Here is a 58,341-nt window from a genome sequence, read left to right as displayed (position 1 = left end):
TGTCCCCTAAAACAGCCCGATGTTTCAGATATGTGGAGTTTTACATGGAGATTAATTCTCAAATATGAACTCTTGCATTTCAACTCCTGAAACATTTGTCCAACCTCTCGCTCTATCTTTATGTCCTTCATGGACAATAGAATCTGGCTGGCAACAATACAGTAAACTTTTAAAAGATAAAATCGAAAAGTATGCACCACTTATTATAAAAATAAGACTCGCGCCCTAATTCAGTTTCTCCTGCATCATACTAAATCTTTCAACAAAGCATTCCCGGACAGTATAATAATCCGTGCATTTGATATAGTGCCTTATCACGTCTTCGAGGAGTCTCGAAGCTCTTCACAGCTATACTGTAAAGTGAATTGACGAATACTTCTAAATGGCAATATCTAAGCCACTGGAGAACCTATGAAAACCATGTGGGCTAAATTGCTTTCTGAGATCTATTATGCACTATGTATAAACCATCTGCAAACGCAACTGTTATGTGCATGTGTAAACTCATGTACAGAGGGAATTACAGGCCCCTTAATTATGCAATTAACAGCCAGCTAAAGCATTGGTTGCTCATTATATAATTAAGGGGACTTATGATTCCCTCTGTACATGAGTTTACACATAGTGTATAATAGCCCCATATCTCTCGCTTTCCTTGTGGGGTAGCATGTTACCCCATCTCTCCGCATCTCGTTGTTCTGTAAGCTTTATAAAGGTATCCTATCGTTCAATTATTCAATTATGTTTGGAAAGAAACATTGGTGAATTTTAATCTCCGACACAACAAACTTACTTGCAGAAAAACTACTTCTTTCATATAAAAACTAAAAAGGAGGCAAAAGGTTAGTTCAGTATAATAAGAATGGGCCCAGTCACAAATATTGTAGCACATTAATTTTAAGGGTACTACACAGAAATTCAAAAGAAGCACATTTACATTTTAAGGAATAGTTTCTGATCTGTATCTTAGCCAAGTCTAAATACAACCAAATGCAGATCCACGGGATTTTAAAATCTAATTTCGCTGCTTGGCATCCTCCTCTCTGTGGCTTCTGTCCAGTTTCACTACATCTGCTCAGTTTGTAGGCAACAGGGCAGAACAATACAACTAACAGAAAGCTGGTCTCCTTTTTGAGTTGGGGGTGGGTGGGGGGAATCACTCAGGGACATAATGAAAATGGATCACAGACTCTGAATACCTTGTGATGACTAAAAAAAAACCTTTTTTAAAGCCCAGAACAGATCTTGCATTGTTCCTTGGCTTGGTGGTTGTTCATAACTTGTCCACGGTCTTTTATTCCTGCCTGAAACTGTAATGATCATCTGTAATCTGACCACCTGACATGGCACAGGGACAAGATGGTGGTGAATAGTCAGGAGGTGGGAGGTAATTAAAAGCAGACAACCATGCCCTTGATTTATTTCACAAAAATATGTCGGTACACATTGAGCAGTCTCACTGAAAGTACTGAGACACTAACTTGACACTAGATCCCCTCAAACATCACAAAAAGACAGCCATCCTATCTCAAAGCGTATTTCTTCTCCAGGGGACTGAACGAAACAAAACAAAAATCATTTGTCAAGAACAAACAAAAAAGAAACCCATTTTTCCTCCCTTTGGGTACATGGACTGATATGCACACTCACCTACAAATAGAATTTTTGAATGATGTGAATATAGGCAACGCAGATGCAAAACTACACAACTTGCTCCATGTATTATTCTTTCTGTGATGTTTTTAAAGCAGCCCAAACCCCCAGTAAGGTCAGCTCAGAGCAGTGCAGCAATCAAAATCATTTACATTGGAGCAGTTGTATATATATTTATAAATATTATATATTTATATATTTATACGCATATATATATTTTAATATACATAAAAAAATACAGTATATTCTGTGAAGCGCTTTGAAACATCTAGAAGACATGAAAAGCGCTATATCAAATGCAAGGATTATTATTAGTATAATAGTTATTTACTTAAGTTAATACTGAAATCCGTCTTGTGGAGACATATTCTCCATTAATTGGCTCACAGTGTCTGTGAAATGTTGTACTGTCCAATACAACTTGAACAATTGACAAATGTGCATCGATTTCTTTGAATTCAATTTCAGACGTCTACTACTAAAATAGCTTAGGACAATTTTAGACACTTGTCCTTCTTGATCCGACATTTAACAAGTACTTTTTGTGCACGTGAAGGTCTCCAGTCAGAACAGACGCTCTTGGTTGGTAATGTAAAGAGAAAGAAGGTTCAACATTACAGGTATGTCCTTAATCAGTACCTGGGAAAGGCCAGAGCTGATAATGTTAACCTCTTTTTCTGGTTTACATGCTGACTGACCCACTGACTAACCAACTAACCACAATCCTTGCTTCTTAACATCTGCAATATTTTATGTCAACACAATTCCTTTAGGACTAAGTAGCCTTACAATATCGATATATGCTGTACTAATATTTTCTGTAACTCCTAATTATACTGCAGCCTTATAATGTGCAGTGCTACTCCATGTATCACAGTACTAACACTGTTCTATATACTCCCAACATTGGTCTATAGTTCCTTACTAAAGAGACCACACAGAAACTGTCCACAACAGTTTATGCAGAGTTCCCAGAGGTTAGACACGGTGGCTTTTAGAAAGAACTTGCATTAATAAATAGTACCTGCAGATTTAAGAATGGCACAATACCCGGACAGTTCAATTGTTGCCACATCTAGTTAATGGGAAAAAGGTTTTTCAAGCTTCCATTCCATTCACATTTAAATTTACTACAATGGAGCACTTCAGATCACTTCATCTCTATCAGTTCCCAAATGCACTTGAACTTGCTTACCGAGGCTTAATTAAAAAAAACACCGCAGTAGTTGGGGGAGCCTCATTCTGTTTGAAAGTGTAGAATAGAGAGTGTCCCTCGCACAGTCCTCCAGTGCCTCAGCACAATGTGCTGTCGTTTCAAGATGGGGCAGGTGGGTATTTAATTATTCTCAACCGCAGATCTGTGCAATACATTCAGCATTTTATCACGTCTCTTTCACCTTGCTCTTATTAAATTGAACTCTCCACAAGATAACATTTTGAATCCTGGCATTTTCTGAGACAAATATAAGTTTGAGATACAAGTTTAGGCAAAACATTTCAGATGTGGTCACACCGGAATGCTCAGTTAATATAAAGCTAAAACCCAAACTGCTCTGCTAAGCAGAAGCCAGAGCAAGTCTGGTTGTTTTCAAAGTGAGGAACTTTAAATGAACAAAAATAATTGGCTCTAATAGGTTAGACTTGGGAAAACAAGATTCTGTCAGGATTTCTGATAGGATTGGACCCTTGCTTTACAGGTACTGGAGCAAAGTGTTTCTCACTCTGGATAATGTTGGACGTTTTCTGCTGAGGGTAGACAATAATAATAACTATACTTTCATTTCATATATGGCCCACAGCACTGCATGCACAGGGAGCAGTGCTGTGGGCTACATGAATTATTTTGGATGAGAGAAGAGTATTGTCAAAGACAGCAGGAGTACAAAATAGCAACATGGGTCTCTTCAATGCTGACTTGAATCACCAGATTAGATAGGAGATCATCTCCAATAAGGCAGTGCCCCCACACCATTGTACCAGTGTTATAATGAAGCCAAGAAATTAAATGTAGCTGGAACTCAATCTTCAGACACTAAGGTATTACCATCTGTGCCAAACTGTCACTTCCACATCAATCCTTAGCAACACTGAGTAGACTTTGAATGAGCAAGAATTAGAATGAATTGGTCATTCTGAAACTCTCAGACCATTCACTGCCACTTCCCACTGCAGGCTCTTTACAATGAGGTTTTCCCGAGACATTAATGAGGTATCTACAGTCCAGGAACAATACATTGTGGAGTCCTCTTCAGGATCAATCAAATACAATTGTGGGTAAATTGTGCCAGATCTGATCCATCATTTGTGTCAACAAGCCTTGACTCAATCAATCACATGTGCTGGCATGAAATAATTTGTTTCCCCACAAATACATTCTCTTAAATGTTCCACTGTTCTTCCATTCCAGGATTACGATGTTGGAAGGAGTTATCTTGTTTTGACAGTGTTGTCTGAGGCTCTCATACTTTGCAGAACTAGCAGCTGAACTGATCTTAAGTTTCATTTCCCAAACTAATAAAATTCCTAACGTGTGGCGGAAGCTTTTACAGTGAGATACCTGTGAGTAAGCTGTAAGGTTAAACCCAATCAAGGGGTACAGCACATGGAAGAAATGCTCTTACACTATACATGTTAATTTGAAGTTCATCGATTGGGCTACGTTTCCATCTCACTCCTACATATCTGTTATATTCTGCAGTACAAATGCTTTTCCAACTTCAGCTGAACAGCTGTGAGCAGAATGGATTCTGTGGCACATATTGAACACTCTCACTGGGATCAGATATCTCACCAAACTGTATTGCTGAGGTGTCATTATGAAAGGATTACACCATCAGATAACAGCTAGGAAGCTATTACAAATTTATTCTTAGTACATTACAGGGCTATTTATTTTGCAGTTTTGGTTTCACTGCAAAACTGCTTTTACATTATTGTGATACTCTAAATGCAATTAATTTGACGCTATATCACATTAAAATGCCTACAGCTGGCTCTGGTGAAAAAGCTCAAGGTACATTTGTGTCACATTGCATTACCCACACCAATTAACAACCTGAGAAGCAATGCAACCCAATGTATTCATTCCCAGCACTACTCTGTCAATCTTATTTCTGCAGTACATTGCCTTCAAGTGCGGGACTGAATCTCAACAACTTTCTTTGTGTGTAAAGTTCCCACGTATTAAATGCTACACAACCATCCTTACTGCATTCATACAAAATCTACTTGAGTCACTTTTGATAGTATCAGAAGGTGTATTAGCACAGACAGGGACTTTCACTACGCTTCACAAGACCTCGACATTAATCAGTGGTATGATAATATCAACCTGGACAACATTCCAATGACCTACTTTTTCTAGTCAATTAGGGAAGGAAAGGAGCACTGTTATTAAATATTAAGCAACTTGTGCCAGAGTAGACCTACCGACGATTCGCCTCGTAAGCATTATTAGCACAGAAACCCCTTGCTTTTTAGCCCATGGTAAAAGCTACATTTAGATGTCTGATAAGCGAATACAGTGAAACAAATGCAAGGATTATTATGAAGCCAAAAAAAAAGCAGGCCTCCACTAAAAGCCTTTAGCATGTCTCTGAATTCACTTGACAACAAGTAAAAGGTTTCACAGACATATAATACTGGCAAGAGAGGAGAACGTAATTAAAAATTCATTTGAATGCAATTAAGGCAACCGTGAAATGCAATCCACAATCAGATTCCAACCAAGCACTATGTGGCCAATAGCTGTTCAGGCATGGAATCCAGGGACTATAGAACCATTTCTGCCATGGTTTGCATTATAAACAGGATTAGTGGTTTTACTGCCTTACATTTAACAAAAACTGAATTATTGACTTACAATAATACCACAAGATATCTAGGAACATTTTAGCTTTTACTTAGCCTCACAATCGGAGGAGAGATACCAATTAACAAACAAGTGAGATGAACCTTTTAGCTATGTTAAAAATTGACATTTCTAGGATTTATACGGCATCATTCTAAATATGTAAAAAAAAATCTTTGAGTCCTAGCACCTTTCATGACAGGAGGATGTCTCACAGCCTTCACAGTTATACTGTAAAGTGTGGTGACTGTATATTGTGTTAGTGAGCACGGCTGCCAATTTCCACATAGCAACATCCCACAAACAGCCATGGAGTGAGAGACCAATCTTATTTGGGGGATTTATTTGTTACTAAACAATATGATAGAAGGGAAGATGCAAGCTATCTCTGAGACTCGCTGTTGAAATATTTTAAAATCTGGAATGTGAGAGTTCTTTGAATGTCTTTCTTTTTTCTTAGCGAATAGGATTTTTTTGGCGAAACAACAAGTGCATGGCCAATGTATAAGTTTCTGTGCAATATTTGGGGCGGGGGTGGCGTTGAGGACTAACCCAGAGTTCCAATGGCCGTGTCAGCTCATGTACTTGGGACATATTTGAAGCGATGGAATATAGGAATGCAAATGGTAAAACTGGGGAGAATGCAGAAATCCTCCCCAGGAAACATTGTAGAATACAAATCAGCATTAAAAATAATGTTTACGGGTAAATACTCTATCAGAACTTGAATGGTTATATTAAACTGATGACTTTCGTCATCCAAACTTTTGAGTACACTGGAGCCTTGTGATGATATTCCCTGTTTCACTGCCAGCCTGGTTCACTGGTCAATAATGTAAGGCATTAAATATTGTGCAATATTGTAAGGCATTGAACAAATTAAGTGGTTGCCTTGGAGAAGCAGCAGAGGGAGTAAGAATTCTGGACATATATCAGGCAGGAGAAATTCCACACATCGACCCTTTCGGATGAAATAGAGCATGTCTTTGCCCACAAAAGACAAAAAATTGTCATCTTCCACTTCTGGTTGAGAGCTTACACACTTCTACTGCATAGAAACCAGAAGGAAAGCTCCTCCCCCTACCTCCCAAGAACTCTTAAGTCTCTCTTGACAGTGCAACTTGGTGGGCTGAAGGTTGTTCCCCACAGGGCTCGAACTCAGTGGGAGGGTAGAGAGCTTTGTTACTCTGTCTCAGGCCAATTGTGAAGCTCTAAGAGGTCAAGAGAGATTCTGTGTGCTAGCCTTCATCTATTCTGGTTACTTTTGTTCTGTTAAAAATCATGTAATAGACTGACAAAGGAACACATTCAAAAAGGGCAGGAGGCCTTTGACTCTGTTTTGCTAGTGCGTACCTACTGGGGCCATAGATCATCATCATGCTCCGACTGCCCGCAGAGATAATGTATTCTCTGGGCTTTAAAATGTCACACTTGTTAAGTTAATGCCTCTTTTAAAAGTCCAAACAACAATTGTGCAAACGCAACAGAATCTCAGTTTAGCTGCACAAGTTTTGCTCTGGTTCTTGAACAGAGGAGAAGGAGTGACTGGAGACCTTGTTGGATTTTTGGGGTACATTCCCCAAGGTAATCGGATCTAAAGTGAATAAACCACACACAAAAAAAACACAACCCTATTTAAAAGAAGCTACAGTATATGTTGATAATGAATACACAAACAAAACCATACCCCTAGTGTTTGAGATCATGTGCTGAGTTCAGCTGTGGAATAATTCTGCTGGTAAATCTATATCTGGGGACAATATTGGAAAACAATACAGAAACCGATGATGTCTCCCGATTCTGAAAAGACTTCATGACGTGGAATGACCAAAAATCCAACATGAGCCTTGGCCTGAACTGATTTGAGACAAACATAAAAAAAAACGCAAAGAAGGCAGAACTGCAATATTCCTAAACACATTCCATTCCTTATTTAAGAGATTAACAGAGTGGGTGGAGGGACATTACAAGGCAATAAAGTGCTTGAGAAGTTCACATCATGCCTAACATGCCATCAATCGAGAACAAGTTCATGAGAAGAAGTACACTACAGAAAGACATATGTACAGTGGAGAATCTGTCACATACAGGGCCAGATCTCACCTCAATTTAACAGTAACAGTCTTTCTCCCCAGCAAATACAACCTTGTGACATTTTGAGGAGATACAGGAGATCCCCAAACTGAGCTGCACTATCTCAGTGAATTAAAAACACTGGAGAATCAGATGTTGTTGGACAATGTTCATTTGATGCTAAACCCTCTCATTAAGCAAAGTGCGTTCCTACCATCGCTTTGTAGTTTACAATGTTTAAGGGCAGTAAGTACACTGTACAAACTATTTGCTCTCATTACTTGCTGCACCCTTTCAACAAATGGCCTCATATAGTTTTACTGTGGTGTTTGACGTGAACCTACTTGCCTGTGATCTCAAATTAGCTTTTAGACTAATGGACAATTGCATTAGCAAAGGTTTGGGCTTTTTGGTTTTAACTGAGATGTGCATGAAATACTTTACCTGAACATCAGGCAATTGCCATCCTGTTCATTTATTTGCAGTTGAAGGATTTGCTGCTATGTCAGGTTCAGTGTTCGGTTTCAGTTAAAAAAAAGGTGAAAAAATACACCATTGTTTGGCACCCAAGACAATCTTTGGCAGCTATTCTTTAACATTATTTCTTTCAACTTTGTCAATACATTTCACGATGGGAAATATTCTAATTGCACATTACATTTCCCAAACCGTGCAGTTCTCAGACAGCATATCAGATTCACTTATACCTGACTGGCCAAACCTACACCTGTGTAATCTTCAGATTAAACATACTCTGTTTTTTTCAAGGTAGATGTGATATGACCAACTGTGTAATTGGAGGTGATAGTGGATGGTGGGAGAAGGTGGAGGGAAAGATGCTTAAAACAAAGTTTAACTTTGTGATATCTAGTTTTGTTTTATAAGCAATGTATATAGATTTTATTAAACAAAAAGGTTAAGATTTCCATTGACGTTCAGAATACCTGAAATCACCTTCCCATCAAACCAAAGATATACCACAAACCCTCCCAACTGTGCCGTTTTCTCGAAGCGCAAAACTGCACCCAGGCAGCTTGAGACATGATGGGGATTATTTTGGCTGCGTTAGATCAAATGAGGTTTATTAGATGGTTTTAATCGCAAGTCCCAAGGTTTGGCCCATCGCCCATGTATACATGGTAGTCAGCTCTTCTTTCAACAGTAAATTGCTTTAAAACAAAATTTAAAAAAATTTCAAGGGAGAAAAAATAATGTCCTTTAGAAGTTAATGTCTTTAGTAACCTAACAATTTCCTACTTCTTCATCAGGCTTAATAAGCAACTCCCAAAAGAGTCATCTAAAGCCTATGAAATCATACAACGTGTAATGGCTAAGAAGGCATTTAATCAATTATAATATCCTCCTGGGAGAGAGGTGAATAATCAGAATTGTTAGAACTTGTAGCTTGGCAAATAATACGATTTGGAACTTGACAGATTATTAGTTATATACAGAATAAGGCAATTCCAACACTAATTAATAAAAGATCTAGTATAATTTATGGAATATATCGGATGCATGGGAAGCCTTGGTATCCTGATCAGGACAGAAGCAAAAGCTCATCATCTGACAATGCTCCACCTTCTCTCTCCCCATCAGAAAAGTTTTGTCTTTCTCTGGTTGATCAATACTGATATGATCATTGCTCTTCCTGTAATCCCTAGTAACATGACTGCCTCACCTTCCCGGAATTAAAATCCCAAATCAAAGCTCAGAGACACGTTGCTTTGATTCTATTCTAACACGTTCTTCCTGAAGGCCTTGGGGGTGAGACTCCTCATGTCTATCTCTCTCTCTCTCTCTCTCTGGCTTCCTGTATTTCAACGCACCATTAAAGCCTGCGTGGTAGCAATCAATCGCTTCTTGACTTATGTTCTTACTCTGCTGCTCTGTTGAACATGTGTGGGAGGGAAATGAATGATGGACTTTATACATTTTACCTTGCTTCCCATTGATAAATAGCTTAATATTTTGTATTTCAAGATTCTTTAAAAAAAAGTGCATATTGCTTTTAGTTCAAAGCACTCAAGCAGTGACAGGGTTAAGGTTTGTGTTGCTCAGCAAACTCTTGACAGTTTATTTCTGTGAAGTAATAATAAATAATAATCCTTGCATTTGGTATAGCGCCTTATCACATCTTCGAGACGTTTCAAAGCGCTTACAGGATATACTATAAAGTGAATTGATTATACATTTGTGGGCAAAACACGGCAGCCAATTGCACGCTGCAATTTCCCATAAACAGTTGTGGATTGAAGTGACCAATTTATTATTGTTGCTTTTTTTCTTGAGGTATTATTATCAGGAGTGTGTGTGTGTGTGCGTGGAGTTAGGAAACTTGCCCAACGCTTTACCCTGCCAGGAATCAAACCCGGGGCGAGTGCTCTAACCACTGAGCTACAGGCTACAAAGATGAAAGGCACATCTTTGAGGTTATTGTTCGGTAACATTTGTACCTGGCCTGAAGGGGCGATGAACCAGAAGGTGAGTCATGTCGTGCAGCTGCTGGTTCACACCTTGCATTCTTAGCTGGATACACTCTCGCCGATGGATGTGGAGTCTCATCTTGAAGAAGTCTTGGAGTCATTGATTTACAGTGTTGAACTTCCCTTTTGTTGTCTTCTTTCCTCCCCGGCTTGGTCTGTGTGTGCTTAGAATTAGAACTTTGGCAGCTGTTGGAGCAAAAAGATACGCAGCTTTATGTAACCAAACACCCATCACAATGAATGAGATTAACTATTTTGCCTCTAATCACTTTATTATTTTTGTGTCTTTTTATGCTGGTTACACATTTGCGCTCCCTCTCCCTTCGCCTTCACCAACCCCTTAAAATAAACACACTCCCTTTCTTTCGAGAGAATTTGTAATTCAAAGCACAAATTCAACAATACAAGAGTGTGACTGCTAAAATATAGTCTTAACCATTCACAAAATAGTTTGTTGAATCCTAAATGTATGACGAGCAAATCCCAATTGACCATGTTGGGATAAGGTATTTCATTAAAGGAACATTCACACCCATCTGAACAAACAGAACAAATCCAATTGACAAATGAACAGCACTATGTATTATTGTGCAATTATCTTTACCTACCATTTGAACAAGGCAATCAACTTTTCAAAAAACAATCCAGAGCATATTTTCTATCACCAAGGTACTTTAAATGCTAGGTGATATTAGCATGAAACAAGTTATAAAAAACAGGGTTAAGGTTTCAAAAAACTTTTTTTGGAGAGATTACAAACATATTATTGGGAATATTGTGAGGGTAAAATAATTTTATTTAATTAAACTAATCTTGTAGAAAATTATTAAAAACACAAGTTGAAGCTTGTTGCCGGGATGTTTTTGTGATTAAAGTTTATAAAGTGTCTCTAAAAGGAATGTAAAGCCTCAGATTTGTTATTAATGCATGATGCGATGCATTTGTGGAACTACTGCATTAGCCAAAGTTTAATCTAATAATGGCAAGATTAGGCTTGGTATCAGGTTTGTTGTGAGGGGAAGGATATCTAAGGGGAATTACTTAAAATACAAAGTAGTTTACATTTTGCACATTTATTAAAATAAAAAAGTTCCTCTTTGGAGAAAGAACAGAGCAGACATTTGAGGCTGGATGAAACTCCTCACAGAGTAGCTAACACTAGAGATGGAATCAGTCAGTGAGTGTCTGCATTGACTCAGCAGGGATCAGCAGTGCCCTCATTTCATCACGTTTCTGTTGGACCTTGTTGGCTTAAGTGACTGCCAATTTTGCCTTCATACGCAGTCACTTCAGTTAGCAACAATTCACTTTGAAGACCTTGAGTCATTTTGACATGATAACTAAGGCACTATAAAAACACAAGTGCTTTCTGTTTCATGATAATCAAAATGACCGCCTATTAAATCCATGCGTCCTGTCTCAACAATGTTGAGAGTTCCATACAGCTATTCAAGGCACTATTCCAGCAGAGACTCATAAAGATTGCATTTATGAGCCAAACCCCAATAAATTCTTTAGTAAATTTCTTAAATTAAATTTATCTCTGCTTGGAATTAGGATTTGCCTTTTCCGCCAACAGCTGTTCTCCATATTGGGATTGGTGTTCCCCATTAGGAGAGCTTTTTGTGGAGATTTCCTAAACTTTATGCCAGATGTGGAATTAAAATAAAATATCATTTACACATTGTGTTGCCCTCCCAGAGAGATGAAACGTACAATTGAACTATTGGATCAGGGGTAGGGTATTAATGTTTAAATTGGCAAGTCCAGTAGAGAGAGAAAGAGTGAGTGAGAGAGAGGGTGACTTGTCATTGGAAGCCTTTTATGGTGGAATTGGTCCCAGCACACAGGACAGCTGTTGGTAAGAACAAATCACTAAATACCAGTAGAGTTCCGTGCCCATTTACCCAAGAAATAGAATTATTGGCTTGCATTACGATTTTTGGAAGCAATACTTGGGAATATTTTCTAATGGCTTGGCCATTTGGGATTGGCATCCAAGAGCAAGTAATGAGAAAAATGAGTGCTTCTCTAGCATGTTATCACAGCAAAATATCTCAAGATACTTTACTGTAATTACTGTCAGGTGTACCAAAAACACTGGGCATTTTGTGCACAGCAAGATCTCACAAACAGCTAATAAGGCAATCAACCAATTTATATGGAGTGTGGTTGGCCAGGACACTGTGACAAACTCATTTTTCACTTCTAATGTTGTCATGGGATCCTTACTATATAACCAAAGGCAGATGGGACCTGGCTTTAACATCAGATCTGGCTCCCTATCCCCAGGCTTGGATATTTAGTCAGTTCTGTTCAGCACTCTGGGACATCCTCCTGATTTGAAAGATGCCCATATCAATGTAAAGTTGTTGTTCTTGTTGTAGACTGGCGCCAACCCAGATTAGGAGTTTGAGTCATATCATTGAGCTGGAAACCACAATCTTCTGACATAGAAGCAAAGTTGCTACCAACTGAGCCAAGCTACAAACTGAGCTAAGTGGAGGCTGATCTCACTGTGTGCAGCTAAATGGGTTGTGCCACAGACTTGCTGTCCTGACGTGAAAGGCGCTATACAAATGTCATTTTGTTGTTGTTGTTGCTGACTGACCACTGCTTTTGCCAAGTGTAAGAGCACCATTTCTTTGAATGTTCTGGAGAATTTAATAGGTACGTATTAAATTGTACAAAAGGAGCAAATATTTTGCATTGCAAGGCCTTGATCTTCAATTCACCGGAGTAGTTGTCATAAAAGTGCACTGACACACCGTTAATGTGAGGATTACAAACCGAACATTTGAGATTGGGAGTAATGTTTCTAATGCTGGTCCCTCTCTTTCATGTTTCTGACAGACTTTGGTCCCCTATTCCCACCTGCATTTTACATCTGACTTTATCTAAATAGATGTTAACAATCTGTCTAATGACAAGTCTGACTTCACTTTATCACACAATGCGTAAGCTCATGAGGGACTGCTCATCACCACAAGTGCTGTAGTTCAAATTTCACAGTTTAAGCTGAAAATTACAGGAGCACTTTTTTTCCCTAATCACCTGTCACGATACTGCATAAGAATAAACCTTTGTAAAAGTGGAATGAAAGTGAACCTAAGAGTTCATTAAACAACGATAGACTTCTCACTCACTTGTTGAGAGTTAGGATGGAGCTCAGATTTGCAAAGGTTTGTTTAAGAACATTATAGTGAAATCTTTCAAACTCAAAACTGCTTATGCAATAATTCACATTTTGTCAGTACCCAAACCATGGGTACCTATAAACTTATTTTTCAAAATATTCTGAATTGATAATACAGATATTTTGCATTAAAAGTAAAACTCAACAAACAATGTAACTCATTATCTGCATTACAGAAATGGATGATATCTTGGAGCTCATCTAACATTTTTTTTCAATTGAATTTGATTGTATTGTGATCCAGATAAAATGGTAAGAAGTCCCAAGACTTGTAACCTACCACTGTGAGGTACAGGTTAGCCTGGCCAGGATTGGCCTTTCCTTGGCTGAGATGAAGAACTTGCTGTGGGATAAATGACAGATTGACAGACCAAATACCTCAGGAATGATATCTCAGGAACTGTAATAATACCATGAATTTATAGCCCTGGCAACAGCTTCCAATGGACCACCCATTGGAAACCTGGTTTAAATTATCTGGTGCATCAATACTAAAGATCGTCTTGTACCCTTACAAGTTAACTTTAATGAGATAAATAGAAACCAAACTCCTCATCCCTAAAAAAAACCTGTTTAATAAACTTGCAGTGGCTTTGCATTTTTATGAAATTGGAACAATATTGTAACAAAACATTTTGGAGTTGTCAGAAAAGGTGCAACAGAGGTTTTAGAAAATAAAATCTATTTGAGTGTGAAGCAAATTTTTCCAAAACATTTTCATCAAATGTCATGGATTTTACAGTGACATGAACCCTGGAAGTAATAGTACAGTTAACTTGCATAATGTCTCTGCCCTTCTAGCCAATGTCAGGGTCAACCTTTCAAATCATCTGTCTTAGTAATTGTTAGCTCTGGCTGATCCTGTATCCATCCAGTCAGTATCAAATGCTGACCTCAAGTTAAATGTAAGTTAAGTGCCATCTAGTGCACCACAAACAATCAGAGTGAATAAATAACACAAAGCAGGTCCTCCTGAGTGACCTGTGAAGAGACCAAATGCACTTTACACCATTGATACTGAATAGATTCGCTCCTATTTTGTAAGGGCATTTCTGTGGATTGTAAGGACATTTAATTGCATTAAATGAGCCCCTTTAAGCTAATTAACTATCCCCCACCACCACTCAACACACACACTGTGATGTACAGCTTCTCAGAATACACATTGAGTTTGGCACAGCTGAATGGCCAAGAACATTCAGGCCATGCACTCAGTTTAACAACCCACGTCTTCGTGGGCAGAAAGATGATACATTTCAATAATTGGTTCGAAACATTAGGGTGGAAAGAAAATCTGCAGTTTTTGGATTCACTGTTGGTACATCTCCAACATCTGCAGTGTTCATACCACTGGCAGTCTTACCCCTTCCCACCCACCCTCCACTCCTATTTGATTCAGCACTCTTCCGGTATTCCTGAGTCACTTATCATGTCTGGATAGGTATGGAACCTGGAGTAACGTCTTTCCACTTTATCTCCTTGCCTGTAGAGAAACAGCTGGCCTCCCGGAATCTCCTGCTACAATTGGATAAACTGGGTGTTGGGGACTCAACAAATGATGCTGTGTCCTCCTACAGTATTACACCTACAATCATTACTTTTAAATTATCAGATACCAGAGGATCATCCAGGTATTAGAAGCAGTGAAGAAGAGAGCAGGAAGGCTAAAGGCCAGTGTTTAAGAGACAAGTCTCTTCAGCCTCTAAGAGATGTGTGTTTAGAGAAAGTAAAGCAAACACCTTCAGACTTGCCAAGGCAGCAGGACAAGGTGCCAGGCACAGGGTTGGGAAGAGGAATTACAGCACATTCACTGGGAAGGAAAAATAAATCTGACTTCACAATATCTACAAGTGGCGCGGCTGTTAAAAAGGAACTAAATTGTTCTCTCAGAAAAAAAGTCCACAAACCTAGATTTTTTTTCACAACATTTGTCACTAACCAATGTTCATTCCTCAGCCATCACCAGAGTACACAGAGGTGCCGGCCTTTCCCACCCTGACACTATCCTCATCCATCATCAGCTCAAAGGTCATCTCAGGAACAAGCAGCGACATTCTGACCAGCTGGGGTGGGTGGGGAAGCAGTGCCTGATGCCGTGCACAGAGTGTTAATAATTCCAATAATTCCATTGCTTTCTGCTTGCTGATATTCTCCCCCATGACCTGACAGATGCATGTTTAATAGATTCTTCATATCTGAGAGATAAAACACTAGCATATTATTGTGCTGATTAAGTGCTCTGAGACGCTACCCTGCCTGAGGGGTGCTGTATAAATGCAAGTTGTTGTTGTTGATCATCAGGCAGGACTAAAGCCCAATGTCACATTACTTTCAGACGTGAGTAATTATTCTCATTACATCAAATGCTAGGATTATTATTATTATTTGAATTAAGGGATAAATTTAATAAATTATGAACTGATAATTGGAGGAAAGTAAAAGAAGGTTTCAAGAAGCTTTTGTTAATAAATTAATCTAAAGAGGTGAGCAGCATAAAATACTGCACCTCAATTCACTGGCAGCCAAATGAATTACATAACTCAGGACTGAACAGCACCCAAATAAAATATATATAATTCATATAAAGCTGCACCACCAGGGAATCTACTTCAAGTATTAATCAAATTGTTTCACGTGCACAGTTGTTATTTAATACCACCAAATGTCTTTTACGTTTGGGAACAGACGTCCAATGAGGTACTGTGAGACTTCGATGATGGAGTCTGGTGTAAATCCCAGCCTTGCCTGACATTTGAAACCAGTCATTTAAATTGGCCAGGTTCTGCTGGATCACAGCTAAGCTCCAAGGTAGCATAGCGATCCCATCAGAGCAATATGCCCCCATTGTTTGCATCTTCTATTGACAATATAGACCAGCAACGGCATCTACAATGTGACTGATATCAGGGAACACACGGCTGAAACTCAGGACTTGTTTTTAATGCAGTATGTAGAATAATGAGCACCTGAGAGTGATTATAAAACAGTAGCCTTATCAAGAGGATGAAATAACAGCCATCAAAGCCTTGCAATCAATCACTCCTATTTATCAAATGACTTGTTATAACACACACTAAGGAGGGTGTGCAGTGGTTTTCATCTGTTTTGTGTCTTTGTTGTCAGCAGGTGCCAAGCTAAACACTGGACAATGTGCTCTAAACAATTAGCACAGATTGCAGTCCACACTGAAAAAGCAGTAATAGATTTGTACATGTACTGAGCCATGATCAGCTGTTGATTACCAAGATGTAGAGGACAGTATACATGTAAATATTAATAACCTGGTCTCTTTTTCACCACCTATTTGGATTATCCATATTTAACTGTTCTCCCGAGTATAGAGTAAGGATGAACCATCGACTGAATTTTGTGGCTTTACTATTTGGGGTGAGAAGAGTAGCAATAGTATCAGAAACTACAAGGTGAGTTAAGCTAAGTCGCGATTCCAGGTTAGTCAATGTACACACCAAACGCAAAGCCACAGAAAAAGGGAGAAGGAAGAATAAAGAATTGAGTCAAGAAGTTAAAATTATTTAAGGAATAGAGTCAAAACGTGGGGCAAAAGGAACTATTTTTAACATTGTGTGTATGGGAAACAAATACAGAGTTAATTCTTTCATTGGTCCCACCAGCCAGCATTCAATGCAGAGAAATTAATGCTCTGCGCTTTTTTATTACTTAACAGCTTTTATAAATTCGCACGATTAATATAAATGTTCACTTAACTCAAGAATATGAGCCCTGATGCTCGAGTTAAGCATGTGTAATGTCAATAGACTAGTTATAGAGACTGACTTGTTTATACATACCTATCTCCCACATCCTTATCCAAATCCACGGTTGACTGAATGGTGTCTCGCCTCAACCGTTTTACTACTTGGAGTTTGGCTTTATTTCTCATCCCTTTAAAACTGTTCGGAGAGTTTCTTCTGATTCTTGCCTGAGGAAACACAGTCAGTGAAAACTGGGTAAACATAAGACATATTGCACAATTCAGCATCCACTCAACTAAACATGCCCGTCATGGAGTGCGTTGGTTATATCACATGACACCTGAACGGGGGGAATAAACCTAATATGATATTTTACACAGAGCCAAGCTCTCCGTGTTTCTCTCTTTGCAGTAAAGCATTTGTTTAAAAACGGGAAAAATATTGCTAACTAGTAAGAAGTGTTATTTCTAGATATACAATATATATATAAAAAAAAGCTTGATTAGCCTTTAGATAGATAATGAAAGAAAAATAAACCCAAAGTTTCTTTGTTTTATGAGCACGTCTATTTGGGGAGAGGGTCAGGGATTCGAATTGTCCACTAGTTTAGGACGATGTGCAGTGGTGGCTACCTGAGCAAAAACAATGTCAAATTCGGAGTTATGTGGATTCAAAACAGCATTTTGTTCTAATCCACTTTCAAATACTCTTCTCAGAACAGAGAACAAAATACTCAAATACAGCATTAACAACCGATGAAAGAATCAGCTCTTAATCCTAATAATGGCCGTTTTTTTTCTCCAGCAGAAGAATTCAAGGAATTTTAGTATCAAGAAGTTTGATTATCTTTCCCCGGTCGTGAGTACAGTAATGTGGAGAGGCATTTGTCTAATATCAGTCCACCTTAGTTTGCCAAGAAGATAATATTCTCCTGTACAATTGTGCAGAAGGGGATTGATGGTGCTAAATGTCTAAACCACTGTCCCATGGTATATATCGGTTTATACAGTAATTAAGGCTCAGTCTCTGTGAAGCATCTTGAGATGTTTCTCTATGCAAAAGTTGCTACTCCACAAGTGCAAGATGTTGTTGCAAAAAATAGCGGAGTTTTAGTCAAACTTTGAGTTGGCGCTGCCTTTACCTTTGTGACAATCCCAGTGGAATTGTTTAACGATGCTGCCAAATGCGTCAGGCAAACTACAAACAGCAAAACCATAAGCGATGGTCTTGTTAGGAATGAAAAACTCTCAGGTCTGTGAGCGGTATCTGTCTTTCAGCAGATCTCAATTTGACACCCTGTCAGGAAAGTGTTTGCTCTAAACAAGGAATTGTAAATAACAGCGAATTACACAACAGCAAAAAATGCACAAGGTCCTCAGGGCTCTCCTGTCCCATTTTACTGTGACTTTTTCCATGAAGTGTGGAGATGGTACAGAAATGTGAAGCTTGCAATTGAACTGCACAGAGCAATTTGCATTAGGCAGAATATATACAATAATATTGCACCTTGAACATAAATATACCCCCTCGTGCTATCGAGCCCGATTCTGATCATTATCAGAGATGTCAAATGTTTTGCATCAGTTTTATTTATTTCTCAACGAAACAATCACCGAGCAGGCATGTCATCTGGAAATGCATCCTGAAACCAGCTGGGCCCCAGCCCCACTTCATCCACTAGTCAATTGCAAATGGATTCAGGATACGTACTGGGTTTGAGGACGGCTGGGAGGCCTGGGAGTACTTTCAATGAATCAGTTTTATTCACTTTGGTGTGTATTTGACGTGAAAGGCGCTATACAAAGGTAATCTTGTTGTTGTATTTGTGTGAATATACGATGCATGTCTACACTGCATATATCTAGTTATATAAATGCCTGTGTGGTTATCTGTGTGTGTGTGTGTGTGTGTGTGCGCGCGCGTGTATGCGTGTGTGTATATGTGTGCATGCGCACACACCTATATGTGATAACTATGTTTTATTATATTGTTTACAATCTCTAGTTGGTGCAGATGGCAAAGTGGAACCTGACTGACCTCCCCTCGAGAAGCTGACTCACTGTTATCGGTGGGAAGCAGATGGTGCCGACTGCCTGTGGCTGAGAGAAAATGATCTTCTCAGGTGAGGCTGACCCACAGAGCAGTGTTTACTGTGGGGAGATGGCTCTGGAGCACAGTGAGCAGCATATGGGGCTCTGGCTACAGAGAGAAGCTGCTGATGGTTGGACGGATGACGAGGCCTGTCTGTTGTTAGTTGGGGGGAAGGGGATTTGATGTGGGTTTAGTCGCATTTTTGTTTGTTTGATATTTTGGCAATGTTTACAACAACAACAATTGGCAATGTTTAAGGGTTGAACAGTAAAGCTGTAGCGCTGGCGGGTTCTGATCAGGCCCAGAAGGACTCAGCTGGTGAGTGGGGTGTGCACCAGGAGCCAGTTTAGTTGGTGGTGGCATGTAAAAGGTCAGCAAATACCTTCTGTTCCACTGAAGGAATGGCCTTGCTTCTTATCTGAGTGATTCTCACCCATGGGAGGAGCGAGAGAAAGAACAAGACAGAAAAAAAATTTATATTGAAAAAAAAGTCCATTAAAGAAGCACATTGAATCATTTTCAAAAAAAACCTTGAATAAGCTCTCCTGTGGCGTAAGATAATTACCAGTTTGCATTTTTGTTTAAATACTCTTATGTCAATAGTTGGGTGGGAAGAATAATTTCATATTTTTCTGAGGAAATAAAATAAAATGGAATGTAATGATTTCCATAGGGACTCAGAACATGCAGGTGGTTTCTACATTGAAATGGGCAATGGAATGGTGAGGTATGGCAAGGGTCTTCTCTTGATTTGAAGGCCAATATGTATTTAACCCAGTCTTTTCCCCTCCCACTAGTCACCTTCCATACCTGTCCTTTGCTGTTGATGGCCAATGAACTTTGTGTTGAAAAGCTATGAGCAGTCTGGCTTCTGTCAGGGGACAGGTTTTGTTCAGGGCTTTTGGGTAAGTGGCCCAAGTCTTGAAGGTAGCACCGTGCTGTGTTCAGCATCTTGGCAAGTGTATTCCTAAATGTGTCCTGTTGTTTGGCTCCTGGTAGAAAATATGAGCAAGATTAAAGCTGAAATTGGACAGAGAGTGTTTCAACTAAAAAAACGACGGCTAAGGGAAATTAATGGCATTGCACAGTAGGAAAGCTCACAACATGGCGGTCACTGAATACTTAACCATCAATCCCTGTCGTGTCTGTGTGCTTTTATAGATAGACTGAAGGAAAGTGTAAAGGCATCAAGTAGCTGTAAGAGCATGACTATGTATGACTATCCGTTTGACAGAGCTTAATGAAGTGAACTATTGACAACTGCAAATGACAGACCAAACCACTGCGCATTAGCAGGTTTGAATGTCACTTGTTTCTGAATCCGTGATCTGAAACGCGGACTATCTGTTGGCTACAGTAATGGCATTAACACGCAAGGTCCAAAGTCACTTCTAAACTGGAGAAGCGGAAAGGAGAAAGGAAGAGACGACAAGATTGAAGAGAATGCCACGTTTCGCATCAAGGCGGAAGCTCGCAGCAAAATGTCACGATTTGAAAGAGTTGAACAACAGTAATTCAAACTTAAAACTTCAAAATGCAGCATTACCGTACAGTGCCACAGAATCCAGAACATCAGTTCAGTCAAATAATCTCTCCTTAAGTACAATGGGCACAGCTAGAGTTAAATAGAGTAATACGTCATTATCTTTAATCCTGGGTTACTTGGAGTCTCTCTTTTATTGACAACCATAAACTCTGTGGCAATAGGAGAGTCCAGATGAAGGCATACCAAGCATAATTCTCAGCCCTTCACAGAATTCCAGTGTTGCACACTCATTATGCACAGGTTTGTGATCGAAGCCAGCGATTCTTGGCAAGTTGTTTCTCAGAGCTTGAATTCCACAATCTACAGCAGCTCCTCACTATTAACAATTATTATCCTGGGAGGGGAATATCAAACTTAAAATGATGTTTCAAACAAGAAGCCTTCAAACACCCATTTATTACAGATTTGCCACTGAGGTCAGTCTGTCCACATGAAGGTTCTGATTTGTTTCCCCGTATATAAAATCTGGAAGTCTTCACGCTGGAATCATTCAAATAAAAGGATCCAGAATGAGATATATATTAAACATATGATATAAGGTGCAGGATTCTATATTGTAATAACATTCAGTGACACTTGCACACAGCTATGAAGCAGTTATGAAGTGAGCAACCAATTTTATTTCTAAGATTGTGAGTTAGGATAGTACCATGGGATTCTGCCATGTGGACAGGCAGACAGGAACTCTGGTTAACTGTCTCATGTGAAGGACAGCACCTCAAGGAACACAGCCCACTCCCAGCACCGCATTGGTAGTTTGTAAGCTCAACGTCCTGTCATGGGGCTTGAACCCACAACCATCCGTCTCAGAGGCAAGAGCAACCCAGACAGATATGTGCAGGTACAAGATAATGTCAGATAAGGGAACACACGACTTTGAACAGAACGGAGAGATTTTTGATTCATTGTGCGCTGAATCAACTTCCGCTGAATAACAATCGTGGATATTATGGTGTTGGATGTTTGGATTAAAGTATGGATGACAAAGTTAGTCCTGAGGTGGGTAACTGGTTTGGATGGATACAGATCCAGCAAACATCATTCGTTTGGATTTAGAAATTCAACCAACTTTGGAATGCATCACACGGAAAAATAACCTGCAGTTGGCTCGAAGTGTTTAAATGAGTTCTAATCTGTCTTGCTTTATTGATCATAAATCTCTTAACGCTTAACATGTGTTTAACACTGATTATCACCACACGTTAAGTGAATTTAGATTGAGTTGAAACATCCAATATTACCAGGCACTTTTCGCACTTCAAATAGCTCAGATTTGTACGCAGAGTGAGCAGAGACAACAAAACTATAAATCTCCTAGATATCATCAGGTTATACAGATGCATGAAAAAACTTGCCAAACACACTGAAACCTGGACAGGGTTGATTTCAGAAAAAACAAAGCTGAAGCCATATTAATCTTTTGTCAAACAAATCACTTATATATGACTATGTCCTGAATGTCTTATTTGTAACCGAGGTTCAGAAAAGATTACACTTTGGGGGTGAAAAGCTTCCAAACCCGAATAGAGAGAAATAAAAAGTGAAGTTCACTGTCAACAACTTTCCAGTCATAAAATAGAAAAGAATTCCATACATTTGCAGTTAATCAAAGTGCAGTTTACCTGCACAGACACATCAGCATGTAAAGGTAGCAACCCACCATGTAATGTACAGAATAATGAAAAAAACATCAGTATCGATTGCAAGCTGTAATTATAATCTAATACAGTTAAATCCTGTTTTAATTTGAATTGCACGAGAAAACATATTCTCTGAAGCCACTTTGGGGACTGGAGCTTATTGCCATTCCAGACAGATGGGATATTAAAACACAAAAGCTCCCTGATGGCACAATGGGTAAATTTGATCTCTGGTCTGTGCAAAGCTCATCATCTTCAACTGGAGCAGCAGCTGCAGGTGTCACCATTGGCCTCAGCTTCTGAGGATACGGAGATTAAACAAATTCGTCTTTCATCTCATTGACCTGGGCACAACACCCAATTCTGTTGAGGACAGTGTTGAGTTGAGCCTCGTTTTGCCTATAACATAGAGTCAATTCACTTTACAGTATATCCTGTGAAGCGCTTTGAGATGTTACAAGGTGCTATATCAAATGCAAGGATTATTATAACCTCTACCTAGAGCTAAAATTCCCTTCCATAATAATGATAGCCCCCGAGTGTGTCATGTGAAGAGACTAAAACAAATCTGAAGCCAACATTTCCGTCTCCTGATTTTAGAAAATGCTCCGAGACGACAGTTTTTCTCCCCAATCAACCTCGCCATGTATTTGCATTTAAAGAGTGATTTACAATCTCTTCCTTTGTACAGAATATTCAGTAATTGACAAAGTGCCAGATGTGTGTTGAAGGAAGGTCAGGTCTGAATAGTGAGAAATGTGCAGTTGTTTTTTTCCTCCATTGCCTTTAGGAATGAATGAAACCTGTGCAGAACTTTCCTTGGGAGGAAAGAATAGGTGGGATGCACTCCATTATAGGGCTAGGTTATGTGTGGGAAGGAGTAGGTTGGATGGGTTGAACGTTCTTTGCTTTCTATGCCCTCAAGATATGAAAAGATCTAGACTGAAAATACCTGTTACTGCTTTTGGCATTGATCTCTCTCCAGGCATTCCCTTTTCCTTCATTGCATTCTTCCTGTTGCCTCCTGCTGCCTTCTGTGTGTTGGACACTTGCCTCATGTGCTTTCCTGGGAAGATCGTACGATTAATAATAATATGGGATTTAGGAAGGTGACAGAGACAGCAGCAAACCAGCTACACAAACCAACAAAGTACTTTACTGGGGAAAACAAATCATCACAAGTGCCCAGAGGTGTTAGAAGTATCTACGGAGAATAGGTTTGGACTATTGCAGTGTAACTATAACAAATAAAGTAGATTAAAAGAACACTAGGGCAAATTTTCGATATTCTTTAATCTTTTCTGAAATGCCTGCAAGTTTGTCATTCACTTCAGAATAATGACTGTACATGCTCAGTGACCTAATTTTCTTTACCAGCAAATAGCCGGCTGACTGGGAGATACGGACTGCCAAAAAAGGCAGGACAGTCATTTATGGGCGTTGATTACGAAATTCATCCACAAGCTGCACCTATTCTTCATGGCGTTCCCGGACTTAATTAACACAAGAAATCTTACAGGTCGTGGAATCTTGCAAGGTTTGCCCATTAGTTCTGCTCTGAACATATAAATATATATATATATTAAAATTTATATTACAAAGTTAAACGAGCTTCCCCATCTGATTATTGCTGCTTGCACCACTCCAATTTGAATCTGGCATTTTAAAATCAATGCTCAGTTGGCTAAAAAAACAACAACGTTGTGAATGTCAGTCAGTGGTCTGACCACTGCAGTTTGACATAACCAGGGTAAACGGTTTAACCCTATTTTCAGGCTGATGTTGGAGAGGCTGGTGCGATGGCGAGTTGATCACACATGTAGCCGAGCTCTGCCAAAACGAGTTATCTGTTCAGCATCGCTCGAGAGGCTAAAGTACCGAGAGACACAGTTAATGAACCTCAATGGAACCTGAAGATTAGAAATGTTTTTCCCTTATAGGTTTGTGACTATGTGGAACAGACTGCCAGCAACAGCAATTAAGAGTAGGTTGATTAACTTCTTAAAAACAGAGCTGAATAAATATTGGATTTGGAATGGGAGGGTGAAGATTGTAGAGTAGAGAGAGAGAGAGAGAGACGATAAAATACTTCAAGTAACACAATGATTTTTGGGACCATTAAAATGTTAGCTGTGGCAAATAATGGCAACTCTATACAATGGAAATATAAATAGATTAAAAAGGTATAGTGTGTGGAGAAAATGCCTTTGAGTCAAGGGGAAAATTCGCCCACAAAATATACAGTCAATTCACTTTACAGTATATTTCTGTGAAACACTTTGAAACGTCTCAACGACGTGATAAGGCGCTATATCAAATGCAAGAATTATTATTAAATTGTTCAGATCTCCACCAACCCTCGGTAGATTAACTAAATGACGTGATGTAGAATATATGGTGGGGAAGATTGCACATGGCTTATGAGGACAGAAGGCTCGATAAACCAAATGGCTTTGTCTCATTCAATTTTTTTGGGTGTCCTGTTAGATTAAATCTGTATTAAAAATAATTAGCATATCTGGATATCGCTGATTCACAAGAGAATTTGCACTCGTCGCTAGCACTCTGTACACTTCTGCAAAGTGGGTTAGTACTAAATCTCTGCAAGATGTTTGATATCGATAATAACCAAGTCTTTTACTTGGCTTCCAATCAAGATGTGGTATGCATACTCTCTGCAGAACTAAAGCTTGTTTATTAAAGGCAAAGAAGAAATAAGACAAGATGCAATTATAGCTGCTGAAGGAGACTAGTAATCAAGGTCCTGTTTCACTATTCAGCTGATCTGAAGAGATATGCATTAGCTTCGTTAGGTTCAAAATTTAAAAAAAACATTTTTAAAATGCGCAAATAATATTTATCAAATTACGTTTTTTAAGGGGAAAAAAATCCACCACCACGAGCGTGTAAGATTGTGCTGCATTCTACAGTGCAAACTGCGTAGGCCGTAGGTGAGTAAAGGAAGTAAAGACTTCTGTCTACCTGAATGAACGTGATTTAATAAAATCAGGTATGATTCCCTTCAAAAGGCTTCTGTTTTTACAAGTAGGGTCCATTTTGCTCATGTGCACCAGATTTAATTTAATAAAATCAATCTTGTAGGAGGGCGGGGGGGGGGGGCGCGGAGTGGGGGACAGAGAAATGAGAAGACAGTAGTCTGATCTTGTTGAGCTCACAAAAAAAACGCAGAACGACATATTTTTACATTGTGAAGTTTTATTGAAATAAAACGCGTTAAGTTTCACATGTCCATTTCAGCATGACCAGCTTTTATACCCGCTTATCTAGATATCCATCTACTGTGGTTGCATAGACATGTGTGAGCAGCGGGAGACAAAACCACAGTGAGGGCTTTACATGGGAATTATGATAATAGAGTATTGTTTTACCAGACTTAACATTTTGCATCCATTCTTCTCATGGATGAACGACACTAGACGTATACCACACAATAAAAATGTAGAATTAATTCCACTGACTGTAGCACCATTATGTGAATTAGACATAATAGAGAAAGCTCTGTTTTATAAACACTTTATTTGAAGGCAATGGGAAAGGAATGCCAGGACAAACAGGACAACTTTCATACTTGACCAAAAACCATCTCGAAAGATGTCCAACACAGGAAACGGTGCTTTGAATTTGAATTCCCCTCTGCTCCCCTCCAAAAGGCAAACCTGACATTTCATTCTTTGTAGCAAACTGATTTGACCAAATAAAACTTTGGGCTGCCTTAAAAAGTTCAGAGCAAACAAAAGGGGCAAAATTATAACATAGGATTATTCTCTAATATAAACAATGCCTGGTTTTGAGGTAATAGTCAATAGATTGTTATGTGGGGGACAAGTTATGGTCATTGTAGGGGTACTAATCAGCACCCATCAAAGCTCAAAGGACTATGTGATTGAGCAGTGCTGAAGGCCTTGGGTAATGGAAAACTCATACACTCTCTCACGGGCTTCCTAAAGTGGCCACATCACATCTTGAAGAATCAATCACTGCTCAACTACAGTATGAACATTATCTGCTTCCTCTTCCAGCTCATCAAGAGAGTTTTATCATCAGCGTCAAGTTCAAAACCTTGCTAGGTTTCAGAGTGGAGAGCTCTGTGGTGTTCCTGAGCAGTAAAGAAGGAAACATTAAGAGACTTTGTGAATTTAAATACTTAGAAAGCACCATGGCAGGACTTGAGAAAATTGCCAGAACTCATACTGCAGATTGAGTCACAAACCCAGCAGTTTATATGTTGATTGCCAGCATCTCATTTAATAATTTGTAACTATAAAGGCGGTGATTGCCACCATTCATTATAAATCCTTAGGCAAGCAGGACTGGTAAGTTCTTTCATGATCCACAGCTCAAGAGAAGTTAGATGCAGAACTGAATTGGAAAGGTTCCAGATTGTAGCTCAGTGCAGTACAGTACCAGGCAGGGAGATGGCCAGGTTTAACTTTCAATATCCATCCACCCTTGTCAAGAACATGCACATCCCTTGGAGTTCCAGTCTCTAGCAGTCCCCATCACTCATCCGCTTTGAGTATCTTCAAAATAAACACATCTCAGCCCCATTCTATACTTCACTGTGCTCTGAGGAATGTTCCTCCCACTGTATAATGTTATTATCCTCTCGTTTAGCGGTTGCAGTGTCATACATTTTGGTCAGGATCGCTGCGAGTCTACAGAACGCATCCTTGTTCTCTCTTCTCTTCCCTTCCCCTCCTGTAGCTCAACAATGTCTTTCCTTTCATGTTATTCTTTCTCCCCTTTCCTTTTCCTTCTTCTCAGCCTCCCTGGTCACACACTGCCCACAGCTAAACTGTGCTTTTGCCACTCAACACCTCACCCTAATTAAACAGCTAATACTGTGCTGTCAGAGTTCCCAAGAGGGTAATTATGGTTACAAACCTGCGCCCACCAGAGCAACAATGTTGATTGTAATGTCTTCAAGAACGGGCAACACATACTTTCAGTACAGTAAACGGCTGTGTCACTCACTCAGTCTTTACACCCTGCTTGCTCCCGTTTTAATAAAGCAAAAGATGGTTTGTTTGGTTAAAATAGCATTTCCCAGAGAAAGATTAAAATCTCTCTTTGATAACAATATCAAAGCCAAATATCAAGACCCCAGAAGCAAAGAACACAATGAAGAGCAACAAATAAAGATTAGGCATCACGAGACCCTTTTAATGTCTTCTCCTTTTCTTCACCGTCTGAAGTTGAAGTAAAGAGCTACAGGCGGTTTGTATCATTTAACTGCTGTGCGATTATTGTAACTTTCTCCTGAACTTGTAATTAATAGACTGGTTTCCCACAGGACCAGTAGAATTCTCACCAAAGTACTGCTCATTCAACTTCATACTTCACTTCAAAATACCTTGAGGATTAAAGTCAGAAGCATATAGTATTTCAGGTACTTTTTAAGGACCCGAGGGAATAGGGATCAAGGTTTCACGAAAACTGCCAAAGTCTGACAAGTTGTACAGTAATAAAAGCCAAAGTAAGCTACCTTATCAGATCCTTAACCCAAAAAAATTCAAGAGCTAAAAGGAAAATTCACAAGCGCTGCTTTCTATCAATATTTTATTATTATAAGTAGTGGTGGTGACCTCCCTGTGCTCGAACGGAACAAAACTTCACTTGCAAAAAATCCAAATTTGTTGTCTGCAAAGATAATCTGTTGCGGTAACATTCACCGCATCTGACAAATTAGCCACAGATGCTGTGTAATGATACAGGTGTCAACCTCTGTCACTCTTGGTTATTGCTTCAAGCCCCAGGTCTGGTCTTTGAACTCCCGAGTCCAGGCTGATACTTCGATGCCCGGGAGTGCTGCATCGTCACATGTCCCCCATCCGTTCAGGTGGATATTAAAATTCCCAAAGCAAAATCTTCTCTGGATACATTGATTAAAAAGCTAGTTAGGACTGATTTATTCTGACAAACTAATTAAACCAATATTCAAAATCCCAACAGCTAAACAGCAGAAACAATGCAGAACAGAATATCTTCCACAATTGATTCATCCCAATCAAAACGATGATTTGCAATGAACCTTGCAAAACATTTTTTACAAATGCACGTACGCTTAAGAATGATATAAGTTTTTTTTAAAAAGTCAACTTAAAACTTCTCCTCATCGAACACCTGGAGTTAACCATGCAACTTTCTTACTTTCTAGGACAGAATGTAGACAGAGCACATCTCACCACTTCAATACACTGTCTGAAGATAAGTTACTATCTCACTGCTCGCCCCTCCCGGGCTAGTCCGTACTCATTTCCAGCTATGACAAAGATTGTCTGAATACAGCTGTAGTGCCATGAGCCAATGATTTTCTATCACAAAATGTGACCCTTTTCATTACAAAATTATCTACACTGCAGATCTGATCAGCCTAAACAAGCCATTATTCATGTTTAGCATTGCAGGGTTTAATTGTGGTTTATTTTCGAAGTACAGCTACGTGTGGTTTTTAAGCATTTGACAATCTGTTTTACTATTGATGAAGTTATTTTTTGCTGCATTTGAAATGACAAATCCGAGCGTCTGTTAGCTGAGATGAACGTTATACTGTATTTTTGAACCAAACTCTTGTACTCTTGCTCGAATTCTGAAATCTCCAGTTTTCTACAATTGTCTCCTGGCTGACACGATTAGACTCTCAACCGCAAAGTAGTAAATCTTATCTTTTCTGTACTGTCAGGACAAAAATTCCCCCAAATTATAAAGCTGGTTGCATCCCCAGAGCATCATGCCCTTAAGTTCCAATTCCTACAGCAGCTCGCCAAGTAACTGATGGAGTATATTTACAGTATTGCTAAAACACGTTAGAAAAGGTTGATTGTCATGAAACTTGCTGTGCAACAGGAACTTGGGGCCAACTTAAAATTTGTTTAGAAAGCATTATTATTATTACTATTATTATCTGTAGTTTTGCCACTTGAGGAAAATTCTACTAAATACTATGTGCTTTATTATAGGTCTGCTTTGACTTTCGGTGTCGCACCTAATCTTAATCCTCTGGGTTATTATTTCGTCAGAATCCTTGTGATAATTGAAGGACGTGGATTAAGTGAGATCCCAGATCCTCATCAGTCTTTAGTAGAACCTCCTTCATGTTCCACCCACTAAACTAACCCCATTCTATATCGATGATTAACATTGAAACAACTTAATGTAGGATCTGCTTACGAAAGATGAAGAAGCTGATAAAATGAGGTAATCCCTAATTTCCTAACAATTTCCTGGCAGAGACTGATGTCAGGGAGGATGATTTAAAGCAAAAATCCAAATGACATCAAGATTTCAAATCGTTTCTAAATTTCAACATGCATCTACAAAGGAATAAGACACTTGTTGCAAAACAAACCTAGTTAGCCAATGAAAATGTTAGTGCGTGGTTCACGTCCAGGCCATTACATTCAAACACCTACACGTGCTAATAAGGTTCCAGAGAAGCAATATATTATACAGATGTGACCAGTTGATTTCAGCCCATTAATAAAAAAGCTACCGTTTGTTTCCAACAACTGAAAGAGCTTTCGAATTATTACATTAAAATCTAGGTCTTGTGACTTTCTAAAGTTCAAAGTCTGAAGAGCAGGAACTATTCAATAACCAACTAAATACAAAGTCTTTTATCATTTCTTAATTTTCCACATAACAACCTGGATCAGGCTGGTGGCTTTTGAATGTTGTGCACTACTAAAGGCTTTGCCAAGCACCGAAGAAGAATATCTGGAGAATTACCCCCTCCAAAAAATGTTGGTTTGCAAAACATCCAACAAAGACAGAGCTGAGGAGCTGCTACTGCACCAATGCAGTCAGGAGGTGGTTTGTGACCTGCGGGAGGGCGAGTAACAAAACGCCTATCCGCAATGCACATGCTTCTATTTATAGATTAGCAAAGCTTTCCTCAGCATCAGGACAGAAAACACACCATCCCTTGTTCTTTTAAAAAAAAAGAGGCGTTTCATATCCACATTCTGGATGCTCATTCCCTGCCAAAAAAGGAAGGGGCCAGAAACCATGTAAGATTACAGAATCCTGATAACATCACCTTAGGCAAAGACTCTAAAATACACGTTTGCAAGGTTTGCTCTCATGGCCATCAATAAACCAAAGAAAGCCGTAGGTACAAAATGAGGTTACATTAAGTTGGCAGAATGATGTTTGGATTGAGAAGTTGACCTCGGGTCGAAGGATTTTGGTTTGAGAAAGGCTCTTGTATTGATTGTGGACTCGATATCCTTACATATAGACTCTGATTATCCTTAGATACAGACTCTGATTCAGATGTCAATTTTCCTCTCCACTAACGTAACAGCCACGTTGAGGAATCAGAACTTTAAGTAACCATTTAGACCCAGTCATGTGAAGTATCTGGTCTGGGTTCACAACCTATCCTTATAACATCCAATACAGAGATTTATTGATTAAAAGTATTAATAGGGTGATGTGAAAATCACTGCAATCAATTTATTTGCAAACATGCAAAGGTTTAATGAAAGTGAGGAATATTAGACAAATAGAAGGTTTGAAATCACCAGGTACTTCAAATGCAAGAGCTCATGGCTTGAACAATTTCCTTCACTAAACCAAGCAAAAAGAGGAATCATTCTTTAAGGAATGGGTGAGGGGAATGACTTCAAAGTTTTTGCAAAATTTGTCAAAGAACATAACATAGTGCTTGCAAAGGTTTAGATAAGCCAGAACACTCTGAATACGTTCTGATTAATTGAATGGCTAATTATGTCTCATAGAATGCTTTTATTGATGTGTAGTTCGATGGCTTGTCACTTTTCTTGATAAATTATCAACTAACTTTGAAAAATGATAGTTTAAGGCAGTGTACCAACAGTTACAGCTGCAGTTCCATCAATAAATCACATCTTCCATAAAAGCACAAAACTATTGCTTATGTAGCACTTATGATGGAAATGCATTCATAAGCTGTTTTTTTACCATAGCCACAGTAAAAATGTTCTACAGAACTCTTATATATATATAAGCTTAAGTTCATAAATTCTTTACATTTTAAAGCTTTAAAAGTAATCCATTACTTAAGAATTTACAGTGAAGCTTACTTAGATTTGGTTCTGGTCTAATACAAAATCTGTATAAAAACAGGACACATTTATGTGATTATCGTTCACTACACTGGGGTTACTGCAGCTGAGAAATAGCTTTTTTTTAAAAATGTAAAAGCAAACTCTAATGCTTTCAAGAAACTGGTAGAAAAAGTTCAAAGCTGTCATCACCAACAGGAAGCTATGTTTGCGATCTCTCATGTTGCCATATGTGGCATCTCATTCCAGTTACAAATTCTACTTTGGAAAGACATTAATGGAGTATTTAGGAGCAGAAAGCCAATAAAATAGCTTGGCTTGTAAGCTCGGCATTTGTTAAATGGCAAGGGTGCATGAAAACGGGACATCAAATCAATTTAAACTGATTAATGAGATAGGTAGTCCTGATGACGTGTAAGTAATGCCACTGGAAATATTTTAAAGTTGAAGTTTTGTTTTTTAAAAATATGCCATTAATATAAAAACATCATGTTACCATTCTGATTAAAGTTTATGAAGATGTGGGGTGGGGGAGGGGAGGGAAGGTGTTCATATATTTACGTATTTGTTACCAAGCTAACTAAATTATATTGCTGAATTATTGCCAACTCTGACAATTTATACAAAATAAAAATGACAATGTATTAGCGCATAGGGAGTAGTTCTTTTCACTGCTTAAGTGCAGCGATTCTGATGAAGTTGTTTCTAATGGGATTTTACTGCTATAAATGCATATCTAATTTGTTTCACTTAAGGACAAGTGGAATATCTTGGCTTTGCACTTGAACACTGAAACACCAGCCATATCATACAAGATTATTTGATGCTCAAACATCTGCCTTGCACTGTAACTCAGCATTATTTTCTTGTTAAAACAAGTTATCTAAAAATGAGCGCTGGCAAAAACTGCAAAATAATTAGCTTGGGGGTAGATACAAAGCATGCCATTGCACTGAAATAGATTGAAAAATTGTGCCATATGTATAACAGGATAATTTAAGACAGCTTGGAGGAATAAATGGGCACTTTTATATGTACAGTGAAGAATCTCATTAGAGTAAATCTTTACCAAGTCAAACCTGCTCCTCCATGGGCTCTGATATTCCATCAGCACCCTCCTTTTCTCATATTGTCCCTCATTTCCTACATTATTGTCTATTGTATGCCATTTTTAACTTCTGTTTTGCATATAATATACAAATTCAACCTTCCCTCATGTCCAAAGTGTATCCTGTCTAACCTACCAGCTTTAGCTTGGTGCTGTGACCTTGTGCTTCCTCTACCTCAGGCCACAGGCAGCCCTGATGCTGATCATTACAGAGTTTGATGCTTTGTGCCCCACTGACCATGTTGTGAAATGGACCTCAGAGCCACAACTATATCAGTGCCCACCATCATGTATGTATAAGACAAATAAGATTTTTCTGCAAGTTAATTTTCACTTTGAATCCTATAAATGGCTATAATTGCAGAATTTCATATATTTATGCCGTCAAATTAGCCAAGTTAGCAATAGCTTCGGAAACGTTACTCATTATTGCAGGAAAGGGTCATTGATTTAACAGTAACAAAACAGTCATTAAAATCGCATTTCTCTGAAACACCATTTAAAAAATGTTTGGGCCACTCACTGATGACACTACGTTAGATTTTTGTTAAAGTATTAAACGTGCTTTGCTTTACTTGCAATTTGTAATAGGAAAATTAATTTAGGGTTCCTAGAAATTCATTCCTTCATTAAATCATTTACTACCACTCTCCTTTCATAAGTTCTATCCCCAGCTGTAAGAATTAGCTTTTGAATTTCTACCTACAATACCCAAGTCCTATTCCATCCTTAGGGTTATGTGCAGTTTACAATATTAATGGCTGGTTGATTTATTTTTGTTATTCATGTTTTCATATGGGAGCATTTACACAGTCTCTCCTCATTATGAAATATTCACTATCTTGATACAATTTTATTGGCGGTTGTCGCTTTGATATTCCAAAATTATATGTATTGAAAAGATCAAAAAGATCAATAGAACGATGTGATGAGCCAAAAAAAAACCAAACGTTTCAACACGTTTTCTTGCAAAAATCATAAAACGTCCAGATTGCTGGTCTTTTTCTGCAAAGCTTTTGTAGTGTTGCCATTACACATGCAGAGATATTACCACTCGGGGAAAGATAACTGAGAAAAGCTGTATTCATTTTACATTTCTGTAATAAAGCAGTCTCCAATCTCACAATCTATAATTAGCCACTTGTGGAAATAAAAAACAACTTCAGCAGCACATGGTGAACCGTTAGGTTTGCTCAATATGCAACAAGCAAGAGGTTCTTTGAGCAATATCCCCCACTTTGGAGCAAAACTTCACAACACTCTGCTGCCGTTCGTTCAGAGTTTTAAAACAAAATAATTCAATGGAGTTTTACCGTTAACATATCCTTGAGTAGCAGAGAGAGCGAAAGTTTTGACTGCAAGTCAAGTTTACATCAGACAGCGTAGGGGCTGGAGTTGGGCATCTACAAGTTCACATTAAATCACGGTCATTTATACCTATATTCCAAGTCTCATAATCACAGCTCAATCTAAATGGAATGCAAAGGAACACGATTAACTGCTGTGACAAGCAGCATGGAATGTAAAGCCTCTTTGCCTTGGGGTACAATACTGTGGTGTCTATTGATCAGGGTTCCCATTCTGCTTTGATACACATGATATTCTAATACCCTCTAAAGACCAAGGTGAATTCTCTCAAATGCAGTCAAGCGCCTTTTCTCATTACAATTGCTGAAGCCGAGCTAAAACTCTGCAGTATAGACAGAGACAAGAAAGGAAAAGTGAATATCTCTGAATTATATCGTACAAAAGGTACGCACTATTATCTTTCTCAAATAAAGGGTAATTACATTTTAAATCAGTAAACAGTCAATGTTCATTCCTAGGAGAAGAGTTTATGGTTCTCGCATTAAGTTTTAAAATTTTGACTTTCTTTGATTTCCTGGATGGAATTTTTTTTCTACTTACAAGACTAGGGAGCAGTGGTTACACACACATACTCACACACACACATTCACACACACACAAATACAGGATGGACTACAAAATGTGTTTACTTAAGCGAAGAGCATGCATTTAAACATATTACTTTACATATATATTGATGCAGACTGGGGCAGAACAAGTAAATATCTGCCCAAGATATGATCTAAACCTGTGAGAAACAATTGGTGAGTGCAATCCAATAATGGTGGCATTGTATGCAGAGTACTCCAGCTGGTAAAAGAGCAGAAATGATTAAATTTCACTTTGTACCTGAAAAGAATCGTTCTTCCTCCTCTTCAAGAACAACACTCTGCATGCAATCCAGTTCCCATTTGTGCACTTTGCTCTTCCACAAGGCTGGCACCAGAACATTATACCGGGAGCTTTAAGTGAAACGAGAAACGTGTGTGAAAAGCAAATCCAGAAAAACTCAACAAACATTAAAAGCTTGTAAACTCAAAACATTTAAAATACACCTGAAATTCAATATTTCTTGGCCTAGATGAACAGAAAATGCAAACAAAATGAAATTGCCCCTTTGGTAGATTTGTGTCACCGGTTGCTATCAGAAACTGTCCCCAAAAACCCATGTGTAATCAACTGCTTGTGAGATCAGGGTATCTATTCGATCTGCAGCTCTGTTCAGAACCAAGCTAGGCTCTAACATAACATTTTCGTTGTCGAAGGAGAACTTTCAAAGCAAGTTGAGCAGAGGCTGAATGTTGGGTCTAATGTAGTCATCCATTTGTTTGTAATTCTAAAAGTTAGCAGTTTGCTTTGTCATTGAACTCCTGGTTTGTGGGTGTTGACTTGTCACTTATAGGATATCAGTTTCTCAAGGTTTCTGTTTTAATCTAAAAGAAAGTTTAAAATCTGAAACTCGTAACGGCTATTTTGTTTAATGCTGTGGGAGATGATCCCATGACCAGTTTATTTTTGACACTGTTTAGAAACTAACTGGCAAAACAATTCTGGTTCCATAATGAAAGCCCAAGTTTTCCTGATCACAGCCACGTTGTCAGGGAGAAGGAAGGATGAACAAAAGCTGAAAAAATACTTTTGGGCAAACTTCCAAAAAGCTAGAACCAGAGAGCACCAACAACAATAACTTGCATTTATATACAGCTCCTCACGTTTGGTAGCCCTCAGAACCCTCGACAGTGGTGGAGTACGACGCCATTAACAAAGACCTAGCAATAGATATTCTACCCATTACTCCTGGACAAGGCATCGTGCAGCATTAGGGGAGAAAAGGAAAAAAAAAGTGATCAAAATTGGAAGAAATATTTTTCTAAAAATGTTGCTTTTTAAGGAATCCTTTCACAATAGCTTTCAAAGTGACGTTGGCTTCTATCCCAAGGAAGCTGTCCTCTATTTAACTTTAAAACAAATAAAAATCAAGGTTAGAGCACAGGGAAATGGAGACCATGGACATAGAAATAGCAGTTCTACTACTGTCTAAAGAGCCGGCATCTGTTGGCCATTACGCTTTGTCGTGAAGCAACATGATCTGCACAAACGTTCTGCATTTGGCTTTGTTTCAAGAGCACAGAGCGAACAAAATAAAAGGCAAAAATCAGGTCACTCTCGATCACTGTAAAGTTAAATTTCTGTGACAAGCACAGGCCTATCAAGCGAGCTGCTGTCAATGGGAACAATTGCCAACGCTGACAGGATCACGTTTGTATTTTTTTTTTTAAAAATCCACCAGATGGATGTAGTGTGAAGAATTTAATCAGCTTATTTTACAATAGAGACCGACTTTAGCACCAGTCAAACAAATATTGGATTAGTTTCAATGTGGATGAATGCAGCCAGAGCACAGGTGGTTTGGGGAGGTTTGTCTTTTACTCTTGGTCCTTGAGGACAAGTTGCAATCCTATCATTCAAGGTCCAAGGCACGTTATATCACCACTAGTCACCAATGATATTACAGAAAACAAATTGCAAGGCACCACCGAATTCTGGTGTAAGAAGGTATTAATGGGCAGTAACAACAAGTACCTGGGAGCCAGACAACCATAATAATAATAACTCTAATAACAATAATAATCCTTTAATTTGATATAACGGCTTATCACATAATTGAGACGCTCCAAAGTGCTTTACAGGATAAACTGCAAAGTGGGTTGACTGGGTATTTTGTGGGTGGAATGGGGCAGCCAATTCACACGGCAGTTTCACGCCCACAGACAGTCGTGGATTGAAAAACTAAAGATGATGAGCAACATGACTGTGGACTGAGGCAAAGTTACCCACAATTGGGCTGAAGTACCTGTCTACATACCAGTAAAAACAATGTCTATCCTTGGTTTGAGGTATGAGAATACTGTAGCTACTTTAATGACCACTTAAAGGTCACACACCACCAGTGTGTTCCAGTTTGTGACAGATGTCCCCACCTGCTTTTATTATTTCATATGTGGAATTCCAAAGGATTTATTGATTGCTACATTGATTGGTGGTATGTGTAAACAGCTCATCAGAAGCAACACAGTGCTATGTCTTACTGCAACCCTCATATCTTTGTTCTGTCTTCTGTACTTCCTGAGAAAACCTGGTTCATTGGAATTGTTTTCAAAACTACCCCCATTTTGTCAACTATTTTACCCACCTTGCAGATAGTTTTACAAACACCCAAGAGGAATTAGATCCGTTCTGTCAAAAAAAAACGCACAGAGCTATAACATACTAATCAAAATGTCCTACCAAGTTTGTTGGCACAACTATTTGTGTAATTTTCCTCAGGAAAAACAAACCCGGACATTTTGTGGTTCAACGACAATGCTTTCTGCTGGAAAATCTAAAGTAACTTTGCTGCTATGACAACATCTAATATAACACCTGGCAGCCGAGGTTAGCTCTGCCCATGGGATCTGTTGTAGCCACTTAAAAACACATTTGCTGCTGAATCAGGCTTGTGGTTTACATTTCCATCCATCTTGACCTCAACTACTAATGAGCATTGCCAATTATACGGACATCCATTAGAAGAACAGTAAACAGTTTAAGAGCTGGGACTCAATATTCACCAAGCAAACTTACTAAGTACTGTTTGAGCCAGTATATTAGAGCTGTGGCAAAAGGTAGCACTTTGCTGATTACACCTTGCGACTTCAAACGTTAAGTGGAACAAATCAACAATGCGAATGACTTGCTGAGTAAGTTAAACAGGTGGGAAGTGAATATACACCACAAAAAATGGACGGCATCAGGAAAGCAACAAGGAAAACCTGAAGCAGTGTCACTAGCAAAGCTGGCAAGTTGCTTTGTACTTTCGCTGGTCGGAGAATGAAAAAGCATTTCCTGAGTGAGATGAACTTCTACAGTGTTACCTGAAGCAGAAGCTATAGACTTGTTATTCTTATTTAACGTAACTCCAGCGTAGTTTATTTAACGTAGCGGCCCAGGTTTTTCAGTTCCATTGAGGTATTGAGTTATACATCATTAAAATGAATGGCTAATTCATGAAGGATAGTGCAGCAGCAACTTGCAGTTACATAGAGCCTTTCCTGCAGTGTAGGGTAACGTCTCAAAGCACTCTATCGAGACAAGGCTGGTAATGAAGTTTATCAGGTGCCTTTTACTAGACATGTCAGTAGTTTTGTCTTGAACTGAACAACTGGCATTACCAGCTTTATAGGAAGAGAGCAATTAGCCTTAAAACAAATGATAAAGCTTCCCATGTTTTCACAATTACTTTATCCTTCCTGGTCTTTCTCACTGTGCCCTGGGGATAGAGATAGAAGGGAAGGGAGGATGCCTGCTGACCTAGTCAATAAACCTCTGAACAGCACTGAAGTGGCCTCGTAACTCAATAAGCACACATTTTCCTCTCTAAAGTGCGCAGAACGATTTACACAGAACGCAAATAAATGGAATTGAATCATTATTTAGAACTGAGGCATATTTTTAAAGTTTCAAATATTTAACGATTAAAGGTTTTAACATGATTTCAATGTTCTTCTAAGAATCAATCTGCAAAAAAATAAAATAGTGCCACAGGGAAAACGACAAAGCAGTCAGTGCTGTTATATTTCATTAAATGGATGAGAATTAACATCATAACCTGATGACTTAAAATATAATTCAGATCAATTCATTCATTTTCTCAAAAGATTCGAACTGTCTTCTCCAAATGTCAATTCATATTTCCAGACTCATTTCATAGGAAAATGCAACTGTTTGGTTTTCAGTGTAATAATAATAATCCTTGCATTTGATATAGCGCTTTTCACGTCGGGAGGACGTCCCAAAGCGCTTCACAGAACACACTGTAAAGTGAATTGACTGTATATTTGTGGGCGAACGCGGCAGCCAATTGCACACAGCAATGTCCCACAAACAGTCGTGGATTGAAAATAACCAATTTATTATTGTTTTTGGAGGGATTATTATTAGGCTCTGTGTGGAGTAAGGAAACTTGCCCAAGGTTTCGCCCTCTGCCTGGAAATGAACTCAGGTCTCTCGCTTGCAAAGCGAGTGCTTTAACCACTGAGCTACAGGACTCCGACAATACAGGAACGTTCTACAATATACTTAACCGCCTTTAACCCTTAATTTCTTGCAGCAGCAGTGAAATCTGGATTCCCTTAACCAGCCTTTTTGTTGAACAAAAGGCTTTATCTTACACACCAGTGAGTGAGAACATGTAATGGTACAGTAATAATGCTGCATAGATGGTGTAAGTGTAATATGTAGTCTAAAAATATGTACACATTTGAAAATGACACATTCTGATTGTCTCCTCATTTTTGTATATACCATAATCATGTCTACACATTTGCACTCATGTATACCTCATACAACACCAACTTGCATTTATATAGATCCCTGAAGCGCTTACCTCTAGAGATGATTTATATACAAACCGTTTGGGGCCTCGAGATTCAAACTGTGAAACCCTGTCCCAACAAACTATTAAACCAGAAAAAGCACAGAGCAACAACACTGGCACAGACAACATTGTGAACACAATTTTTGAGTTTGAAGGCCAAACATGAGCTGGGACTGTGCATTGAATACACATTTTGTAATCTTCAACGTTGCACAATGATTTGTACCAAACTATTATCTGTCCCACTATCTTACCCTTACTTCCCTCTTCTGCAAATCATTCACTACAATGACACTATCACTTGTCAATCTACTCTCTGTGTGTCCTTGTTCTACTTTGGGGGCTTCTTTATTTTTTATGTTTGTTGTTTACACACATTATTGATCAACAGTCTGATCATCAACCCAATAATGTTTCCATCCTCTTCTCCCCTATCCCTACCATCAATGAATTTCCTGCACGTGGCATCATTAATGGAACTGAATCCCCTCATCGCAATCCTAAAATGTTTTTTAAAAANCAAAACTGCTGAAATGTGCTCTTAATCAATGGGTATCAAAAATTCAAGCAAGATTATAAAAACATAAAACAGACTGAACATTCAGTCTGACGTGTTATCAGCTCATGGTTGAACTGCAACTTAATACCATTTCACAATTTCCCTTTGCCAACAAAATATTTATCTAACTCCCTCTTAAATATTTCAATTGACCCACATCTGTAACCTTTTGGGGGGTAGTGATTCCACGTGTCCACAACCCTCTGTGTGACAAAGTGCTTTCTCATTCACTCCTAATTAGTTTAGCTTGAATTTTAATTTTAAGATGCTATCCTCTTATCTTGGATTCCCCTCCCAGAGGGCAAGGTTTCTCTCCAGCTACCTTGCCAAATCTCTTTATCATTTTAAACACCTCAATCAGATATAGATTTTTTTAAACGTTAAAATCCTCTCCTGCACTGCTCTCCTATTTCCTTCGGAGATTTGAACGTCCTGTCAGCTCAGAGACGGAATGTCCCGTCAGCTCTTTTCAACAAACAAGCAGACAAACAAGAGCGGAGTACAGGAAGCAGCTTAAAGCACAGTTCATGCGGGTGCAAGCGTATGTGTGTGTATGTTGGAGCTCCAGTTCACCTCCCCTCCCCCAGTGCTCCCCTTGCCACTCCCCATTCAGATCGCAAAACAAAAGGAGATAATACTATACACAGCACAGAAGCTCAGTGTGTAGGGCAAGTGGGGGGGGGGGGTGGTCTATTTGAAACACCTGCATGGTTTTTAGGATAAAACAAGGTGAAGCCCTCTTTAGCTTGTACCTAAGGCGGTTCTTTACGAACACCCTGTGGGCTTTCTTAATAATTACAATTACAATCTACTTAAAGCCCTAATTCACTGAAAAGTCCAGATGGTAATAGCTTTTATTACAGAGATGTTAGAGCTTCGACACTTCAATATTAACAATGGTAAAACATGCTTTACTTTTTCGGGCTGTCACAAGCGATTGAAAACGCTGTAAAACTTGCTGAGCTTGAAGCAAACATTTCAACCAATCAAATTCCCCAAGAGCCGTGTCCAAACACTGGCCCCGAGGGATGCCAGAGTTGCCTTATAACAAGACAAAGGCTGGAGAGATGGTGAAGTGCGTCACAATACAAACCAGGAGTCATTCTACAAGAATAGTCATTTAATTTCATCTTTAGACAATCGCGGGTGAAGTTGCTTTGTCCAAAGCCCTTAATTCTTGGGCAGTGAAGCCATGAAGTTCTGCTCACCAGGGCAGAAAGGTGAAAGAAAGCCTAATCAATGAAAGCAGGACGGTCTGCTCCAGTATTACTTTATAAGATCCCTCGAGGCAGGTCCAAAATACGGAGAGCGTGGCACCGTTTCCATAGCAACATCGCTCCCACGTTAAGTGAAACCAAAAGTTTTACAAAGCTTCACTAATGCAAATAGCTGTAAACTCTCTGACAGGTAACTGCAAACATCTCTCCTGTTCAGTTTAATCTTTCAAAAGCTCAGAGCATGAGATTTATAGCAGAAGGTCCTGTGGCTGCAGATGAGAAGAATGATGGCTGATCTGAAGACCTCTGAGCCTTGCTTAAACAGAGCAGCTCAATTTGGGGAGGTCACCTCACTATTCAAGTGATTTGTTGGTTAAACATGAAAAGGGATTTGAAATGCGCTCAAAAGACTTTGTGCTCTTTCTTACATGTGCAACAGTTTATATTTTTCTTAAACCGAAAGTGCTATTTTTTTTTGCTGGCAAATTTCTGACATTATGTTGGTTAAGAGGTGTTAAACCGCTATAACCTGTCCTTCTCTTCAACCGTTATAATCCTAACAATCTTTTGTCTTACGTCAAGAAAACAAGATGCAATGTGACGAAAAAATGACTTGAAAAATAGGAAGAAGTAATGTTTTTTTTTCCCCCCACCGTGTTGCAAATGTATCAGCCTTGTTTGTACGATTCAGCCCAGACTCACACAAGCAAGCAACGGGCAGGTACAAAGAGAGGAGGTAATAAAGCTTTTCTGATTTTATTTTAGGATTCCACATTGCAATTGCCCCTTCTCTCACCTTCAATCAGATACAACAATTATAAAGTGGTTCTAACTTGGGGATTTGCCAAAACTATCAAACTGCTTTAAAGATTTGTTGCTGTTCTGCTTCCCAACGTGTACAGCTGTCCCGTTAACTCCCTCAAATCAGTTAGTTTGCTTTGGCACCGAATCACAAGCATAAACTAACTGGTAAATATTGGATGGTGGGCTGGGTGAGCTTTCAGAAGAGAACCTCTCTGTCCGCTAGAAAAAGGGAATGTTAATGGAACCCAAGACAAATTTAAGCAAAACAATTTTTAACCCGTAATCAAAATCCTAGCTAATAACAAACAGACGGGGAAGCCAAATGTTGATAGAAATATGTGTGCAGGTGAGCACAGCGACACTCACCTGCTACCTAAATACAGCATGTGATGTCAAGTGTTTGCATAAGTGAAATTAAGCTCAGCATTAACAATGACTAAAAACAAACATCCACCCAGTTTTTCTTTGAGGTTATTGCACCTGGTGTAAATTGAACTGTTTGAAAAATAATATTCCTTTGGGAATTTTCTTATAATAATAATAATCCTTGCATTTGATATAGCTCCTTATCACGTCTTCAAAACGCTTCACAGGATATACTGTAAAGTGAATTGACTATATTTTGTGGGTGAAACGTGACAGCCAATTGCGCACAGCAGTGTCCCACAAACAGTTGTGGATTGAGTGGCTGAATTTTGTTTTTATTATTAGTTTTTGTTTTAAAGGGATTATTACGCCCAGAAAAGCCAATTGACTAACAACCGCGATCCTAAAGTTGCCTGACGCTTTGCCCAGCCCGGGAGTAGGTCCTCTCGCTTGCGAGACGAGTTCTGTAACCACAAAGCTACAGGACTCCACAAACACAATGTTTTTTGCAAAGAAAGCATTAAACAGTAAACAGATTATATCAAGGTCTAACGTTAGGTTTGAAGGCGAGTGTACGTACATGTCGATAGGGATCCGGAGTAATGTGGGAAGGAGCGGGGATACATCTGCCATAACCAGTAGCCTGGGCTCCAACAACTTCAGGATACACAGCCCAGTGTTGTATATTACAATAATACCTGGAAAGGATATCAAAACATTGTCATTAATAATTTCAGAGGAATTGTTCTTTCCATTTAGTTCCCAAATCTGGCCACACATTGTTCCCTAAACCAAAGCTGGCAAGTGACCCCTTCACCCCCGTCCCGTGTTAATTGCTGGAATCTGAGCACAAGTAAGAGGATGACTCCTAACAGTTTATTGCACCTTATAATAGGTTTTTAAGGAACTATTGCCAACAGCATTAAAAACTCTGAATATGTAAAAATGCCCCCTCCCACCCACCCGCACCCCCAATTAGTACAACCAGCCATAGCAGCTATAGCTCTGCACTGTCTGTCTGCACTTCTCTGGAAACAGCACCAGTAACATACTGGTACAGTCCTGACATAAATAACAGTCCGATCTGCAATCTTTGCACTCTACACCAGAATGCTGATTTTGAAATATTCAAGTATACAGTGCGGATTTCCAGGCATTTTCTGCAAAATATACATCAGAGGTTTTTACAGCCAGTAACTATCATAATTTAGTATTACAGCAACAACACAAACCATCTCGTAGCATAAAATACTCAATCATAGACTGAATCTTGTGGGTCATTGGAGAATTATGTGTTTGTTAAGCAAAAGGTCATCTTAAAGAGATACAAATATAGGCCAATGCTGTAAGAGTTCATTAGTTACTCTTAATTAATCCCAAAACCTTGCTGTTGTGAATTTCAGTACAAAAGCTGCACATTTCTAACATTTGTATTAATAATAGTAATAATAGAAATATTCCTTGCATTTGATATAGCGCCTTATCACGTCGCTGACACGTCTCAAAGTGCTTCACAGAATATACTGTAAGGTGAATTGACTTTATGTTTTGTGGGTGAAACAGTACTTTGAAAAACATTGTTTTTTTTAAAAAAAGATAAGAGTTGGGAAAGCGAATAGAAACTGAACCACAATTCTGCCGTTTAATTTTTCCTGACCAATTTCATTCAGCAGGACATGGTTTTAGTTTACAGCAGCACTTTTTTTGTTCATTTTGAAGACACCAAAATGTCTTGAAGAGACTCAAAACATTTGAAAACCACAAAACATGCAAATTATCCAATTTCTTGAAATCACAAACACATTGAACATACTGTGAGGTACTGTTGGGTTTACAGTAATCTGAACGATTTAGTTGTAAAATGCAAGTTTGTGGCATCTAAAAGCCATCAGGCTGAATTTGATCAACTGGAAAGTTTAAATGAAAAGTTAGTCCTTTCGAGAGGGAAGGGCAAAGATTAGTAAAAACAGCCTTTGGAGCTGATTTATTCAATTAAACTTTCTACTGATAACACAGTGCTGGATTCACAAGGTGAAACAGTTCTGTCGTGTCAACTAAAACCTAATAAATTGCAGCAGAAAAGAGTGAACAGGGAGCAAATGTCCCACAGTTCCTACAAAGAGCAGACACATAAACCAAGTGGCTCTATGTCCATTCTTCAAAATCTATTCACTTTCCCTTGGGTTGCTGTGAGTTGCAATAGCAGGCAATACAAAGGAACCTGGCCAATACCAAAATACTTCCATCAATAAGAGACAAATGATTGATAGAAAATGAAAAAAGTGGTCTTGCAGATTGATTCAGTGACTCATGTGAGGCAAGTCACAGCACAGTCTTCTTTTGTTAGCTAAAAACAAAAGCCTCTGGTTTAGAAACAAAATCTGAGCTATTCCTATCCTCATCAACAGGAACTTTCACTTATTTCTTTCTTCAGCTTGTAAGAACTATAAAGACAATCTTGGATTATCCCTCAAAATAGGTCTGGGGACAGATCAGGTAGGAGTCAGCATATGCGGAGGACAAGTTTGCAGGGCTGTGGGGAGAGAGTGGGGGAGTGGGGTTGATCAGGGCTATGGGGAGAGCAGGGGGAGTGGGGTTGATTTGGAAGGTCTTTTCAGAGCCGGTACAGACACGATGGGCCGAATGGCCTCCTCTTGTGCTGCATTAATTCTATGATTCTATGATATCACAAGGAGGAGGTTCCTAAGTGGTGTATAATTTCAAAAGAACCTATGGAGGTTTGCAATATAGCAATTAAAGATCTCGGAAGTTGTCCTGGCCACTCCATTTCTTAAGACTTAGTTGAAACTGTCCCCCTCTTCCGCTGGCTTCCAAAATGAGAGGAAGGAACCGCCGGGGATTATAACTCAAAGGAAAAATAAAATCAATTAGAATCTGTCTGAGCTGGCAGCCTGGCCTAGAGTGTTTGACGCTGCCGGAGTTAACTGTTGTGCCTCAACCACCGAGTGTCAACAAATGTTTCTACAGCAACGGATTCTCCGCACAACATCCCTTTCAGCCGTGTCAATGAAGGCACCCACACTGATAGAATCAGAAATCAGCAACTCAAACGCAGCGGTTTTAATAAAAACAATTTAAAATGCAGAAAAGTGTTGGAATGTTTTTCAATATTTGAAAACTTTGCAAAGGTTCCCTTGCTGGTCAAGTAATTTTTGAAAAATATATAATAGTGATTTAAAGTGGCTTTGATTAACATTTCAATAAATTAAAGTGCAAAATACTTCACAATGTCAGACATGGTACATGTTGGTCACATGTCTTATCAGCACAGCTGCAAAGCTGTGTATACACAAATATAGAATAGAATATAGAATAGAATATATAATGTAGATATAAAATAATATATGATATATATAATATATATAAAAAATACTATATAATATAATATATAACATATAATATAAAATATATTATATATCATGTACAGCACATGGACACCAAGCTGCCAAAAGAGGTTTGACTAATTTGATTGACCAACTGACCCAAAGAGCTTTGAGATATTTCAGAAATGTGACCGTACTAAGCTCTGGACCGCTAAATACTACAAACATGTTCACAGGTCAAGAAGCCAACTTCACACAGCTGTAGGGTTAAAGGCGCACTCAAAACCAAATGTTAGTCATTGCACTGGCAATGTAGTTTGTCAGTAAAATAAAAAACTAAGTGGATATCCTCTCAAAGTAGCTCTGGAGCTTCCCTCCTCCCTCGTGACACATCACTGTAGTATTTTGCAAAGAACTTGGGAAACACCTATTTGTTTTTTTAACTCTCCTCTGCCCCCCCATCCCCCGCCCCGTGATGTGAATATTTGGTGCCTCAATTGTGATAGATTGGTAAGTGAACTGTAAATTAGATTTTCAGTTGAATAGGGTGTAGCTTAGGTTTAATATCAGATTTCGCCCACAAAATATACAGTCCATTCACTTTACAGTATATTCTGTGAAGCGCTTTGAGACGTCTCGAAGACATGATAAGGTGCTACATCAATTGAAAGGATTATTACTATTATATTAGACCTACTGCATAATTATCATATTAGCTGTAGTTCTAGAGGACTTTAATTAAGTTCCTTTGAAATCATGTTGCGTAAAAGTCGTACGTCACTGTCTAGGAGGAGGAGAGTATCGGGGTGTTAAAGAAAATAGCAGCAGTCTGCCAGATTAAAAAAAAATCTTTTTGCAATCGGTAATGAAGTGGATCTTTGGGACTCGTCGTAAATTGCTGTAGAAAAGGTTACAAAGGGCCACCAGGGCTCGTTTTATTGTTTCATCATTAGTTATGGGCTATGAATAATGCAGGTTAAATCAGACGTCATAGTATAGTCAGTGCATGCTACAGTGTACAAGACATCTGGGGCCCTGATAAATAGATGAGAACCAGGTCAATTACAGCATTATACAATACCTAACAATCTTCTCCACGGTAGCTGCAAAAACCCGAGCTGCTCTAAATTCACTCGATTGTTCTCTTACGCCTCTTAGTGGCTGGTGCGACTCGCTCAGATGATAGCTGGCTCACTAACTTGCTAAAACAAATAATTTGTCCTTCTAATGATTATCCATCTGTCACCAGAGAAATACGAAATGTGGACACAGTGAATGCTGTTGAAGTCCCTCTTGTTTATTGTCACTCCTCCATTATGAGGTGAACATCATTGGTTGACCAAGGTTCACATTTCTCGTAGAGAAAGCCTCAATGTCCTGAATTCACTGAGCGTAGAAATATTCTCCCTCATTCAACCATGTGCTATTAAACCTCGACACCATCTGCATGAAAGCCACCACCTGCTCCGAGCAGATGAATTATACAGGTACAGAGCCAAGTTAGTGGCCTGATGTGAAGGAAAACATTGCGAGTCATGGCTTGAAATTTAGTGGAAGCTTCAAACACATTTGCTGTGTACATCAGTACCTGGGCACCTTGATTTAGAGGGAAAATGTGTCTGGCATCAGTTCACTTCCCTTATAGTGCAATTTTGGTGTAATAACAATAACAATAACGTCCTAAAAGAAAAACCTTATGAAAAAAAAACTGAAACTGTTTGTTCCAGCTGCAGTAGCCTCTTATATTGCAAACCAAAAAACAACTGCCTGAAATTCCTCGTTTGGATGGCAGGGAGGGAGGGAGCAGACGGTTTAACATCTCATCTAAAGGACGGCACATCTGGCAATGTAACACTTCCCTAGCATTGCATCAGAGAGTCAGGGCTTTGAGCTCGTAGCCGAGGCTAACACAAATTATGAGACGAAACAGCAATGGATGGTACAGCTATAGGAATAACGTTTAGCACTCATTATCTTCCATGTTTAAAATTTCAACTGTTCACCCCAAACTAGTGTTATTTCTAGAACCGATTAATCTGCCCTGCGAAACAATTCCTTAATGTTGGGGCCCAGTGAGTGCTAAATACGGAGACTTTAGAAACTTCACATAAATTTAAATACATGTTTTAAAGTCGTGACAAAGGTAACACAAACATCAAAAAAGTTACACTTTGGTGACAGTTCAGAGAATGACCTCCATCGTTTAATTCTCGGAACTTAGGACAGAACCTAAGTTCTAACTGGTACCAAAAGTTTCCTTCAGTGGACCAGTGAGAAAATAATAGATCTGGTGGCTAAGGTGGAAACGCCACGAGACAAAAGGTATATTATGGTTTATTTCATCTAAGTTGGATTATTTAAATTAAATGGCTGCTGCATTTCACCCACAAAATACACAGTTCATCCACTTTACAATATATTCTGTGAAGCACTTTTGAGACGTCGCAATGACGTGATAAGACGGGCGCTATATCAAATGCAAGGATTATTATTACTTATTTATATTACTTCATGTTTACCCATCTGGCTCAGTTTTTTTTTATCAGTGTAAATAATATGGTTTCCAAGAGATCCCGTCAATTCCTTTCAGCATTGGGTTTGTTTATCTTACCATCGAGAATGATGAAGTCCCACACAGCCAGGACTGAATCCCAGCAAGGCAAGGATGTAAAGAGTGTCAGAAACCAAGTGGTTATAAACAGCAATGGTGCCACCTCCAAATGTTCCTGCCGGGATTAAAACCAAAGCACGGAATTAAAACAATTGTGCAACACCATAAGGCATGATTCAAATATTAAGTACTTTTCTTCCCCGATCGTACTGTTCCAACTTGTAGTTGGATATTTCAAAACAGTGCGTGGGGAGTGGAGTCAGTGGCAACCTAAATGACCTAGAAGTCAGCCGTTTTGGCTTCCCACGCTGATGTTTTGAGGGATTTTTTTTGGATAAGTGAATATCAGGATCCTCACAAAGCTTCTATGCAGAGAACTACAAATCTACCCAATTTTTCTGAAAGACCAAGTACCAAATAATTCTCAGTCAGAGCCCAGACAAACTGCTACAGCAAAAACAACTCACATTTATACAGAGCCCTGCACAAAATATAGCATTTCTGAACTACTGTACTAGAATTGATCACGGTTTTTCTTTATCAATTACCCCCCTGGTGTGACAATATAACTACTGACAGAACAATTGGCTGCAACCAACTTGCATTTTGCAGCTTATCAAAATATCCCCCCGGTTTATCCACAAAGGGCCAATCCCAATTAGTGCAGGTACTCGGCTCTTTACTGTACTTCAAAAAAGTTCTTTAGAGAAAGGATCAAAAAGACTAGTTTTACTCTTAAAATGTTACCATGTGCTGCCAGAGTTTAGGCATACGATGCTTGAGCAGTTGTTGAAAGATCTTGGCGTGCCTCTGAATTCTGTGGAAACAAACCGTTATAGTGTCACAAACATGTTTTAGCCTGTTACAGCAGGTCTTGAAAAGGTTTATAAAAATGTAGATGTTTAATTTTTATGAAAATATTTTGCCCAAAAAACACACAGTCGCTACACTTTACAGTATATGCTGTGAAGCGCTTTGAGACGTCTCAAAGGCGTGATAAAGGCGCTGGGTCAAATGCAAGGATTATTATTAGAAAAAGGCACGAGAAAAGAATATTCAATAACTTTGGCCACTCTGGGCACCAGTTCTTGACAGGAGCTGCTACTGACTGGAGATGGTGATGAACAATATCAGGAATCTTGTCATGGACAGCAGAGGTGCGTCTCTCTGATCCAGCGCCCTCCACATGGGAAATGTCTCGGAGAGCTTCACAGAGACAGGGTGGGACGCCGAGCAAGGGTGGTAGATAAATGGAATTAATAAAGTCTTTTATTTGCCATTATTCATGTGCCATAAACACCTAATCACTTGCTACACTTTTTACCCAAAAGCTTCAATAATTCATCATCTCATTTTACACATATTGAATAACGGTTGGCAAAAATCAAGTTTTATTTTATTGCAGAAATAATACTATGAACCATTAAAAGCATCAAGCATTTGTTTTTACTTAGGACAAACTTGCGAGAAGGATAAAAAGAAAATTAAAAGACGATTTAGTGGCTTCACTCATTAATAATGAAACTTTGTTGTAAATATCAAGCATAAGAATCACAAAACTAACGTGAAAAGTTGTATTTCTTGGTACAGATTAGTGTTTTTAGAAAGTTTCACAAATTGATTCAAAAACAACAAGATTACATTTGTATAGTGCCTTTCGCGTCGGGAGGATGTGATACTTTTAATGGTTCATAGTATTATTTTCTGCAATAAAACAAAACTTGATTTTTGCCAACCGTTATTCCATGTGTAAAATGAGATGATGAATTACCGAAGCTTTTGAGTAAGAAGTGTAGCAAGTGATTCTGTCGAAGGATAAATACACCAGCACCTTGGAAAGTCATCAGCGGTAGCAAGATTCTATTGTCAAGTTCTTGATAGGAGCTACAATTTATTTGCGATCGTGTTGATGAAGAGTATCAAGTTAATCCTGTGATGGACAGCAGAGGTGCCCTGATCTGTCCCACAAGGCATTAGATGGAAGTGTACTTTCACTGTGCTTTTAAATTTTATTCCTGAAGTAACTGAACTTCAGCGCCACATCGCCACGAGAGAGGGAGAGAAAGCACAGAAGGGCATTGAAATCAGCCACACTGACACTTACGTATCCAGAGAGTGTTCATAAAATCCAGCAAGATACTTCGGCTTCTCCAGCAGGACCACCAGAGCCCAAAAAGCATCCTCTTCTGGCATGTTGATTAGCAGCATGGCAGCTATGTAGGACATCCCTGGCCAAAGAAAGTATTTTATAAAACAACAAAGGATTTTTAAAAAAAATGCACAGAACTGTCACATGCTGTAGAGCTAAAAATCATTCACACAAAATCAAATCCACATGCGCGAAGTTCCAGGTTCACCAGAGATCAGCAGATCAAAAATTGAGTATATTCTTGGGTTACATTTTTGCTATGTTTTTGCCGTAATTCTTCCAATGAAAGGATCTCTATGAATCATGACGATCTCACAGTGAGTGGAACACTATGAGGAAGTTTATTGGGATGAGGTCCCATTGTCAGCCTGGCTCCATAATCCACATTATCCGAAGAGAAATACCAAGCTGGACAGCCCTGAGTGTTCTGGAGTTACAATGAGAATGTTATATTTTTAACAAAATCACTTGGCCCCTTCTCCTCTATCATTTAAAATTAACGTATTACCTTTGAACAGAATGAATGAATTGGTATTTAAATGTTGGGTGACTCCTTCACCTTCCAGCGGATCAGAAAAATGCCCTAAGTGGTATTACTGTAATAATGTCTCCTGTTGTTAGACACTTCTCTTGGTGGAGGTGTTAGTTACCCAATTTTTCATCTGATCAATTTGAATAGAAAATGAGGCATAATTTAGTCAGAAAGTTAAGAATGATATTATCTGGATTGATAGGAAATTAGAGCACCTTAAGTTTGTCGAAGCATTGAATGTCCAGATTTCAAATATCAAAAGAAGCTGCTAATCCTATTGAAACACACGAGAGCTCTGAATCTTCGGTCTATCCAGACACAGAAGCCAACAACAAAACTGTCAAAAGAAACACAAAACCCTTTCCAAAGGGCAGGGTATTGTAAAACACTGCAGTGTCAGTGGATTTTGATTAGAGTCAGCAGGAGATGGTCTAACCCTCCAGTACTGATCAGCTATTCCTTACCTTATGATAATAATAATCCTTGCATTTGTTTTTGCGACATCTCAAAGCGCTTCGGAGAATACACCATAAAGTGAATACACTGTATATTTTATCCAAAGGCTTTTTAATAGATTAGAATTATTTATCATTGGAGAATATAAAGTGAAAGTCATTATTTACATGACAGGAATGAGAATTTGTTTACTTTACGGAATTCTGCAACGTTCTCCCACAAATGAACAGTCGAAAGGCACGTCCTCCCACTTGGGGAATGACAGGAATAGAGTCACAAAGTAAAGCATGATGAAAAAATAAACTCACAATGAAGATCGTATAACCCTTTTCATCTCATTCTTGGAGATATTTAACCTGTTAATGATCTGTCGATTGGCTTTTAAGTGCTTTAAGTGCAGTATTGATGCAGGTCTGATAGCTGGAACGCTAGCGCCCCCTTCTGGTGTTACTACCCACACACACACACACACACACACACACTATCCTACAGTTTAAAAGAAAGCTTTGAGCAAACAGTACACTTTCAATGTTCCCTGTATTAAAATAGCAAACTTTTCTTAGGTGTATGATTTGACATTCTCAAATTATAAATAATTCAAATTTATTGTGCAGCGTGAACACAAAAAACCGATAAAATCTTGGAACGAGCAGCATTTGATGAGAAATATGAATTGATATACTCAGTGAAAGAAATAAGGCCATTATTTTTCTCTTTTGTTTTCTCTTTCTCTCTCTCTCTCTATTACTTTCTCCCCCTCCATCCTCTCCCTCCCAAATACATTTCCTTTATTTGCAACATAAAATAATAGTTGAAGGGAAAATAAGGCGAAATTAAATATATAATTTCACGTTCAAGTTAAGTTGCTCTAAATTATTCTTTGACCTACCTTGGCAGTAGCCGATTTGGGGATTGTGCTTGGCATATGCTGACAGGATCCTGAAAAGCTTTGCTTGTCCCTCTTTAGCTTCAGGATTTTCACCCATCAGAGAGCAGTGAGTGGGAAAGGATCTTTCTATACAAAGGAGCATATAAAGAACACACCTTGTTATGTTTAATATCAGATACACTGATTAATAAATCACTCTTTACCCATTCTAAACTTTTGAAAAAAAAACTGAAACGAGAAAGTAAGATTTTACTTTATAAAAACAATGAGTCGTTAAATAACTGCTTTAAAAGACCGAAGCAAGGTCATCTACCTGCAACGTTAACTCACGTTCCCCTCTCCGTAAATGCTGCCTGACCCGCTGAGTGATCCCAGCTACTTCTGTTTTTTATTTCAGATTTCCAGCATCTGCAGTATTTTGCCTTTTATTGAATTTCAGTTATTAGGATTAAGGATAAATGGTTCTCACTAAAGCAAAGCCAAGCTGTGATTGACATGCTCAAACTGAGCACGTCAAAATATCTGAGACTGTAGCTTCAGACATTACAGTATAAATAGGTCAACTCTTTTCCCCAAATTTCACTATCTATCATGGTCACAGACATAAGTCTACAATCTAGGTGCCAGTGGCGTTCAATGTATGAGTCAATATTGATCCAAGTAGCAGCATAACCCTCTTAACGCGATATTTACATAATTTGGTGACACTAAATCCTAACTAATGGGTAAAATAACTCCTACAGCTTCCACAAACTGCCAGATTGTTGCACTAAATTATCTAAACCACTCACTGCTAACTCAGCATTCACAGCCCTGGTCCAGGTCTATGATACATCACTCTAAGAATGATTGCATTATCATACGCCTCTGAATTTTCCAGCACAACGCCAAAACCTATCACATGGTCAGATGAAAGAATTTATTTTTTACAATTCAACTGCTTACCAACATCCAGAACAATCTGTCTCAAGACGTCAATGTGAACCTTTGGGTTTTGGTCAGACTCCAGATTCTGTAGATGGAGTTGAACTCTGCTTTGTGTTTTCCCTCTCTGATAGTCAGCATTACACAGAGCAGAAATAGCCTGACGGACTCCATACCCGTTCACACCGAGATCATCCAGCTGATTGCGAATCTCGTACACATAGTCCTGAGAGAAAGAAGAAAGAGTTGGCCAACATGCCTCCAGTGAATAACAAACCATACTACACATATAAATATCAGAACATTTACATTTGTATTTGCTTCTACGGCTGCTGGTGACAAAGAAATAACAAACATATGAAAACTGTTTGAACCAATAGATTACTCAAATTCAGATATGGAATATGAGGTTTGAAGTTAGACTCAATGGTCCACTGCTTAAGAAACTCTCCTTGGTGGATATGCTGGGAAGAAAGGGAGATCCGAACAGTATTATTGTAATACCTTGTGGCACCACATCCTGATTTGTTTCTTCTGATTTCGCACTGGTTGTATTCTTTAACCCATTTGATCTCATCCTTCCAGAATACCCACCCTATCCTCTTCCCATCACAGCATCAAGCTGTTCTTTAATGAGTTCTGGTCTCAACCACCCTACCTGGTAACCTATTCAAGAACCCAGTTTGTTCTGATCTGAGAGGGTCCTCAAAGGGCTAATGTATCCTTAACCTGCCTCACATTGGGGCGCACTTTTACACATCGTTACACTGCAATGTGTTTAGCTTTCATCTTGATTTGTCACCTTTAATTATTTTATTTGGACACATTAAAAAAAATCATATTTTTATTTAAAAATGTATATTTTAGAGAATAAGCCCAATACCATTCTCATACCTGATAAGTCATGGCATTGGTTTCTTTACACAGGTCACTGCCCAGTAAACATTTCCACACAAAGCAGCGCAGTTGGAGAGGGACACCTTCTTCCAGGAGAACACGAATCTGCACAGGGTCCAATAAACAAAAAAATTTAAACACACTAGATAGGTTTGGAGAGTAAGCTTTGGGTTTTCAGTGGAGTTGGTGAACACAGAGTATTTAATTACATTTCCAAAACCCATTTGCAATGCTACCCCTCTACCGACGTTCCTAAACACCCTAAAAACATACGACATTGACTAAGCTCTACACAAGATCTTTCAACCTCTTGTTTGATTGCTTGGAGTCTACGACTTCATTGGCTGAGTACTTTAAGATGTTCTTTTAAGGCATTATATAAAAGAAAGCTATGGTCGACAGAGTTTTTGTGATGCTTTAGTTACCTTATTTGTGCAAGATGTACTAGCTTCATCCCAGTTGCAAAGTAGTTCTTTCCATGCTTCTATTTTTGAAGCACTTATCCTTGGGTAACTGTTGACAAGACACAAACATTTAAATTTGGGATAGATAATACAATAAGAGCCCAATCAATGATAAGGTATGTCCTTTGGGGTAAAATATTTGGGATTAGGAAAATAAAAGTAAAGATAAAGAAGATAAAGAGAATGGTGACCTCTAAGTCACTTAGTCTTTTACTGCTTTTACAGGTTAGTATAATTGAGTGTCAAAGGTGTGAACAGATACTCTGGAAACAAAGATATTGGAAACATGGAAACAGAATCTGTCATTATTCAATAAATCAGCAGATCAGGTTTGACAGACTGAATGACCGACTGTTTCAATAACAGATTTTTAATGGATAAAAACTGCAAGCATACTGGAGTGCAACTTGAGTGCAAACAGATACCCAGAAGGTCAGATTTCCATTGAAAAATAAACCTAAAAAAAATATATGAACTGTCTCTTTCCCATCTCATGTTGCCTTCTCCTTATAACACTTGTCACGACATAGACTTGCAACGATCAACAAGAGACCAAAACCGAATGTGAATGTCACCTTTTTTTTCTTGGAACCATTTTAAATCAGCTCCAGAACAACAGGTCACAATGGGGGGGGTGGGGGCGGCTGTTGAAGGAAACACCATCTCTGGGGTTCAGTCTCGCAGGTAACTGTTGTACTTGTCAGAAATAATGAAGCTCAATCGAGAGACACTTCTGTCTCTTGTTGTGTTGCCTGTAATGGGTGGCCCGGATTTGTGAACAGAATAAAAACAATCATAGTGGGTCCAACACTTCAACACAGCAATATTAATAATAATAATCCTGGCAATTGACACAGAGCCTGATAACGTCTTCGAAACATCTCAAAGCGCTTCACAGGACACACTGTAAAGTGCGGTGACCGTGTATTTTGGGGGCGAAAAAAATCTTGCTGACCCCCGTCCTGAACTTTGTCTGTCACTTGATGAAACAACTCGAGTTCTTACTCTGGACCAAGTGACTAGAGCGGCCGGGGACACTCAGCAGGTCAGGCAGCATCCACGGAGAAAGGAAAGTGAGTCAACCTTTGGGGTCCACGACCCTTGAGGTCACTTTCCTCTCTCCATAGATGCTGCCTGACCTGCTGAGTGTTCCCAGCCGCTTGCGGTGGTTGTTTCAGATTCCCAGCCTCTGCCAGCCGGTATTTGGGGGGGTTCATTTCGGGCTGGAGCCCCTCCGGTCTGGCAACCCGTCTTGTTACTGTGTAACAGTAACTTCCACCGCGCCTTCAGCTCCCCTCTCGACTCTCTACCCCCTCCTCACTCCCTCCCTTTCCTCCCCTCCCCTCACCCTGACCATTTCCCCCCTCCTCACTCCCTCCCTTCCCTCCCTCCCCTCACCCTGACCATTAACCCCCTGCTCGGTCCCGACCCAACTGTCCAGCGCCTTGGGACGTCCTCCCGACGTGAAAGGCGCTCTATAAATGCAATCTTGTTGTTGTTGTTGTTGTAACTTGCCTGTAGTCGTGGCTGCGATGCTCCTGTTTCCACCTGTCAGAAGATCTGCGAAACACAGCGAAGCCGAACTGGTCGAAACCCAGGAAACAGTGTGGCCGGGAATGGCTGGACCTGCTCATTGGTTTGGGTGTTTTTGTGTGGGTTTTAATTACAAACCTCCCCCCCCCCCACACCCAGACCCTGGTGATAGACTGACTGAGAGTTGTTGGTGTTGTGGTGGTGGTGGTGTGGGTGGAGGTTGATTTAAATCCTATAATCAAACCTTCTTCCCGAGTGAGAGCGCCCACAGGAACCAACTCCTGACGATGGCAAATCGGTCGTTGCTGAACTGACGCCAAACAGCGACTCAAAGGGCAAATTCGAATCTGCCGCCACTCGGACCTCCCACGTTCCTCCTCTTCCTCTTCCTCTCCTCCTGTCGTCTCCTCTTCTCCTCCTCTCCCCCCTTCCTCTCCTCCCTCCTCTCCTCCCTCCTCCAGCCGCTGGCGGTGTGATTGACTGCTCCTCTCCTGCCCGATCAGACCTGCCCTGATCGCCCAGTGCCTTGTGTCACAGACAGAGGGAGGGAGGGAGAGAGAGGGAGGAAGGGAAGGAGGGAGAGAGAGGGAGGGATGGATGGAGAGGGAGGGAGGGAAGAAGGGAGAGGGAGGGAAGAAGGGAGAGGGAGGGATGGAGAGGGAGGGAGGGATGGAGAGGGAGGAAGGGAGGGAGAGAGAGGGAGGGAGGGAAGAAGGGAGAGGGAGGGAAGAAGGGAGAGGGAGGGATGGAGAGGGAGGAAGGGAGGGAGAGGAGGAGGGAGGGAGGGATGGAGAGGCAGCGAGGGATGGAGAGGGAGGAAGGGATGGAGAGGGAGGGAGGGAAGGAGGGAGAGGGAGGGAGGGAAGGAGGGAGAGGGAGGGAGGGAAGGAGGGAGAGGGAGGGAGGGAAGGAGGGAGAGGGAGGGAGGGAAGGAGGGAGAGGGAGGGAGGGGAAGGAGGGAGAGGGAGGGATGGAGAGGGAGGAAGGGATGGAGAGGGAGGAAGGGATGGAGAGGGAGGGAGGGAAGGAGGGAGAGGGAGGGAGGGAAGGAGGGAGAGGGAGGGATGGAGAGGGAGGAAGGGGATGGAGAGGGAGGGAGAGGGAGGGAGAGGGAGGGAAGGAGGGAGAGGGAGGGAGGGAAGGAGGGAGAGGGAAGGAGGGAGAGGGATCCTCGGCTCTCGGTTGGTTACAGTTGGAGACTTCTTGCACTGACGCACAGAGCCGCGCGGACCGCAGACGGGCGATGAAACTGCATTCAAACCTCCGCGGTCCCGGTCCCGGTCCCGGTCCTCACAGCAGTGCCGGGGGGGGGGGGGGGGGGTGGGGGGGCACTGACATTCCCTGTCACGGGGCAGTTCAGGAGATCATTCAGAAATCCGGGATTCCGAGCATCACACAGTGAAGCTGTGAGAGTGAGAGGTCGCGCCCCGGACGGACGGTTTGGGCTGAAATGGCACTTTATATACTATTATAAACGTAATAATACGTATAATAAAAATTATAAAATTCTCATTCATTATCATCACATCCCGAGACATAACGAGAGCGACGTCACTCACTCACTTCTCTCCGGGGGTTTGGGTGTCTCTCATAACTACACATCCAGTGTTTGGGGTTTGGCACCGAGACCCCCCCCTCCCCCCCCTCATCCCCCCCTCCTCCTCTACCCACCTCCCACCTCCACCCCCCCCTCCCCTCCTACCTCCCCACCCCCCATCCTTCCCTCCCACCCCCCTCCCCACCCCTCCCTCCTACCTCCCCACCCCCCATCCTCCCCTCCCCCCCCCCCTCCCCACCCCCCATCCTCCCCTCCCACCCCCCCTCCCACAAACAGTTGTAGATTGAAAATGACCAATTTATTATTGTTTTGGAGGGATTATTATTAGGCTCTGTGTGGAGCTCTAACCACTGAGCTACAGGACTCCAAACTAGTTTGCAGGGCTGTGGGGAGAGCGCGGGGTGAGGGGGGGGGGGGGGGGGGAATGTGGTTGATTTGGAAGCTCTTTTCAAACAGCGGCGCAGACACGATGGGCCGAATGGCCTCCAACTGTGCCACGTGATTCTACGATTCTATGATTGACATCATTGTCATCATCAGTTCAGTCCTTCGGTGTTGGCGCCTCTCCGCCGCACTGTGGCTCTGCTGCGCTGTGGCTCCGCGGCGCTGTGGCTCTGCGGCGCTGTGGCTCTGCGGCGCTGTGGCTCAGCGGCACTGCGCTGTGGCTCTGCGGCGCTGTGGCTCTGCGGCGCTGTGGCTCTGCGGCGCTGTGGCTCTGCGGCGCTGTGGCTCAGCGGCACTGCGCTGTGGCTCTGCGGCGCTGTGGCTCTGCGGCGCTGTGGCTCTGCGGCGCTGTGGCTCAGCGGCACTGCGCTGTGGCTCTGCGGCGCTGTGGCTCAGCGGCACTGCGC

General features: G+C 39.9%; 1 protein-coding gene across 1 annotated transcript; it reads right to left on the bottom strand.

The window, feature by feature from the left end:
- Positions 1 to 10,032: 10,032 nt before the first annotated feature.
- Positions 10,033 to 56,323, bottom strand: LOC121851532 (carabin-like; the record flags this gene model as incomplete). Its single annotated transcript, XM_042345460.1, has 15 exons — positions 56,177 to 56,323; positions 55,915 to 55,959; positions 54,361 to 54,448; positions 53,933 to 54,040; positions 53,060 to 53,264; positions 52,115 to 52,240; positions 50,193 to 50,316; positions 48,836 to 48,905; positions 48,089 to 48,203; positions 42,714 to 42,831; positions 34,621 to 34,733; positions 23,201 to 23,314; positions 19,873 to 20,054; positions 17,068 to 17,198; positions 10,033 to 10,248 (listed from the first exon to the last, which is right to left on the bottom strand). Coding segments are annotated over exons 4-15 (1,526 nt in total), but the record flags the coding sequence as incomplete, so codon positions are not given.
- Positions 56,324 to 58,341: the final 2,018 nt, after the last annotated feature.

The sequence above is a fragment of the Callorhinchus milii genome, unplaced genomic scaffold (assembly GCF_018977255.1).
Source record: "Callorhinchus milii isolate IMCB2004 unplaced genomic scaffold, IMCB_Cmil_1.0 Scaffold50, whole genome shotgun sequence".
Classification (NCBI taxonomy): domain Eukaryota; kingdom Metazoa; phylum Chordata; class Chondrichthyes; order Chimaeriformes; family Callorhinchidae; genus Callorhinchus; species Callorhinchus milii.
This window is presented reverse-complemented; position numbering and strand designations above follow the sequence as displayed.